General features: G+C 34.1%; 1 protein-coding gene and 1 non-coding gene across 2 annotated transcripts; both read left to right on the top strand.

Annotated features, from left to right (window-relative positions):
- Positions 1-31,428: 31,428 nt before the first annotated feature.
- On the top strand, positions 31,429-31,569 carry LOC119468555. Its single transcript, XR_005197247.1, has one exon. It is a non-coding gene; the product is annotated as a U4 spliceosomal RNA (small nuclear RNA).
- A 13,524-nt stretch (positions 31,570-45,093) lies between these two features.
- Positions 45,094-47,120, top strand: TRAM1L1 (translocation associated membrane protein 1 like 1). Its single transcript, XM_037732251.1, has 2 exons — positions 45,094-45,257; positions 45,344-47,120. The coding sequence occupies exons 1-2, from the start codon at positions 45,099-45,101 to the stop codon at positions 46,388-46,390; spliced, it is 1,206 nt and encodes a 401-aa protein (XP_037588179.1). The 5' UTR covers positions 45,094-45,098; the 3' UTR covers positions 46,391-47,120.
- Positions 47,121-72,089: the final 24,969 nt, after the last annotated feature.

Here is a 72,089-nt window from a genome sequence, read left to right as displayed (position 1 = left end):
AGAGATAAAACATTTAAATAGGCTTTCACAGAAGAGGGCATTTAAATGGCCGTAAACATGAAAATATAGTCATCAATGAAAGTGTAAATTTAAAAATGATAAAATATACAACATAAAGCATTAACAAGCACGTGAAACAGCAGAGTATCCCATAGATCACTGTTTGGTATATAGTTGGTAGAACCACTTTGGAAAATGAGTAGTACCTACTACAGCTAAACATAGGAATAGCAATGGCCAACCATTATACTCATATGTATATATGAATATACATATATATATATATATATATATATACTGGAAAATAAGTAGTACCTACTGTAGCTAAACATAGGAATATGAGTAGTACCTACCATAGCTATGAAGAAATACCAGAGATTGGTTAATTTATAAGGGAAGGAAGTTTAATTAACCCACATTGCTGGGAAGGCCTCAGGAATCTTAAAGTCATGGCAGAAAGCAAAAAAGCAGACAGCTTCCTCACAGGATGGCTGGACAGAGAGAATGCAAGCTGAGGACATGCCAGATGTTTATAAAACCATCATATCTCATGACACTTAATCACTATCATGAGAACATCATGAGGAAATTTCTCCTATGATCCAATTACCTCCACCTGGTACTGTCCTTGACATATGGGGATTATGGGGATTACAATTCAAGGTGAGAATTGGATGATAACAGAGAGCCAAACCTTATCACTGAGTTGCTCAACTATGTCACTGTAGTGAGAGTGAGCAATTCCAGACAATACATAAACAAACAGGTGTGTCTGTAATCTACAAAAAACAGATTGCAGGTAAAATATTTTCTTTTTCTTTTACTTTTTTTTTGAGACAGAGTCTGGCTCCGTTGCCCTGGCTGGAGTGAAGTGGGATGATCTCGGCTCACTGCAACCTCCACCTCTCGGTTTCAAGTGATCCTCCAGCCTCAGTCTCCCAAGAAGCTGAGATTACAGGCCTGCGCCACCACGTCACCCAGCTAATTTTCGTATTTTAGTAAAGACAGGGTTTCACCATGTTGATCAGGCTGATCTTGAACTCCTGGCCTCAAGTGGTCTGCCCACCTCAGCCTCCCAAAGTTCTGGGATTACAGGTGTGAACCACTGTACCCAGCCAATATTTTCTATAAACCGTAATTTTCCAATACTTGCTTTATGACATGAACATAACGCAAACTCTGGATTATTTTCTGTGTGTAAAACCACATGACCAAATTTAACACGTTTGATTTAAATTGAGGGCCCTTAAGCCCTGGCTTTCACTTTAGGTCAAATCACAGCTCACTAACTGGAAAAAAAATATGTGTATTTGTTAAATTAAAAAAAAAAAAAGTGACTAAAACAACACTTTGATTATGTGTGATCTGTATTACTACCTTGTGCTCACAAGGTAGATGAGACAAAATTAGAAAGGAATATACATCTATTGATGCCTAAATCAATTATGTGATAAATCAGTAAAATATTGAATTTGTCCTCTTAAATTTTCATTTGAAAATTTGACACTAAACGACAATGTTCCTGTCCATATAAAACATTTCAAGAAGTTGTGTGACATTAAGAATTATTCAATATTTGTATTGCATAGAATATATCAATGTTTCAGAGTGACAGTAATATTCAATTTGTGTTTTATATCAAGATACTATTTATAATGTTAATCATTTATATACAGCTGCTTAATTCAAATCATATAACTTGGTTTTAGAATTTCCAAATATTTTAAAACATATTTAAAAACAATGTAAATATCTGTTCCTAAGTATAAATGCTAAACTTAATAATTTTATGATTTATTTTTAAAGACATGCTAAGTCTGTTGAAAAGCTGTTAATTCTTTTTTATTTTTTCAGTTCAAAAAGGAAAACTTGTGAAGACAAAAGTCAGTAAGAACAGGAACAAAAAGTATCTTGGAAACAACTTGCCTCTGAAGAAGCTCTTCTCTTTTCATTTTTCACCACGTTGCTTAAACATTAAGCAGCCATCTGGCAGTGAAGAGGCTCTCTGCAGTCTGTATTGCAGCTACTTAATTGTCTAGGACAGTCACTTATCAATGAAATAACCTCCTTAGTGGCCTGCAGCTTCAGTAGTTTTCTCAAATAGTGAAAAATAATTACCAGTATTCCAGTGATAGTTGAAGTGTATTCAGCACTGTCATGCCAAGTGTCAGGTTCCAGCCCATGCTGAGGTCTGAGGGGAGTGGATAGATGGGTGGCAAGTAGCTGAGAGAACACTCGGTGGAGGGCTGTAGGCAGGTGAAATGTGGTTTAATTCAGCAGCTCTCTCAAACTGTCCATTTTTATCTTGGCTGCCTGCTCCAGCTGCAGCCGCTCTTAGCTGCCAGCTCTGCGGCTCCTACCACTCCCACACTTAAAGTTGCATTTCCTGGCATACTTGGTGATTCTTGTCTCTCCACAGTCCATCTACAGAAAGGACATCTCCCCTTCAAGTTCAGCAGCTTAACCTTTTCTCTCTGGGCACATGCAGCATGTCCAGTGTCAGTAGGGTAGTTATACCTTTCACAAACAACAGTGGCTCCAAGCCAAGTGATGAGCTTCCCCATGCTATGGCTACATAGCTGTGATTATATAATGCACAGAATTGTACAGCTGTGCTCCAGACACACTGAGTCATGCAGGATGTTTACCTCAGCCTATTCTTGACCAAAGCACATCCATTTAACTTACAAGCTCTTAATTTGGAAGCATGACATTAATTAATATCACACAATTGAATATTACTTCCTGTGGTAGGCAGAAAAAATGGTCTCCTAAAAAATGTCTCTGTCAAGTCACCTAAACCTGTGAGTTTCCTTATATGGAAAAAGCAATATCTGCAGATGTGATTAAGTTAAGCATCTTGAGTTGAAATAATATGGATTACCAGATGAACCAGAATATGATAGGAGTTTTTGTAAGAGAAAGGCAAAGAGAAATTTAAGACAGGAAGAAGAGAAGACGAAGGGGAGAAGATATACAAAGAGGGTAGAGTTTGGAGTGGTGCAGCTATGAGAAAAGGAATGCCAAGAATTGCAGGGAGCCACCAGAAGCTAGACTAGGAGGGGGAATGGCACAGACTCTCCCTAGAGTTGCTCAAGAGAGCACAGCCCTGCCAACGCCCTGATCTCAGACTTCTGGCCTCCAAACTGTAAGATAATAGATTTCTGCTGTTTTAAGGCACTAATTTGTGATAATTTATTATAGCAGCCATAGAACACTAATAGTTGCTAAGTATTTTAAAAACAGAGCATATTTATTCCTAATTATTGTTCATATTTTTATCTTCTGTCCATATTAGAGGTTTACTATGACTTCTGATATAGTTAACTAGAAAAGACATAACAGGAATTGCAGAAGAAAAATAAAATCTTCTAAATGGTGGTCAGTAAAAAAATAAATAAATAAAAATTTAAGAAAGCCAAGATTCTATAAGTCAAAGATTATTAAATGCATAAACACAGTGAATTACACATAAATAATTTTAGAAAAAAAATTAAAATTCCAAAATTAGGAGAAGTTTGTTTAAGAAAATAAATAAAGATAAATCTCCCTGTTTCAAGAAAAGTAAAATACACTTGTCTCTATGATTCCAATACTAATTTCAAAAAATAGATTTTTGATGTATATGGCTAAAATGTTCACTGGAGGTAAGATATCACTCCAAGTGTACAAGAAATTAGTGTTATATTTATTTTTAATAGTACAGGTTGAGTATCCTTTAGCAGACATTCTTGAGACCAAAAGTGTTTTGTGTTTCAGATTTTTGGCTTTTAGAACATTTTCATGTACATAATGAGATATCTTGTAGGTGGGATCTAAGCCTAAATATAAAGTTTATTCACATTTATTATGCATATAGCCTGAAGGTAATTTTATATAAAAGTTTTAGTAATGTGTGCCTGCAATAAAGTTCGTGTACATTGAACCATTAGAGAGCAAAGGTTGCGCTATCTTCACCACTCATCTGGACGATCTGTTTTTTTTCTAGCATCACTATCATTCCTGACTTTGAATTTATATGCTACTGATGTGTGATCATTTTCATATACTTATTTACAGATAAGTGCTTAACAGTTAAAAAAATGGCATAGAATTAATAAAGTGAAAATTTGTCTTCAGGATAACTAAGTAGCACAGCAGCATCACAGAATGCTTAGATCATCTATTAATAGCAAAACAAAGAAGCACAGGCTTTCAGTCCCCACACACAATGCAGTGTTTTAATTTAAAAGGTTTATGTACACTATATATTATTTTATATTTAGGTGAGAAGAAACATCAGATGAAATTGAGCAAACAGGAAGTGAATCTTCTAGGGATGAGGATCCATTCTCCTGGATGGTTTTTTAAAATGTTTCTTCCAGAGTCATCTGCCTCATTAACAACAGTTTCTCTTAGAAGTCACCTTTAATTTATAAATGAACATTTTTATTAATGTCTCCTTAATGGGAGTAGCCCCTATTTTGTGTTAGAGCCAAGAGGAAAAATGGGATGGACGTAGGTGCCCTTCCCAGCAAAGTTTGTGATGTTACTCTTGCTGTTGGTCCTAGCTAACTGAATTACCAAATATACACCAACAACAAAGTCTGCTGTCAACCAACAGTCTACAAACTTCCAAATATTACTCTTCCTCGGAAAATTTGTTACACAAATTCACCCAGTTTTGTCAGGGATTCCCATGCTCATGTAGTACTTGAAATTTCTGGTTCTGGCCTGCTTATTAGACCCAACATCTTCAAATTCCCAACCTTAGAACCTCTATAGCACAATAGATTCTCTTGGACCAAACTCAAAATTCTCTTTTTTGGGAAAGTAAAATCAAAGGAGCTAATCAGAGCTAAACCCCATGTACATGTGTTAAAAGGCATGACTTTATCTACCAGTCACCTGGGTGTGTTGGTAGCCATGGGATGTTTTGGAGCTGTTCTTACCCCCTGAGTTTGTTTCAACATTTCTATAACATTAAAAGCTGAGGAGACTTCTGTATTTGTGATCAATCAGTTCATCAATGCCTCCGCATTAACTGGACTGGAATTTGTACCACAGGCTACATCTGCTCAAACATCTTCACAGTCCCTGTCAATTTCTCTCTTCTAGTACCAATCTATGAGTTTTTCATCTTGCCTCGGGTGAGAAGGGCTAGCCAATTTATTCCCCTCCTCATATAACTTGGTATTATAGCTGGTATAGAAACTGGAATGACTAGAATCACCAAACCCTCCTTCTCTCTCTCTGTGGCCAACACTCAGAGGAAATCACCAACCACATTGATCCCATGGCAAAAACCTTAAAAACCATGAAAGAAAAAATTGACTCTTTAGCAGCCATAGTTCTCCAAAATCATTAAGTACTAAACATGTTAATGGTAGCACAGGGAGGAATTGTTTAGCCTTAGATAAAATATGTTGCTTTTGGCTTAATCAATCAAAAGAAATACAAGACAGCATGAGACAATTCCTAAATCGGGTCTTCAGTTTATGGAAACAAGTCTCTCAGGGTTGATTACGTTGAGAAAGAATCTGTAAATGATTTTCCTGGGTTCTTCCCTTTTTAGCTCACTTGTCAGTCTCCTACTTTTATGCCTTTTTGGTTCCTGTCTTCTAAATTATTAACCGAATTTATTTCCTCTTGCCCTCAAACCATCAAGTTCCAGACGATCCTCAGTGAGGGATGCCATCCTCTCAATACTCAGGAGCCATCCTTGTGCAGATACCCCTACACTGCCCATCAGTGAAACAGAAAAGAGGTGACATACTGATTATTTTTCCCTTGGACCTGGCTGGATGCCACTTTCATCAACACATAGAACCACCTTGCCCTGACTGCTAGCAAGAGTCAAAACCCACAGAACCACCACCACTGGCCATCTATCAGGAGGAGAGAGTTACAGAAGACATTCATCGATTTTCCCAAATAATCGGATTTTGGACTCTTGAGGGGGAAAATGTTAGAGTAGGTAACTAGTAGACATAAGCAAGGCAGGAGAAGGCCCCTTCATAGGAATGCCAAGAAGCCATAAGGTGATGGTCAGGCAGTTGCCTCTAAGGAGGCAAGAATCAAGTTTGCTGCACTGTGTCTCTAAAATAATACTTGGTAACAGCTAGGGCCAGGGAAAGGCAGTCTCCCAATAGATAGAAATCTGAAGCTGGTGACTGGCAGTTTCCTGGTAAGATCTCAGTAGGCAGGCAACCAGGCTCAAGCATGCACACTAAAAGAAAAAATGGCGAAGTTTAGCATATGGCCTTTTTCAAGAAACCCTTGACTGGTCAGGGAAGAACACCTGAAATGAGCATGCATGCAACTTCAGTAAACACACTGCGTTCAGCCCCTCCTATTTGCTGGTGGGCCACCACACGTGCAGGCAGCCTGCTCCAGGGGAAGAATCATGGGAGAAGAAATGTACACCGCAGAACCATGCCAATGTATAAAACCCTAAGTCAAGGGAGGGTTGACAGAGAACTTGGATGTCTCAAGTCGCCTGCTTGGCCCTCTTCCAAGTGTACTTTTTACTTTTTTTTGTTCCTGCTCTAAAACTTTTTAATAAACATTCATTTCTGCTCTAAAATTTGCCCTGATCTCTCTTTCAGTCCTATGCCACTCAGCTGAATAATTTCCTCTGAGGAGTCAAGAATTGTGTTTGCTGCAGACCCATCAGATTCGTTGCTACTAGTAAGAAGATCATTCGTGATGCTTAGCAGTCTCAGAGTACATTGTTTTGGGAACTGATTTTTTTTAGTATCTTTCTTCTGATCATCTGTAAAAATTTAATATTGTTTTCTCTTAAATTTTATACCTCATCTACAGAAGGGATGACAGTGGTTGATCTTTGGAACAAAGTAAAAAAAATATTGTAAAACATTCATTGTGTATCCATTGTCTAAGTAATTAAACAACACTTGTGGATTTTTGTTTTCAAATGTCAGTGGAAAGCCTTCATTGTCATTTCTGTACTCTCTGATAAAGAGTGTAGGAGGTATGAGGGGCTACACTGAAATCGTTAACGATAAAGTCAATCTTTACAGTAGAGCATGCATATACTGGCTATGCATAGGAAGCCCTGTGTTCCCAGAGAACATCTAAAATGATAGAAATTCATATCTATATCAAACCCCAAATCTCAATAGATCACATATAAACTTGAGAAGCACTAGCGTCATCCTCACCATCAGTAATGATAAACACCCAAATGCTTTAAGAGTAACACTGAGCAATAGTTCTACTTTAAATACTGAAATGGTTTCAAAAAAGGATATCTATCAGGAAAGTGACTGACACCCAACAATATGATAATACAGAATATATCTTTATCTAAAATATAGATTTGTAGCAAATTCCACTGTTAGTATTTATCCATTTATATAATAGTTTCATAAATATTAAGCTTTTGAAAACACATTATACAAAAAGAAATATTTTTATGTTTAGCCAATATGATAGTGTCTGAATATAAAGACATGAAATATAACTTTCACAGGGACACATAACATTAAAATGGAATCTATTCTATTGATTTAGTATTTCCAAATATATAACAAAATCATAGCTAATGTCTCTGTGAGAAATGAATAAATACAAGAAAATGGAAAACCTCTACTATGCACCCAGCTAAACACTGCAACTCAATGTCCCAAGTGATGCATCATCCAAAAATTCTTGGCTAGAAAATTTAGTCCTTTCTGAAATATAATTCTCTGTTTTCTCCATTCTCCTTAGTTTGATTCTGAATTGCTCTTTCTAGCTGATTACTTACTAAAGACCAATGCATATCTGTTTTTTTCCGACTAACACAATGTTTAATGTACTCAGAATGACAATGTCATCACTGGCTAGTGTTGCTTAAACATCAACTTACTCCCTTTGACCACAGACCATACTAACTGCATTATTTTTTTCACCTGAAGCCAACCTCAGCAGTATGGAATATATAAACTTGTATTTCATATGAACTTCACCTATCAAGTAAATAAGAGAACTAAATAAATTATTATAGAGTGAAGTTTAAAATAAAAATTGTGTTACATTCGTATACATGAGCTGTTTTAATAATTAACATTGTTCAGATACTCCAAATCTACACCTTTGCCTAGATATTTTAGAAAAAAATATAGAAATACTATGTAGTTTTTGACAATATAAATGAGTACAATTCTTGATATAATTGATAAAATAATTAGGTAGCTCATTAACTTATGAGTTACCAAGCATAAACTAAATACATTGACCTTAATTGGGCACATTAAATATGGTAATTAATGTACTACTACTATTTCTTTCAAGGATTTAAAGATAAAATGATTGAAAGAGGTTTTTTTTTTTTAAAACAAAATAAAAATAAAGCAAAGTGTTATGAAATTGAACAATGATGTGCTTAAAAATGTAAACAGATGTCAAGAAATGCTTTCACATATGTATTAGTGATACTTTGAATTAATTTTCGTTGGATTTACCACAACAGACAATATAGAAGCAGTTTAAGCCATGGAGTAACACAATTTACTTTTCATTTTTGAATAAATCATGTTGACAGTGCTGGAACAAACAAGGTAGGAAAACCTGCAGATGTGGGGTAGTTTGAAGATAGATTTTTTCTTAAATAGCTATATTGAGATATAATTCACATATCATACAATTCAGCACTTAAAGTGTAGATTCCATTGGTTTATAGTTTGTTCACAAAGTTATGCAACCAACAGCACAATCAATTTTAGAACATTTTCATCACACAAAAAGAAACTCCATAACCATTAGTAGTCATTCCTCATTTCTCCCCACCACCCTCAACAACCTAATTTTTCCTTCTCTACCCCTGATTTTAGTGAATCACTTATTCACTTTTGGTGTCTCTATTATTTGTCTATTGGTAACTTTTTTTTATGATAATAGAATTTTAATTTTTTTTATTGGCAGTTCTGATTGACTTTGTATATTGAAGAAAATGAAATGTTCTGGCTATCTGGAAAGAAAAAAAACAATCAGAGGTCTCTATCTATCTCTATTTTCCCTGCTCAATTACTTCTTCTAATTAGAAAATGTACATTAAGTACCAAACTATAGTTGTCTTTGTCCTTATTAGCCTAACAAATTAGCACTGTTTTATCTGCCATCCCTATAAGGGCCAATGACCCAGGAAGCTTCCATGATGATTAAAAGAGCAGGAAGGAAATTCAAAAATCCATTAAATGTTGTTTATTGCTACTCTAAAAATAAATTTCATTACTGCACTGTTCTAATTTTACAGTTAGGTATATTGGTTCACTTAGAAGTTTTACTTTTATGAAGACTACATAGTTCACCTTTACTCCCATCTACTTTCATGTATTCTGATGAACACTTCAATTTAAGCATTGATTGTTAGGAAAATTGAGGAATATAGTTGGCCCTAAAAATGAATGGATTGAATAAACACATTTAGCCAAGTTTTTATTTATAATATCCATCCAAGCAAAACCAAATTAAAAAATATTATCTTCAAGAAAAAATGAGAATATTTACCCAAAAAGTATGAAATTCCATTCTAGCTCTATTATGTTACTTTATTCTTACTGACTGATTTCTCTGACACATATTTAGTGTGAAGTAAACAAGGCTTTATTCTCAAAAATAAATGCCTGTGTTAGAACATTTAAAGAATATATGTGTGTGTGTGTGCTTGTATATGTGTATATATATATATATATATACACACACACATATATATACACTATACACAAACAGTGAAATATATATATACATATATAAATATATATACACATATATATGTATATGTATACATACACACACACACACACACACACACACACACACACAAACAGTGAAAATTAACACGAATTAGAAGAAATGCCCAAAAATGCAACCAGATTCAAGTTCATATAAATAATACAGTAGAAGAGTTAATATCTGGTACCCAAGAATGGAAACTACCACAGGGAATCTATGTTAAACATGGCAAAAAATTTTTTTCAGAATGTATCCTTAGCATTAAATTTTAATAAAATAATTTTTATACTGCATTTTAAATGTGTAGTTGTTTTTTTATTCTTCAAATATATTTAGAGAAGCTACTAAGTTTTAGCATATAGAAGATAATAAAAGAATGAAATTTCATTTATCAAAGAACTTGCAGACTTTTGACATCAAAGAAAAAATATAAACAAATTCTACAATTTATTGTATGATGAATGACAATAAGAACTTTAAGGATTAAAAAAATTAAAAAAAGGCATAGGAGGTTCTGAGAATGAAAGTGTTATAGTTATATATTGGGTAGTCAGGAGAATGTCAATAAGGAAATTGTTGAATAGAATCACAAAGTAACCAAGAGAGTGAGCTATAAGCAAATCCAGCCTAAAGGATTCATGAATGATATCTTAGGCAGAAACATAAAAATATTTTGTTTGTGTTTATCAATATCATCTCCTTCAGGGATTTTTTTCTAGAAATATTAAAAAAAAATCATCAGTCAATAGGTGTTAGTTACAGCTTTTTTAAGTAGGTCTCTGAAATAACAATACAATGATGCTATAGGAGATATTGAAAGACATTTTAAAAGTGACATGTGGTCACTCTGTTTAACAAGCAAGATATATTTCTGCTCTTAGTTTCAGATATTATTCAATGAAAATTTGACAACTCCATTCTTTACAGTCAGCAGCAGTCAGCAATAAACAATGCTAATTATCAAGCCAACTAATATAATAACCATGTAGATCAGCAAGCACTTTAATACGCTTTTTTTTTTTTTTAGCTGAGCTGGAGACCAGTGTCCCCAGCCCCCTCATTGGACAGGAGTCAGCTGGATGAAGCACCTTCAGTATACAGGGCTCTGGTCTGGTTATGTTTTTTTTTTTTTTTACTCTTAATGGATCCTGAATGATATCCAGATTTTAACAGATCAGTTGATGAAATGTAATTGGATCTCCTCTCCATTATGACTCTTGGAATTCATTGAGACAAATATTTTTAGTGCATAGACCCTGAGTTTCCAAGTATTAAAAAAAAAAGATGGGGAGACTGTCAAACAAAAGAGGGAAATGTGTTTATTTTTTGACAAAACCACACATAATTTCTTATACAGAAAAATCTCATTAAGATAATGGTATCATTTAAACCAATGCAGTGGCTGCATAGACTGTGGCATTATTTATTTAAAGTTTAAAACATGTATTAGTGGTATAAATGCCATATATATATAACACATATATGATATATATAATATATATCATATATTATTATATATGATATATATAATATATATAACATATATATGATATATATCATATATTATAATATATATTATATATATAAACTTAATAACTATTATGGGAAGTATTATAAGACAATTTAAAAATATTTGTTATTTCTTATTTCTTGAAAAATCTGAAGCAAATATGAAAAACATCTAGAGAAACCAATGGAATTGAATTGTGTTTGAATATACATATATCTGCAATGTCATTCTTTGTACTTAAAAAAAACAGTAGAAAGAATCTAACATGTAATAATGCACATAACATTAATACAAATATTTTCTTTCCTAATTATTATTATTTTTAAAGGATGTTAGTCTCTAAAATCAGGTTATTGTTAATATTGGTATTATGGTCACTGAATCTCTCTATTCCTGGATAGAAATAAGAGTTTTAAAATTGCAATGTTTAAATCAGAGTTCAATTCAGCAATACTCTCCAACATTTCCAATGAATTACTATTGAAAAGATAATTTTTAAATGGGTGGGTCATCTAGTTTTGTTTTTGTTGTTGTTTTGTTGCTGTTTAGGTAGAATTTAAGTATATTAAGACATGCAGGTTATAAGACTTTAGTTTGGTATACGCCACCATAAATATCATCACTACTATCAAATAAGAATATATTCATCATTCCCCAGAAAGTTCCCTCATGACCCTTTCCAGCAAATTGTATCCTAAGAATGTGTGTCTGTGTGTGTGTGTGTGTGTGTGTGTGAGAGAGAGAGAGAGAGAGAGAGAGAGAGAAAGAGAGAGAGAAATCAGGTGTTACAGCATATCTGTTGTAATTTTTTTCAAGATTTTCTTGGCTGTTCTATGTACTTGTTTCTCTATGTAAATTGTTCAATTAGTTTCTCAAGTTCTACAAAAGCGTCTTGTGAATCTGATTAAAATTCCATTTAGTCTGTGTCCATTCCATTCCATAAATATTATTTTGCAGTTTTTAGTGTAAGTTTTTGCATATTTTTGTTAATATCATTCTTGAGTATTGTTCGAGCAACAGGACAAATAAAGTGTTTTGACTATGTTTATAATTAAAATTTAGTAGTGTAATTTAATAAAAGCATAAGCAATGAGACAAAATACTGGCAGAGTATGGAGAGTATGGGATTTGGCAAAAAAAAAAAAATCTGTGGAAACCTTTCATTTAAAGTCAAAGCAAAGTGTTTGCCCGGCTTATCTGATCTTAAAAGTGTAACAGTGGTATTCATAGTTCCTTGTAACAGAATGCACACAACAGTGTTATTCAAGGGGAAAGCAATTTGCAGCTCTGAGAAGTCCTTGTTATCTCCCACATTAATCTGTTCTTGCTACCTGAGTGCAATACAAATTACTAGAGCTGATGAAACTGCCGAAGTGAACGGTAAGGAGTTCAGTGTTTGGTAAGACAGAATAAAGATATATATGTAGCTACTAAGCTGGCCCCAGACCCATCCGGTAAGTAAAAGAACCAAAACACAAGAAACAGATAAAGGGGTAGAATCTAATTATTTTCTCAGAACAAAAACTGTGATTAAAAAAATGGCAGTGAATGGATTTAACCAAAGTGTTGGCAGGGGATGCAGACAGTTTCCTAGAAAGGAAGTAGCAGGTCCCCAGTGAGGGCCGAACTTCAAGCCAGGGACAACCTATAGCCTGAGGGCCAGACTGCCAGTTCCACATGGAGTCCACGACCTGGAGTGAGAACTTCCTTGATATCTTTTGGCCAGTGGAATGGTGCTTTTTCTGGGCTTGCTCATGGGCCAATCTGCATCCATTTCCTCCATTCAAAAACCATAAAATCCCTGGACTCAGACACATGTTGGGACTACCTGCTTACAGATAGGAGTGAACCACTTCAAATCTCCTCTCCACTGAGAACTGTTCTATTGCTAAATAAAGCTCTTCACCTTGCTCCACTTGTCCACATTACCTTATTCTTCCTGGACATGGGACAAGAACTTGGGACCTGCCAAAAGGTGGGCATGAAAAAGTCAATAACATTTTTCTGGCCAGGCAGTGAGATGCTCCCATTCCCTAGACTGTGGGAGTGAAGAGTGGCAACCTTTCTGAGCTGCAGACGCTGACATGCTCCCATTCACTAGACTGTGGGAGTGAAGACTGGCAACCTTTCTGAGGGCCCAGATATTGGAATTTTCCAAGGTAGAGTTGTAACACCACAGCCCTCCCACCCTCTGTTAGCATCTGGTGGCCACCTCACATGAAGCAGCAGCAGGGCCAGGCCAGCCCAGAGGCCACGGGGCCAGAGCAAGACACCAGTACTAAATGAGCTGTAACACAAATAGACTGAAACAACACCCCCTCCCCATTTGATGTGCTGCAGGCAGTGGGAATGAGACAGCTGGAACAAACACACACACACCCCTTGGGGCTCTGTGGTTGCTGGTATCTCCAAGTTTTCAGATGCCACAACCTTCCCCTCATCCAGATGCCAGCACCTTTGGCGGAAGCCACTTGCTGGATGTCTGGTCCAGCCGCAGCCTCACACACAGCCAGTGCAAGTGCCAGCACCTGGAGCTACCTGCCCCACCACCACATCCAGTGCTCCTGGCTGTGCACAGTGGCCAAACCCCATGCTTGCTCACTCACACATCCCTCACCACTTTGCACCTGGCTTGCCCTCAGCAGGCATGAGATCCAGGCCAGTAGCATGAGCTGAGTGCAGTCTGTTGGGCCAAGTGGGTGGAACAAGCCTAGTGGGGATGAGCAAAACTGGAACAGAGGTACCAATAGCTACAGAGATTTCTAGCTGGTGAAGCAACACCTAAAGGATCCTGTCACATTTCTGGGAGCTCATCTGGGATCCACGGAAGGATAAGTAAAAGTGAACTTGCTGCCTTCCGTCCTTTTAGGAGTCCCTAAACTCCACAATAGCCAAAATGACACAAAAACATTGGGCCTCTGTCTGCTAGGTAAAAAACAACTAGTGTGGCTGCCATAATTAATACACGGAAGACAAGCTTGCTAGAGAGGACACTGTCAATCCCCTGTCACCCTTGGGTCTTGAGAATGTTGCCTTTGTTTCAATCCAGTTTCCCTTTACAGAGGTCTGGCTGTCACATGGAATTAAAATAAGGTCCTGGGGCAACTGAAGGCAGGGGCTGAGGCTATAAGCTAGTGTTGCGCGAAGGCCCCTAAACTGGTTCTAATGCCCGACAGCCTTTTAAAGTGTCTGCATTAGAACCTCCAGTCTTTCCTGTAACTTACTTTCTTTCTTTTTCTCTTTCTCTCTCTCCCTTCCTTCCTTCCTTCCTTCCTTCCTTCCTTCCTTCCTTCCTTCCTTCCTTCTTCCTTTCTTTCTTTCCTCCTTCCTTTCTTTCTTTCTTTCTTTCTTTCTTTCTTTCTTTCTTTCTTTCTTTCTTTCTTTCTTTCTTTCTTTCTTTCTTTCTCTCTCTCTATTCTTCCTTCCTTCCTTTCTCTTTCTTTCTTTCCTTCAGCTTTCTCTTTCTCTCTCCCTCCCTCCTTTCTTTCTTTCTCCCTTTCTCCCTCTTTCTTTCTTTCTTTCTTTCTTTTCTTTCTCTCTCTCTCCTTCTCTCTCCCTCCCTCCTTCTCTCTCTTTCTTTCTTTCTTTCTTTTTCTTTCTCTTTCTTTCTTTCTTTCTTTCTTTCTTTCTTTCTTTCTTTCTTTCTTTCTTTCTTTCTTTTCTTCTTTCTTTCTTCCTTTCTTTCTCCCTTTCTTTCTTTCCTTCCTTCCTTTCTCTTTCTTTTTCTCCCCTTCCCTTTCTTCCCACTTCTTTCCTTCCTTTTCTTTCTTTCTTTCTTCCTTTCTTTCCTTTCTTCCTTTCTTTCCTTTCTTTCTTTTCTTTCTTTTCTTTCTTTTCTTTCTTTCTTTCTTCTTTCTTTCTTTCTTTTCTCTCTCTCTCTCCCCCCCCCTTTCTCCCTCCCTGTCTCTTGCCTTCTTTTCTTCCTTCCTTCCGTCCTTTTTCTTTTTTGGCTGTCATGGCTCCTGTCTTTTCATTATACACAATGTTAAAGGTGTTGTTGCAAACCACAGAGATAATATTACTGGATCAAGTGAGCATTGGCTTATCAGGAGTATAATTCAGAGCAATATCGTTTCTGTCTATTCTTAGAAGTGAGGAAGATGTAACAATTGAGAGCTTTCTTTCCCCGTGACAAAACCTATTAGCATAGGACAAGAGGCTACTTCCCCTAGACTACTTCATTTAAGTTGTTTTTTTCCCACCACGTCAGGAGTCAACAAAGCCTTGCGAATAAAGGGAGTTTTTCTATGTGAGAGGTTGATTTTTTTTTTTCTTTTGGGAGACATCTTATTAGGCCAGGTTCTTAATTTCTGGGACTCCTTTTTCTCCCATGTCTGAGGAAGACTGGATTCCACAGCTTCATCTTAGCATTCTGCCTATGACAAGAAAGCGGTAGAGGAGCTGTCTCTACTAGTTTCTGGCTGCAATTTGGAAAGGGCCACCTGGGACTAATTTAATGGGTCTATACACCCTTCTGAGGTGTATGGACTCCCCAACCATTCTCCCTATTCCAATCTTTGGTTTGAAGCTAAAAACACAAACAGAAAACTAGATCTGAGTGACCCGGAGCCAGTTACAATGGAAGGCAAGGGCACAGTGCAGGTGAGCATGATTACCCTGCTGATGAGACCTTCCTGCTTCATGGGTAGAGAACTTGCTTGCATCCATAGCATAGATGAGGTCTATGGAGCCCATAGGTTACCAACAGTGGGAGAATAGGGCAGCATTGGTAAGTGCAAATACTTCTACTCTCTAGGCCTCTTCACTACATGGGTGGAGGTCGCACTCACCATGGGTGGCACTTGCAAAGGCTGCTGGAACTCGGAGACATAAGGACTAAAGAAATAAAGAGGATGCCATATTTTTCTCCTCACACACACCCTGGATTTTCACTGGAAGTGAGAGGAAGTACAATATGACTTTTCCTCTCACTCCCAGATGGGTAACCAATTCCCTGCAGCCTGTACTCCTCTTGAGCACATCCTGAATCACTGGGACTCCTTTGGCTCTCAGACTCTGGAGAAGAAATGCCTTATATTTATTTGCAAAGGGGTGTGACCAGATGATGTTCTGCAGGAAGGAGGAGGTTGGCCTCAGGAAGGAAGCATTAATTTTAATACCACCCTGTAGCTGGACCTTTTCTGTAAACATGAGGGCAAATGATCCAAGGTTTAATACATGCAGGCTTTCTTTGTCTTTCAGGGTAATCTGGACCTTTACCAATGGTGTACAGCTTATTCCGCCCTCCTAGCGACCATCTCAGAAAGGCTTCAAAGGGCAATTCCAGGGAGATAGGTAAGCAAACCTTAGAGATACCTCCACTGGGGGACTCAACTCTCTCCGGTCTTGCTCTTCCTGGTTTACCTTGTTCTCCCTATCCAGGTTTCTTCTCAAGCTTGCCCCATTCTAGAAATTCTCATTTTAGGAAGGTCACAATCTCACTCTTGCCCCTACTGCCCGGTGAATATGGCCACATTAAGGTCCAGGCCACATTAAGGTCCAGGCTCCCTTTCTCTTCAGGACTTAAGGCAAATTAAGGGAAATATTGCAGGTTTTTAGATGACTCTGATAGGCATATAGAGGCTTTCCAGAATCTAACATAGGGATTTAAACTCTCCCAGAAAGATGTTATGTTACTTTTGAATCAAACCCTGACTACTGCTAAAACCTTTGACCAATTAAAACAAGGCTTGTTTGAGGCACCAGACCTTAGTCTTCTGTTAGGGGAGATGTTCAATCTTTATATATCAAATGGAGGTATTAGATTACCAGAAAAAAGTTAATGAAACTTATGGTAAATATGGTTTGTCAGAAAACTTTGTTACCAATCACAATTCTAACATGTTATTGTCCTTTTTTTGCTGATTTGGTTTATTTATAAGTATAATAATAAAAGGAAGAAATTGGGAAACTACCATCAATTTTTGGTTTCTGATATGAGTAGTATTTTTTAAGGGAGGAAAAGTAAAATTTATGCACTGAATGAGTGATGGCTATCACTTATCAGATAAAACTAAATACTTTGAAGAATTATTTTATGTATATTACTGATATGGTATGGCTCTGTGTCCCCACCCAAATCTCATCTCTAATTGTGCTCATGATTCCCATGTGTGGTTGGAGGCAACCAGTGGGAGATCATTGAATCATGGGGGCAGTTTCCCCATACTGTTTTTGTGGCACTGAATAAGTCTCACAAGATTTGATGATTTTATTAGGGGTTTCCACATTTGCCTCTTCCTCATTCTCTCTTTGCCTGCTGCTATCCATGTAAGAAGGGACTTACTCCTCCTTGCCTTCAGCCGTGATTATGAGGCATTTCCAGCCATGTGGAACCATATGTCCAATTAAACCTCTTTTAACACTACTTACTCTACTCAATTTATATGGATTTCCAACTAACAAAATTAATCTTCTATGAAAATTCATTTATTATCTATCAAATTATTGCTTTGAAGGACACAAGATTTTTCCAGTTTTAGTATAGAACCCAAATAAAAGGTAATAATTATCCCATAATTGTTTTTACATAGAATTATTTTAAAATACTAAAGTCAATCATTTCCGTTATTGTATTTTTATTATCTTAATTTACTTCAGTATTTTAAGGCATTTAATTGTTCTAATTGGAAGTGGCATACATTTTAAATATTACCTAGTTTAAATTGTTCTATTTGTGAAAATTCTAAAATGTTTAGCAATTTATTAATGCTATCTTATTAATAATAATTATTTAATAATAGAACCATTGTAAGAGCTCAGGATTTAGCTTTCAATTTAATTTTTGAAATGAACATTATGGTGATCAAATTCAGTATAATGAAAGCTAATCATTTTAAGTGAAAACATTTTAAGATAAAAGCATTTACAGCTATAAAAAGTCTATGGTCAGCTAAAAGTTTTGCAAATATTTGCACCTTATATTTGTAACAACCACCACAGTCAATATACAAAGCATTTGTAGCACAAATAAAAACTCCCTAGAAATTCTTCAATTGTCACAGCCAACCATTCCAGGCAACCACTGTCCTGCTGAAAGACACCATGCCCATTTTTCAGAATAGATGCCTTTTCTATAGTATAATAGAAATGGAATTATAAAGTATGTATTATGTGTGTTTGGCCTCTTACGTACAGTATGATAATTTTAGAAATAAATCCGTGTTGTTACTTGCCTTGCTATTAATTTTACTAGTAAACACAATTTTATATTAACCTTATGGCGCAATTTGTTTGTGCATTCAACTGATAGACATTATAGTCAATATTTTGCTATTATGAATAGCTGCTATAAATACTCATATGTCAGTCCTTTTTGTGACTACATCTGTTATTTCCTCTGAGTAAATCCTTTTTGAAGGAATTGCTTAATATCATGTCAACTTTCTATTTATTTCTACGAAGAAACCCATGAAAAGTTTTCTTAAGTGGTTGTACTATTTTATAATCTCACCAGAAATGTTTGAAAGTTTACCTCTCATTAGGTCCTTGCCAATGTGAGAATTATTGGTCTTTAAAATGTCTGATGTTTCATGAAGCATTTAATGGAATCTAATCATACTTCTAATTTTGAATTATCTGCTGATTAGTGGTGTTGAGCATCTTCCCTATGGGCTCATGTCCATTTCTATGTCTTCCTATAAGTGTTTGTTTAAATGTTTTTTTTTACACCAAATCACATTGCTTAATTTGTTTTGTTTTTTTTATAATTAGCTTACTAGAGTTCTTTATATATTCTCAATATAATTCTCAAATATCAGTATACCATATTCTATTAGCTTGTGCCTTTTCATTTTCTTCATTTTAATTTAGGAAGTTCATAAGGCTTCTAAGTTTAATAAGTCTGTGATAAATTTTGATTCCATATTTTTTCTGTGTATGATGTGATATAAAGGTCCACTTTTTATTTTATAATTTATAATTTTTATATGGCATCAAGTAAGTTAATAAACGAAGCAAAAAAAAAAAAAGACTCTTCCTTTTAAAGAAATCCCTATGGAATATAAAGCTACTTTTGTGGAAAATTAAATGCCTACATGTATTTTCATAGTAAGTCTTGAATCAGGCACTTTAAGATATCTGTTTTCTTCATTTTCAAAATTATTGCAGGTCCTTAACATATTGCTAAAATATTTATAATCAAAGTTTAAATTTCCATAAACAAAATCTAATGGGATTTTGACAGTGATTGCCTTAAGTTTGTAGATCAATTTCAAGAAAAAATGACACTAACAATATTGAGTTTTTGATCTATGAACATGGCATCTCCCTTTCTCACAGCAAGATTTTGCAAATCAGAGTTTACAGATTTTCGACATATTTTGTTAAATTTAAACCTAAGTTCTTAACATTTTCTGATACCAGAGTAAGTTGTCTTACTCTTAATATTTTGTCTTGAATTTTAATTTTTAATTTATTATTGATTTTTACATTAAAAACATACATTTTTGTACATTGAGGTTATTCTTCCCATCTTGATGCATTTAATTATTTCTAGTCATCTTTTGCATAAATTTGGTAGAATATTTTTATAGAAACAGTTATTTTATCTTTTAATAAACAACTCAAATACCTCTGAGCTGGCGAATGGATAAATACAATATGATATATCCATACAATAGAATGCTATGTATCAATAAAAAGAATGAAGTATTAGTAGAAGCTACAATAGGGCTAAACTAAAACACATAAATACTGAAAGAAGCCAGACACAAAAGAATACATGCTTTATGATTTCATTGTTATGAAATTTTCTGAAAAGCCAATTCAATAAAGACAAAACAGATCAAAGTCAGGGATAGGGTGGTAAGACTTCTTTTGTGGGGTAATGGAAATGTTTTAAAACCATTTATAGTGATTGTTGCACAAATTCTGTACATACACTTGACATAAAATAAATATCATGTTTCACATATGTTATTAAAGCTATTATTTTTAAAAATAAATACCCAACTTGTGTAAACACTAGTTATTCAGATTTGAACACATATAATCCTTTTGCTTAGCTTTTGTTTGAAAATTGCACTAAGCAATCTTTGGAATTCATGTTTTATTTTGAGTGAATCATTGTATGAACTACTAATAGTTTTTCGATTTGTTATGACCTATCTTTATTCTTCAGTTGTTATTGATAAGCAATATACCATGCACAAAATTCTAGGGTTAGTAGCAAACATATTCAACTGCAATATTTTCATATTGGCACTAGTTGGGATTGTGATGTTGGTGTAATTACCCTTCTGTCATTATTGAGCTTCAGTTAATTCAGTGTAACTAAACTGACAACAGAACGTTTTCTCGAGTTGAGAAAAAGGTAGAATTACCCTGAGGAAGACAAGGCACACAGAAAACGTTTGTAAATTATGTCAAATAACCGTGTTTTACATCTATTGAAAGTGGATGAAGTCCAATTACTGCATCAGGTCATCAGCGTGAATCAGTAGATCTTAAACTTTCCTGTACATCACAATTACGCAGGAATTTATTTTTTCTTAGATACTTAAGCCCTATCCAAGGAGATTCTGTTTCATGAAATCTGCCATGGAGTCTCTTTCTTAAATTATAAATAATATACAAAATTTTAATTAATAATAACATGAAAGTTTAATATAAACATACTGTAAAATACAAAAGCTATTAATATAATGTGTGTTAGCGCTGACTCACATTTTAAACATAGCATAATATTTGCAGTTAGGTGCAGCATTAAGAAGGATTTAGAAACTGGAAGACACTATGACACTGTGCCATAATTCCTTACACAGTTTCTAACAATTTGATAATTCATTCTAAGGATATAATCAGAAACAGCTTATCCACAAAGAAAACTGTATGATATTTAATAGTATACAACAGTGTAACAAAAAAAAGAAAATACATAAACTTAAATGCATGAATATAAAAACAAGTCAGATGAACCATCTTGCAGTCTTGAAGAGGAACCATGTTAGCCACTAAACTCTTTTTGAATTCCAACTAATTATATAATATAATATTATGTATGAGAATATGGAGCTGTCTTCAAATCCTGATTCAGCTTGCTTTTACTAAAATGGAAAACTTCCCAAAGCTTAATTGCTTTTTCTATGGGAATGAGATGATGATTATTTAAGTCTTAAATAAAATGGGGTTTGTACAGCAGTTAAATTATTTTCTGGTATATAGTTACTTTTTATTATATGTTAGTTATTTTTATCTGCTTTCTTTGAGACATAATGTTTTAAGTATGTATCCGGAACATGTGTCTAGAGAGAGAGTGAGATAGAAAGAGAGAGAGATGGAGAGGGACAGAGACAATAAGGAGCTACACTAAAGATTATCTGGGTGATGGCTGGGCATGGTAGTTCATGCTTGTAATCCCAGCACTTTGGGAGACTGAGGCGGGTGGATCACCTGAGGTCAGGAGTTCTAGATCAGCCTGGCCAACATGGTAAAACCCTATCTCTACTAAAAATACAAAAATTAGCTAGGTATGGTGGCAGGTGCCTGTAATCTCAGCTACTTGAGAGGCTGAGGCAGGAGAATCGCTTGAACCTGGGAGGCAGAGGTTGCAGTGAGCCGAGATTATGCCACTGCACTCCAGCCTGGATAGCAAGAGTTAGATGCCATCTCAAACAAACAAACAAACTCTAGATGTATTTAAAATTTACACTAACAGTACATATTACTGCTTTTCATTTTTCCAAAGTTTTAAAAAGTATAATACAATGCTAGTTAGAAAATTACAACCTTTATTTTTAGAAGACAAATTGGACAAAGTGTTTCCCTGAGAAACTTGATGACTGATGATGACATAGCAGTGAAGATAAACTTTGTATACCAATCATTCACGCAAGGATATGCAACATACTTCAAGAACTTTTAGAATTCTCTTTTCTAATTGTTTAGCAAATAATGCATTGGTTATTTTCAAATTCCTTCCTTGAAAGGTAAGAATCATTTATAGTTCCATAGAGAAGCAAACTGGTTTAGTAAGGCCTCCAGAAGCTAAAGTAGTATTACAAAAGAATTTTTTATTTTAATAATCAATTTGTTTTGGGGACCTGTATAACTGCACATAACTCCCTAATTCCATTTATGTACTCCACTGAGCAGGCTAATTTGGAATTGTGTTCAAATATCAGCAATTTGAGTATGTAGCAAAAAAGATATTTTTGTATTTAAATATCCTAACGTGTCAAAGAAACAAGCAAAAACAAAATGTTGGTCTAGTATTTTTGAGTTTAAATATTACATATTTGTTTGCATGTGGATTTACCCATTAGCATAAGTTCACAAGTTTTTACAGAAGTTGGTTTCAGTAGTCAGGTTTATGCCATTCCCTATAAAGTCAGCTTTTATTTTACACAGGAATTGGCACCCGGCTGTGAATGACTTTTACATAATTAAAAATGGGCAATTCTGGCATTAGACAAGGAAGAAGTCCTATAAAACTCTAGGTTTATGATGTGAATCATATCCTGTTTCTTCTTGTTATACGTAAACATACTGTCAAAATTTGTAAGAATAAAAATAAAAGATAAAGGGCTTCTATTTCCAACCATGTTAGAGTAACAGAGCCGGTGCTTTCATTTCTGCTCTATGCAGCTAGAATGCTGGAGAAAATATGGGGGGAAAATATTTTCAAACCTTGGGCAACAATCAGTACAAGACTGCTGTGAGCCTTCTTTTACCCTGTAGGATGACACACTCCAGAGTTAGGGAGCAGAGGTGAGAATCCCCAACACAACACAGTGATCTGCATGGTGTCCCCAGTTGAGGAGATTAGAATTCAAGGAGGCTGAAGTGGTTCTAAGTTGCAAGGCAGAGTTTCAGAGACAAAGAAGTAATGTTAAAAAAATGCATAGGGATCCCCACTGAGTCAGCTGAATACTAAGCCATATGATTTTCAGGCAAGGCTCCATAAGGTGGTACAAAGATCTATCTCACAAGATGTCAGGAGAGATACTTAACCAACTAGAGCAGAGAGTGCCAATTCCTCACCTGGGGCGTTGAAAGGAGATCCTAGAAGTTGCAAACCTCAGTAACATGGACAAATTATCACTAGATTCAAGACTACTCTACATCCAAACATTAAAATTGTTAAGACAAGCCTTTGAAGCAAGGCTGGGCACATTTTTCTTAAATGGTAACTCAGTAAATATTGTAGGCTTTGTGGGTCACATGTGATATCTTTCATGTTTTCTTTATTTTTATAAACTCTTAACATATGTATTAGCTTCTTAGGGTTTCTGTAACAAATTGCCACAAAGTGGGTGATTTAAAACAATATAAATTTATTTTCATACTCTTGAGGCTAAAGTCCAAATTGAGGTGTCAGCTGGGCATGCTCTTTCCAAAAGTTCTAGGAAAGAACATTTCCTTGCTTCTTGCTTCTGGTGGTTGCTGGCTATTGTTGTCATTCCTTGGCTTGTAAATCCATCATTCCAAATCTTGACTTCCTCACATGGACTTCTCCCATGACTCCATGTATCTGTATAGCTCATAGAAGAAGCGGAGACCAGTGATTGGATTTAGAGCCTATGCTAATACAATGTGACTTCATTTTTACTTCGTAATTCCATGTGCAAAAACTCTATTGCCAAATAAGGACATATTAATAGGTATCATATAGATGTGAATTGGGGGGTGGTAACACTACTGTAATAAACATTTTTAACATAAAGGCTGTACAAAAATAGGCCACAGAGTAGAATCAGATTATATTCTATAGTTTACAAGTAAAAATACTGTAACTTCAAACCAAACTTATAAACAAAAATTCTTTATTTCCTACTATTTCCGTTGTCAAATATGAAAAAGTCACTTTTAGATTTTTGTAGATTGTATCACGTAGGCATAGCAGAGATTGCTATCCAATTAGAGAAGATAGGAGCAGGGCACAGCAGAGTGCACACTAATCATATCTGACTAGGCAAACGTCACCACAGTTTCAAAGTTTTAGTATTCTTATTTTTAGCTTAGTCCTATCAAAGTATGTTTCTATATTATAACACATGAATTCACCGCTAAAAGATTCAACAGACAAAAACTTCTAACACTAGGGTAAAACAGTAAAATTTTAACCCTGCCGTTTCACTGACAGATTGAGGATTCAGAGATAATATCAAATAGTAATAATTATACAATGAAAATTAAAGCTAATACATGCTTTTTGAAAATAGTCTTTAACCTTCATTGTTTTCTTCTCTCTTCCAAAAAGACAACCTCCCCAGCCAGAAGTTTCCACTAATCATTTTCTTTGACTTTATACTTATTTCACACAGATAAAATTCCAAACAAACATTTGAGTCAACATTACCACTCTTTTTAAATAAACTTTATCATTTAAGAATATTTTTACATTTATGCAAAAGTTTCTGGAAGAGTACAGAGATAGTCAGAATATTCCACATCCAGTTTACCCTACTGTTAATATCTTGCATTCCTGTTACATTGGTCACAACTAATAAGTCAATGGTGATACAATATTATGAACTGAAGTCCATATTTTACTTAGGTTTACTTACATTTTTGTCTAACATCCATATTTTAGTTCTATCTATGATACCAGATTATTTGTAGTCATTATATTTCCTTAGACCCTCCGAGCTTTGAATGTTTCTCAGGCTTCCTTGTTTGACAGCATCAGGGTGAAAGAGGTTTGATTCCTTTCCTCCCCATCGTAAGGCTCACAGCTGATGCCTCTATAACAAAGAAAGGTTAATAAGAAACAAATATAACAAACTTAATTGACCATAGTTCTACATGACATGGGAGCCTTCAAAATGAAGATCCAAAGATACAGCAGAAAATGCCCACTTTTTGTTTAATTCAAGAAAGTATGAGCAGATCTGTAGAAGTGTGATTGAACAAAAAGTGTAAGATCTGATGCTAAAGGACTCAGTGAGGAAACCCAGCAAGGCCTCTCTGTTTAAAGCCTTCTCCGCCTCCCTGTGCAGCATTTCTTTCTGCTGGGTATGAGACAGGCCCCTCTCTGGAATGGGAGTTTTATGACCTGCAATCAAACAAGATAGGTCAGATAATTTATTTATGGTGAATTTTTACACAGAAAAGTGGGACAAAGTTAGAGTAATATTTTTAGGTTTTCTGGCTTGCTTTGAGGAAATGGGTTATGGATTCTTGTCTTGGGGAAGAAAGATTCTACTTTCTATGGCTTGCCTCAAAAAAGAATGTGGAGATCAGGACAAGATTAGGGAGAAACTTGCTTCTGAGGCTGCATCTGAGACTTTCATTTTGAAATACTATTTTCTAAGCTTCAACCAGAGGTTTTAGAAACACTAACTAGTTTTTATGTAGAATGTTTCTCTATATTTATCTGATGTTTTTCTAAGATTGGGTGGGGGATTATGGGTTTTGGAAAGGAAAACTTCAGAGGTAAATTGTAATTTTATCACACCATTACAAGGGTACATACCCACATGACTTATCAGCGATGACATTCACCTTGATCCAGTGGCTGAGGTAGTTTTTCCACATTTTTTCAATGTAACAGTTAATCTTTCCCCCTCTTTTTATTCAGTACTTTTTTGGAGGGAAGTCACTTCTGTGGCCCACACTCCTTATGTGGTGAGGAGTTATGCTGTACCACCTTGAGGGGAAATATCTGCATAAATTATTTGAATTTTTCTGCATAGGGTTTTGCATATCTTCCCCATTTGTGTAATTATTAAATTGTTTATATCCTTTGGACTCTTGGATATTTATTTTATAATTTGGGTTATCATGCTATGTTTTTTTCTTATTCAAATTCTTTCATCTGTGGTCATTAGGATCTCTTTCATTTGGCTATGATGTTCTTTTGGCATATACTTATTGTTTTTTAAATAGTTTTTTGTTTTGAGCACCTGCTTACATTTTGTAAAGCAGGTGCTCCATACTCATCTTGTGTATTTCCTGCCCTAGTCTTAGAATCATCCATTTTTCCAAGGAGTACTGATTCTTTTTATAAGATAACAGTGTTGGAAACCACAATGTGAGTGTTGTGTGTACTCATTGCTACTTTGTTGTCATTGCTTCTAGGGCCTGACAGCTGCTACACCCAGGAAATATTTATATATCTTATATACATATTTATAATATGTATGTATACAAATTAAGTATATTAAACATATTTTATAAACATTTATAATACACACATATACAGATTGTACATGTGTGTTTATGTTATACATGTACATATACATGATGTGTGGGTTACATATAATATATAGATTATATATCATCTGTGTTTTTACATCTGGGCTCTGGACTGAATGCAAGCATCCTCCAAAATTCATATGCTGAAACCTTGATTCCCAATGTGATGGTATATAGAGGTAGGGCTTTTGGGATGATATTAGGTTTAGATTAGACCGTGAGTATGGAAGACCCATGATCAGATTAGCGGATCTACAGGGAGATGCAGAGACAGAGCTCTCTCTCTTTGCCAAGTGAAGGCGCAGGGAGAAGGCAGCTGTTTGTAAACCAGAAGGATGATCCTCACCAATAATTTGACTATAATGGCATCTTAATATTGAACTTCCAGCCTCCAGATCTGTGAGAAATAAATGTTTTTTTTTTTGAAACCAATCTGTGATATTCTGTTACAGCAGCCCAATCTATCTGTATCTATTTATGTTAAAGTAAATATGAGTTTATACTGACGACTCCAATTCTAATCCATTAATATAAGCATAATTCCAGACTTCTCTTCTTGCTCATCTATAAACTACTAGTCTAAGAGTAAAAAACCTGGCTCCAACTGTAACACATCCATGCACTTACCTGTTCAATCTCAGCATTCATTACAATGGATTTGGAATTGCTATAGTTTATTCCAATGGAAATTACTTTTAAAAACTTTCAGGCAGTAACCAGTTATAATTGCTTTTGTCTTTATTCTTACATATCCCATTCATTTTCACAATGACTTAGGTCAGCTCTTTTCTCACCCATCACTGTCAGTTATGTTATGTTACATATTTGTAATAAATTTTTCATCACAGTCTGCATTCTAGGGTCTCCACATCTCTTAACTGATGTTTTAAAATTTGTATACAAAGCTCATTCTTTGAGTTTTAAGGTTGTATATGTTCTGACAAATACCTAGTGTTGTGTATCCACCAATACAGTATCAAACAGAATAGTTTCAAAGCCTTATAAAATCCCCTGTGCTCCACATATTCAACTCTCCTGTATCTCACAAGATTACTGGCAATCTTTGTTCTGTTTCCATGAGTAGCTTGGCTTTCTCTAGAATGTCATATAAATGGAATCATAGAGTATGTTGCCTTTATAGACTCACTTTTTCACTTAATTATATGCATTCAAGATTCATCCAGGTTGCTTAGATTGATAGCCCTAGCCCATTCCTTTTAATTGCTGAGTTAGATTTTATTCTATGGATGTACCACAGTTTGTGTTTTCACCTATTAAAGAATATCTTTGCTGTTTTGTTTTTTGATAATTATGAAGGAGAAAATTTCTATAAACTTCTGTGTGTAGGTTTTAGATAAAACTCAGTTTTCAAATCAGTTGGGTAAATGCTTAAGAATGCCATTGCTGAGTATGCTAAGTCTATATTTAGCTTCATGTGAAACTGAAAAACCGTCTTCTCAGATGGTTGCACTGCTTTTAATTCCAAACAGCAATGAATGAGAGTTTCTATTGCTTGCACACTTACTAGTAATTGATATTGACAGGTTTCAGGTTTGAGTCACTCATAGATATGTTGTAGTGTCTCTTAGTTGTTTTAATTTTCATTTCCCTAATAACAAATAATGTTGAATATCTTTCATGTATTTGCGTATCATTTGCATGTATTCTTTGGTAAGGTGTCTATTCAGATTTTATGTTTTGCACATTTTTAAGTTGTTAATTTTAAGGATTTATTTTTTGGTATTCTAGATAAGAAGCCTTTTATCAGAATTTGCAAATTTTCCTCCTTATCTTTTTATCTTTACAGTGCCTTTTGCATATCAGTTTTTAATTTCAATAACCCAAATTATTAGTTTTTCTTTCACAGATTGTGCTTTAAATTTTTATCTAAAGTCTCAACATGCTTAAAGTCATATACATTTTCTTCTGTGTTCTCTTCTTGAATTTTTGTACTTTTCATCTTATATTATGTCTTAAATTCATTTTGGGTTAGTTTTTGTGAAAGTTGTAAGGTCTGATCTAGATTCTTTTTTTCTTTTCTTTGCATAAGATGTTCAAATGTCCCAGCACCACTTCTTGAAAGAATCCATTCTTCATTGGGCATTTGCCATTTATGTATTGAAAATCAATTGATTCTACTTGTGTAGATCTTTTCTTTCTTGGATCTCTATTCTATCCTATTCATCAATATGTCTATTTCACCATTGTCATGTTTTCTGATTATAGTATTTTATAGCAATTCTTTAAATTGAATAATATATGCATTTTTTTTGCCCATGGTCTAGTTCTCATATTTTCCATCTTGACCAGAAATTAAATCTTTATTTTTATTTATGTACTAAATCTATGTTTTAGCACACCTCTGGAGCTAAGCACTTTTCTCCCTATTTCCTTTCTCCCTTACACATCTGATACTCTATTGTGATCTCATGTTGAGTGACCAGAGCCTTGTACCTGCTGACAAAATTTATTTCTAATATCATTACAGTATTAATTTACCTTAATTGTCTACAATAATATTGCCTATTATAATATATCTTTTAGAAATATTACTTGATATTCAAATATCTTCTTTACTGGAAGCACAGTTATTCTACTTCAGGAAAACTTGTATCTTGTGAGTGTGGTAGAGAAGAGAGATACTTAGAAAAGATTATAATTTGCAAAATAAACTGTGTAACAATCCCATTATTTGTTAACCAAAGTCATGTGGCGAATTTAACTAGCTAGTAAATAATAATGCATTGGATAGAATATTAATTCGCATTAAAATAGATCACATTTGTGTAATTTTGCATTTATGTATTACTTTAAAAAGCATGAATTAATTTAGGATAAGAGCCATAAACAGGTATAATACAAGATTAAATCGCCTTCACTTGCATCATTTGCAAATTATAGGTCTGTTTTGTAACACAGAAAATGGTAAGGATTTCTTTTGTCTTTGGGACCTTTGTTGTAAAATATTCTTGCTTTGCTTTTACAGATTTCATTCTTTATTATTGTCATTATTATTATTTAATTATCAGATCTTGCAAAAAGTGTTTAATTCTCAGTCTTTCTATTTTGTAACATCATCAATAACTTTGGTGGCAAGTATCAGAAAGACAATAACATCAAATGAGTGTGAGCGATGGAAATGGATATGGGAAATAGATTTTTGCTCTCCTGCTGTTGTAGGCTATAACCAAACTTATTTTAGGGCCTGTAAAGTAGGAGAGCTGCCAGAGGAATACAAATCATGACTGCCGCAAAAGTGATATCCATAGATTGATGCATTCTGTAGAAGGGAGAAAGGTGGTATGTTAGGGACATTAGAATCATTTTTCTTGTCAGAAATAAATGGTGCACAGTCTTCTTTGCCCTTGCCAACATTTTGCAGACTTTAGTTTTCAAGATAGTTGTCTTGTGTGATGCTGTATGAGAAAAGTTTTGAAAAATTTAAAAATAATTACCATCCACAGTCCAGATTTATAGAAAAAAAGTGATATGAATCAATTACTTTGGAGGTCAGTAATTAATTTTTCGTAAAACCGCTACACAAAAAGAGAGTATTTTTCTCTAGTTCAGGCTCCAAGATTCACTGCTGGATTTAACATACGGAAGCTGATTTTTCTTACCCTCTGTTTTAACCAGAAAAAAGAACACAAGTCCATGTCACTTAATGCACTGAATATTGGCATAATCAAACAGAATTTAGCAAGAGCAAAAATGTGTGTAATACCAATGGTCATTTTAACAGTTTTCTAACAGATGTTTGTTCAATATATGAAGTGGTAGAAATCAACATAAGCCAAATTTTAAAATTATGTTTGATAAATATCTAATAATCAACAAATCTTAAATTTTAGTAACATATTTGACCATATCTTCAATCTGTTTCCTTTTATGACAAATCTTTTTCTATCATTATGCTAGTATGTCTCATATAAGCCATCATTTAAAAAATACATTGACTTGCTTTTTACCTCTTCTCAGTAGAAAATGTATTTCACTTACCAGTTTTCTCTGCTTTATATTCTTTGAAGTGTTGAAAATATCATATTAGTCATAAACTTTTTTCAAACTATACTAACTTGTGAAAAGAGCAATTTTATAAGGACACAGGTGGGTATATTTTTGAAAGTACTGCATGTTTATATATTCTAAATGAACAGATTACGGTGCATAGAAAACACTATATCCAATTTTCAAATCCCATTAATATGTGCTATTTTCATCATTTGCAGCATAATTTTATAACACCTACATGACTCCGTCTTTATATCTGCAAAAGATAAGTTGAGTAAACTCTCTTGATACATAAAGCAAAACAACAGTGCATATCACCGTATAAATTATTTGACATGAAAAATAATAATACAGCTTTTTGAACTGTTTAAAATTAAACATGATTAACTGGGTGTGGTGGTGTGCACCTGTAGTTCCAGATGCTGCTCTGGAGGCTGACAAGGGGCGGTCACTTGAGCTCTAGTAATTGAGGCTGCAGTGAGCTATGATTGCACAACGGTGCTCCAGCCTGTGTGACAGAGCGAGATCCTATCTCCAAATTAATTAATTCATTAAATAAAATTAGGCATGGGATTGGAGGAAAATTTAAAGTCCTCCAAGTTTTTGAAGACAATACATCAATTTTATTTTTTAATTTACAGGTAGCTGCTTCCACTGTGATCTTCCTCCACTATAAAGTCACAGAATACACAACTGTCCTCCATTTCTATATCCTATTTCTGAATCCAGCTTTAAAAATGTGTAAAATGCTTGGCATTTTAAAGTAATTCCAAACATCTTCCTAAATATTTAATATTTGTGGTTAGTAACTATTGCTCTTAGTATTACGTCCTGCTTCCTGCTTTAGCTATGTTAATTCTGTCAGATCCCATAAGGAAACAGAGATTGTTTTCTGTGATTGAAACACTTCTCTGCTCCTCCCCAGCATGGGTGTGGCATGCAAAATAATGCCAACCCCACGTCAAGGGTGTCAGCAACCTCATCTCTCAAACCTGTGGATGTTATCTTAAGTAGCAAAAGAGACTGTGCAAGTGAATTAAATTAAGAACCCTAGCTTTGCCCAGTGGCAGTATCGTAGCCAATGAAGTTTATCCCAGGTGCAATTATTGCTAATTGAAAACTTTTCCCAATACCCCGCCATGACAACTTGAAATACAGTCAGTGTTGGCAACTTTGAGCAGACTCTAAGGGGACTGAATCGAGAAAAAAAAAAGAAGATATGGGCAGAGTATCCTGTTAACCTGGTGGGCCCAGTGTAATCATTAGTATACTGTACTTAAAAGATGAAAGAGTGAGACAAAAGAGTCAAAGGCAATGCTACAGTGAAAGAAAAGTTTAAAGTGATGATTGCTGGCATGGCAGATGAAGGAAAAGGCTACAAACCAAGAAATTCAGGTGAACTCATCTATAAATTGGAAAAGAAAAAGGGATGGATTTTCTCTTAGAGCCTCCAGAAGGAACACAATCTTGCCACCACCTTGATTTTAGCTCAGTGAAACCCATTTTAGTTTTATGACCTCGAAAATTGTGAGATAATACACTTTCTGTTGCTGTAAGCCACCAAGCATGTGGTAACTTTTACAGCAGCAATAGGAAAAATGCAATGGGTAACATCAATCCTTCAGTTAGCTCCCAAGTGAAACAGCACTTCTATCAGTAATTCTCTTTTCCAAACCAGCTACTAAATAATCCTTTATCATACTCTCATTCCTTATACTATTTTCCTCACTACATAGTGACAGTGTTTGATATTCTATGACACTTACCAGAATGTAATCTCAGTAGAAGAAAAATTTATGTCAGGGTATATAGAATATTTGACAGAAAAAATATTCAATAAATATATTTGCATAGACAAAGGAATAAATAAAATAAAGCTAACTACTCATGCTACGTATTTATGAGTGTATACTGTGTATGTATACACTCATTAATATGTAGTGCAGCATATACAGTATACACTCATAAATAAGTAGTATGAATGAATGCACCCGTGTACCTCTGCATGTGCGTGTATATGCAGCTTTTTAACTCTAGCTTTACTCATCACGTAAGTCTGCCAGCAGAAATAAACTATTAAACCCTCTCAAATACAAAAAGGAAGAATATGGAAAGGGCATTTAAAGTTATAGGATGCAATAACGGAATTTTTTTTTTATTTCTAAGTTTTTCCAAGTATATTGCAATCTAATTGGTAAAACTTATTCTGATGTGAAATAACACAGTAAAAATGACAATGAGATATCACTAAATACTAAAGAATGGCTAAATTTTAAAATGTTACATTCAGCTACCTATTGGTGAGAATGTGGACAAGGTAGCCATTCTTTATTGTAACCACTTTGGAAAATAAGTTGTGTTTGTTTGAGACAGAGTTTTGCTTTCTGCAGGCTGGACTGCAATGGTGCGATCTCGGCTCACTGCAAACTCTGCCTCCCAGGTTCAAATGATTCTCCTGCCTTAGCCTCCCAAATAGCTGGGATTTCAGGGGAATGCCACCATCCTGGGTTAATTTTGTATTTTTAGTAGAGAAGGGGTTTCAACAAATTGGTCAGGCTGGTCTCAAACTCCTAACCTCAGATCGTCCGCCTGCCTCAGCTTCCCAAAGGATTACAGGTGTGATTACAGGTGTGAGCCACCATGCCTAGCCAGAAAATAGTTTGACATTATATACGAAAGCTAAACAAATATATTATCTCAGACCTTACATTTTCACTCCTAGATATGCTCTTTAGAAAACTACAAGTTTATGTTTACCAAGATATGTATTAAACGATGGTTATAACATCTTTTTTTTTTTTTTTTTTTTTAATAGCTAAATAATGACCACTCTCCCTTAGGGCTCACTCGTGCATCTGCACTCAATTGTCATGTCAGCTGGAGACTGTCTGGGGTGCTTCAGTTCTTCTCTACATGAACTCTCTCCCTCTAGTAGGCTAGATCAGGCTTGTTCACCTGGAGCCACAAAATTCCAGAGGAAGAAGAGGAGGCACAAAAATCTTCTTGTGGTCCAGTATTAGAACTTGCATGGCATCTTGTTATTGAATTTTAGTCACCAAAGCAAGACCTCCCAGCATTAAATGTTGTGAGAATTTAACTATGCTTCTTGTTGGAAGGACATGATGACATTTGTGGCCAATTTTACAACCAATCACATCCAGTAATCATGGCATATAGATGTTAGCATTCAGATTTTTATTTCAGAGCCAATGCTGCTAAATCGCTACTATCCTACTACTTTTTATGTGTTTTTACCTATTGTCTGATCTGTATTGTATGATTCTATAAAGTGTCCAAAGTCTGTATATACATAAATTTTTGAATTATTTTCTTTTTTTTTGCTAGTAAAATGACCAAATACCAAATGCAGCCTCTCAGGATATAAATTATATGATTATTGATTATGACTACGTGGGGATGATGGGGGTGCCATTGTGTATGGAGTTTTGCAGGGGGTGATGATGAATATTTCTAAAATTAGGTAATGATGATGGTTACGAATCTCTGTAATCATACTAAAATCCGCTGAATTAAATACTTTAAAAGATAATTTTATGGCATTTGAATTGCATCTCGATTCAATAATATATATTGAATTTTTAAAAACTTTATTTTTGGACCTTTAAAAGACCATTATTGCACTTTCTAATTTAAAAAATATAATTTTTTTCTTGGTGATTAAGCATTGTTTAATGATTAATTTAATTAAGCATCATTTCAGTAGTTTGGCCAGTATCTGCATGATGTGTTTGTATAATAGACATATACTCTGCTAGTCAATAACGTGAATTAGAATTAAGAAATTACTGCATAAGATACTTGTAATAATGGGAATAATGGCAAGGAGGTTTCATTATATTTGTTGCTTTTTAATTTGGACTCACTAAAAATAAAAAATTGTGTTAATGAATTTATCCACATTATAATTTCAAAAAAATGTTATTTTTATGGTTTATTACAAAAAAGAACTATTTTAATAAGACTATGCCTATGTATAGCAACCAGGATGGGACAATATAGAAAGGACATCCATAAATGGTATATACTCAGCTATAAATGGTATATCAGTCACTATTTAAGAAAATAGAAAAAATGGAATGTTTGCTTTGAACAGATTATTTGCAACAGAAATTAGAGCTTACATCTATAGAGATATCAGGAGAACTTAAGTTATAGAGTTTATAAGGGATTTGGAGGATCAGAGAAGGTAATCAACAAAAATATTTTTTTAAGATGGTTGTTTGGGGCTGGGCACAGTGGCTCACACGTGTAATCCCAGCACTTTGGGAGGCTGAGGGGGGCAGATCACGAGGTCAGGAGATTGAGACCATCCTGGCTAACAAGGTGAAGCCTGGTCTCTATTAAAAGTACAAAAAATTAGTCAGGCATGGTGTCATGTGCCTTTAACCCTAGCTACTTAGGAGGCTGAGGCAGGAGAATCGCTTGAATCCTGGAGGTGGAGGTTGTAGTGAGCCAAGATCGTGCCATTGCACTCCAGCCTGGGCAACAGACTGAAACTCTGTCTTAAAAAATAAATAAAATAAAATAATATAATATAAAATAAAATAAATGATGGTTGATTGAAACTATTTATAGGAAAACTCCAGACTTTTGTTCGTTTTTATGTCTTCATGTCTGACTACCAAAAAGCAACAAAGAGAGAGCTCATTGGGAGGTATGTGGGTGCTGTCATTAATAAGAAAATTGCAGTGAAATGCTTTAGAGTTGGCTCAAAAATGCTATTGGCTGGTTGTAACAGTAATGAGAAAGAAAAGCTGGATGTTGGATACTTCTGGGCACTTCTATATTTGTCTGTCACCATGTCTGACTACTACAATATGCTGAGAGGAGTGATTCCTTCTCACCCACATACATCTGTTGGCTGACTGTACCCAAACGATACAGTAAAGTGATTTTTTGAAAACTGCTGTCAATTCTTGGACTTGAAGTAATTATATACACCATATATTTCAGTTAGTAGTTTAAAATGAGAATGAACTGACGTATTTTTATTTCTATAAATAAATGTTGAGAAAAAATAAATCATAAAATAACGTATAGTATATTATATATGTGACACTTAAAAATATCAAAAACACTATTTAATGATTATGTCAGGAATGATTTAAACTCCTCAAACAAATGATCACAAATACATATCAGAATGTTAAAAAAATTAATCTGTGAGTTGGGAACATAAGTGTTTATTATATATTGCCTTAGTCCATTCCTGTTATTAAAACAAAATACCTTAAACTGGATAATTAATAAATAATGAACACTTATTTATCATAGTTCTGGAGGCTGGGAAGTCCAAGGTCAAGGTGCCAGCAAATGTAGTGTCTGGTAAAGGCTTGTTCTTTTCTTTCAAGATAGAGCCTTGTCACTGTGTCTCTTGGTGGGCAAAAGCATATAGCCTCTCATAGTTGAAGGGACAGAAGGATCAGACAGCTCCCAATCCCACTCACAAGAGCAAAGCCCTCAGACAATTATTATCCAAAAGACCTCACTTCTTAATACCATCCCACAATGGAAATGACATTTCTGCATAAATTTCAGAGGAACACGAACATTTAAACCTTAGCAAGTTATTCTCTCTAATTTTTTGCAGGATAGAAATATTTTATAAACATTTAAAAGAAAAGCAATCATTAATGTAGGAAATTTTTATACAGAGTTTTGCATTATAGCTCATTATAATAGAAAACAAGGAAACAAATGTTAGATATTATAAAAATTGTACATTCATATTATAGGTATTTTCCATTATTAAAAGTGTGTATGTTAAAACATAACATGGAAAAATGTTTATTTTACAATATTAATGTTAAGAAGCAGATTTTAAAAGATTCAAATTTCATCTTTAATTATGCCTATTAATATATTATGTATATAATATGTGTGAATTTTATTAGTGTTTATCTCTGTAGGGTACTTGACAACTTTTAAGATATTTTCTAGTTTATGACTATAACTTTCTACAGTGAACATAAAAATACATGGCAGTTGTGAGCAAAAGATGAACTAAGAACAAGATACAAATGTTTTAGGGAAATATTTATTTATAATAACAAAGAAGTATTCAAATGATTCAAATGTAATTATTAATGTTATTAATTTTTTACTAAAATACATATTAATATGGGCTAAAATACATTTAAAATATGTATTTTCAGAGGATAATTTTGACACTGTGAGAAAGCTTCAAAATCACTAGATGTAAAAGGTAATGACCTAGTTCAGTAATTATTTCCCCCAATGAGAGGTAACTCAAAGCTTCACTGCCTATATAGCAGGGGCTATGGAGAAGATTTGCATACTAAGCAAAAGTTTTACTCATAAGTTCCTCTATCTAATATTCCACCCAATTTATAACAGTACTACTAAAATTGTACTGACTAGCATATTCTGTTGTCCTTGTTTTGGTAATGAATGTGATGCCAATTAATTATGTTTATTTATTCAGAGATTTTATTATAAAGGCAGGTATATCATTCTTAGACACATCTATCATATATCATTTACTCAACAACATGCACTAAGGAACTTGTGCCAGGCACTATTCTATGCAATAGGGATGCTAACATGAATAAAACTGAGATTCATTTCAGTTGTTAATTTTGAGGAAATACAACTATAACCAGAGTTATAGTTGTCAACAATCTATTCTAAAAATTATTAATTGCTGAAAAGCTTAAACTTATAGAAAATATCATTTTTTTGATATGAAAAGCATCTTACCATCATACAGATAATTATCCAAGAGATAAACTTATTCAGGATTATTTTAATAAGTTGGTTGGTACTATGGTAAAATGCAGCTTTCATTTCCAATCAAGATGCATAAGTTCTCCCTGCTGTGTTCAGAGTCATGGCTCCATCTCAGCCATTTGGTACCAGAGCTCAAAGGAAATCAGCCTTCTCTGCACTCTCCTCTCTCTCTGTCTTTGCCTTCAGGTTCATATTACACAGAGAAGGTGTCAAGGAGAAGATCCCTCTCTGCCCACAGTCTTGTTTTGGCTCCAAGTGATCTAGGAGATGAGTGCCTCTACCATCTCCCCAGAAACTCTGAAGCCTCTTATTTCTAAGCAGCCTTAACCAATGACATCCTATTACCTGCCCTTTCCCACGTGATACCCTTTTCAAAGTCACATTTGGCTGACTGATTTGTAGCAACAATATGCTCCATCCTCATTTGAGCAGATCAAGTGGGGCTCCTGCTTTGCTATCTACTTTTTTACCCTGGCTGTTTGCTATCCTCAATGGGCCACGTTTCATCATTTTTTAAAAAGTGGAGGAAATAATTGCGACCTCAAAAATTGTCATGGGAATTAAATAGCTTCATATATATATATATATATATACACACACACATATATATATAAACATATATATATATACACATATACACACACACACACACACACACACACACACACACGCACACACACACATATGTATATATATAAACACCAGAACAGAGTAGCAGGCCAGAGTAAGCTCTTAATTATTGCTAACTCCCATTCCCTTCTGTTTATAGCAAATGTATAGATAATTCCCTAAGGCTTGGTGGAGAATGGTTTAACTTGAAAATTTCCTGCTTGCCTGTTAAAAGACAGAACTAGCACATAAAACTATGTCATCTAAATCTTGAAAAAATACAATCGAGAATTTTGTGTAAAGAGATTACATGTAGTCAATTCTGCTATGTGTTTTTAGACAGGATTCAATTTTATTTCATAGCTTAATACATTTTCAAAATCCAAGAATATATCAGGTTTAACATTTATTTCCACTGAAGTTCATTGATAATCCATTTGGTAATCTTCCTTGCCTTGGGAAATTTGCATGAGAAGACTTTTCCTAAATGAGTTTTTATTGCATCATACAGAAGAGTTTGTAGATGAGGAAATTCAGTAATAGTCCAGAAGTGTTAAACAAAAGAATTGAAAAGCTGAAAATAATAAGCTTCCCACTGAAAAATAAAGGTTTTGTTAAAAGTTTATTTTTTATAGTGAGGCGGGCTTGCTTTCTTGCCTTGCTAGTGTCGAACTCCTGGCCTCACGTCTTAATCTCCTAAAACGCTGGTATTACACATGTGAGCTACTGCATCCAGCCAGTGATAAAGGTCTTTAACATTAAGATAAAGGACAGTATCAGTATAAAATGCTCATCTGTTTAAAGCGTGCCAAAAATATTTGGGAGGTTATAATTTAAATTTTGATATTTCTAATACTTATTATTCATTTTCAAGCAATTAAATAAAGGTAATTACATGCTTTATTTCCAGACTATCTAAATGAATCATATAAACTAGCTATGTATACGGATTGTTAGTCTCTCAGTATATGTTTTGGAGCACGGTTTCAAAGATTAAAACGCAAGCATATTAAAAGAAAAAATTTCAGTGTAAGTTCACCTTTAGAAAAACACTAAAATAGCTGTAGTGTTGAATGACTTTTAGGTAGGTCTGCATCATCACACCTGAGGGAAAATCTGTCAAGGATTCAAATAACAAGAAGAATCTTTATTGCTTTGCAAAACTAGGGAATTCCAGCATATCCAATGAGAATTAAGATAATTTTTATGTATGTGTAGTTTATTAAAGTTAAATTGCTTTGGTCAGTAAGTTGATAAAAGAGGTAAGATACTATTGATGTTTACACCTATATTAGCATTGATATATAATGACATTAACAAAAATGCTAAAATGATATTTATTTTTCATATGACTTTCTTTTTTATTGCATTTTAGGTTTTGGGGTACATATGAAGAACATGCAAGATTGTTGCATAGGTACACACATAGCAGTGTGATTTGCTGCCTTCCTCTCCATCACCTATATCTGGCATTTCTCCCCATGCCATCTCTCATTTTTCAGTATAAGTGTATATATACACCCTTAGAGAGTTAAGAAAAATTTGAAATTCCATAGAACTCACTGAGGAGTCAGTGATTCCAGCAAGGAGGAAGTAGATGTTTTGAAGGCATCATCAAGCCTACAAGTCAATTTAATATTCCTACCAGACACCAAATAGAAACACATAATATAGCAGCAGCATTGTTTTTCACATGTACAAAAATTGTATAAGGTGGTTTTTCTGTCATATGTTATGCCATATGTATTATACAACTGAAATGGGTAAAGACATTTTTGGAAGAGCAGTAAAATCATTGGAATATTCCTCATCGGTTACTTCGCAGGCAGCAACCAAAGCAACATTATAGATAAAGAGAGAGAGGGATTGTTTTAAAAAATTAGAACAAAAAATGCAACAGTTCAATGTAATATTTTAAATTACAATATATTCAATGGCCTTTTAGTACTTTTGCACCTTCCACAAATAGTATATCTTGCAAAAGCTGAAGTAATCCATTAAAGCAATGCTTAAAATGTTCAGACCTTAGATCAAACTTAAAATGCCTTAACCATCTCCTACAGGCATTATAAGAATTGCCCCCTAATGATCTTTGTTCCTTTATCAAACATCTCACTCCCTTACTACGCTCTTGTCATCCTGGACCCTTTGCTGTTCTTGGAACAATCATTCTTGCTCTTGCCTTCTAACATTTGAACTAATTACTTCCTAGGATGTTTTCCTCCCGACATTTATAGTTTCTCTAAATTCATGTGCATCTCTATTAAAACATCACCTATTTAGAGCGGCTCTCCCTGCCCACTCTACCTAAAATACTTATTATCATTCATGCTTCATCTTCTTATCCACCTTTTCTTCACAGCAATTTTCCATGGCTATTTGCAAACACATTTATTCGTACTGTTTGTGTCCTCTAATTCTTTCTGATTGTTATGTAAGCTCCATGAGGATGGGTATAAGGTTTATTTTTACACATAAAAGGAGCAATTGAAAAAATAAATTACTAAATATTGATTTTAATTTTTATCAATTCTTACAGTTTAGTGGTCGACAGACACTATTAACCTGTTCCAAGAGTTTATCCGTTTATTCATATTATTTTTTCTTGGTAGATTACTAATAAATCCATGGGCAAATAAACATTCTAAAAGCTGTAAATATTATGTTGAATTTTCCTTATTACATTAAATATTTAGCCATATTGCATAGTGTGTGTTTTTCTGAAAGCTCATGTTTTAACATGTCTTATCAATTATAAAAATGACTTTAAAATAATACATATATTTGTAATTAAATTATTTAAAACTTTAAGTTGATCAAATCCCCCCAAAATTTGTAATTTAATGCACAAGATAAACTGTACTTTTTTGCTCAATGGAGCTAAGCATTTGGTGACCTCATTCAATTATAAGTGCTAATCATAAACATTGATTTAAAAATCAGACTTGGTTCTGATATTTTGAAGTAGTTCTGTTTCAACATTTTTTGCTTCTTCAAATGCAATTGAATTCTGGAATATTAATGTCCAATTCGATTGTTTGAATAATCCAAATTAAAGTTATTAAAAAGTTGGTATTATAGAGGTATATATATATATATCATTCTTAGATATAAAAATATTGAAAAGTGGGGCTACATCTATATGTTAAAATTTCTAATGTACTTCACTATTTTAGCGAAGTCAGAATCAATGTCAGTTTATATCTTTAAGGTAATTATTTAAAAAGACACATAAGTAATTAAAATAGCTTTTTATAGCTAAGCTAATCATATAAATAATAATGTTGAGTTACAAAATGCAGTCATCAAAAGGTTGTATTCCATAGCTAACAGCAAAAACTCATTAACACCTATATGAAATACAGTACCAAAATACAATAAGACATTTTATTGATATTTTTAAATCAAATGTTTCTTATAACAAAATCAATGTAGCATTTTAAATAGGAAATTTGACCAATGCCTGGCAATTGTCTGAATACATGAGACCAAGTAAAGATTGAAGATAATCAGAAACTGATTCATATGTTCTTCTGTTGATTCCACCTGTAAACTTGTTTATGCAATGCTAATTCCTTGAAGTATTATTGTGTAATTAATATTCCATAATTAATTATATAATCAATGACTATTATATGACAAGGACAAAGATTAACAGTATTAACACTATTTGGCTTCTAGTGTCTTTTATCTTTTAAAACATACAAACCAAACAGAAACAAATCAACATAATATTTAATCCATGTTTTAGGGAAAAAATATTCCACCATTTCCTAGAAAGGAATACTCAAACCAAAATCTAGGGACTTTATCTGGATGTACCCTATAGTTATTACGGATTATTGATTACTGTGTGCATACCATTTTCTCACTCCTAGATGAATGTGTCTGTTGCATGTTTTCTATGATTTGGGTATGTGGGAGCCAGGAACCTTGTATTTTTAGTTCGTAATTCTTCAGACCACAAGTAACTGCAACAAAGTATAGCACTTTCCTTTTTCAGCTCCTGGATCTAATTTAGCTTACAAAAATATCCTATGTAACAATCCTGAACCTGATGCTAGACTGCCATGAGAATCTTGTTTGCATTGGGAAGATATAGTGTGTATTTCATGTCAGAGCAAACAAAATTTATTGCCAGTGGAAAGGATGTAGCTATTTAAAAATTTAGCAAATACCAGGTACATTTCTCATTAAGAAGTGTTGTGTATGGTCCACACCCTCCCCTCCATCCTCACCCCACCTTGAGGTTAAACAGGCTGTGCATACCTTGATAATGGAAATTATAAAATATGACTTCTAATACTAGGTCATAAAAGGCCGTGAAGTTTCTGTCTTGTTTGCTAGAAATCTCACTTTGGAAGCATTAAGCCACTCTTTCATGATAATGCCAATCTAACCAGTGGCCACAAGTAGGCATTCTGTTAGACAGTCCTAGAGTACCTTATTCATTTCCAGGCTTCTTATAAACTTTGCGTGGAAGCATGAATTAGCTTTTTCCTTAGGGCAAGTTTAGCCTTACTTAAAACAGTGTAGCTTTTTTTGGATCTTGTCTGAATGTAACAAGTGTTCAATGAGGATTTTACTTTCTGGCTGTTCCAATCTTGAAAGTCTCCTAGTCCTATGTGAAGTCTTGGGAAATTTCAATTCACATTTCCTCCATTATTTTTCACTTGGCATTATGCATTTTAACCCTGTACATGCAGGACTTAATATTAGTAGCAGAATCTTGGGAACATTTATGTAAATTTCTGGAGCTCTTTTCCTCCTTTCTCTGCACCAGTACTCTGTCCAGCAAATTTCAGGGACCTCAGATTTTCCTAATTTCCTTCCTCAATTCAGCAAAAACATGGAGCTCTGGTTTTCCCTTCCTGCAGACTGGTTTGGAAAATGCTTCTAGGAGAATATCAGGATAGTTATGGGACTCACCCCTTTTTTCTCTCTTCTCTCGCAGATCATAGTCCTATGCTGTGTGTTTTGCAATATTTGAAAAAGTTATTTCATATATTTTATACAGCATTGAAGTTATTTACAACAGGAGTGAAAGTTCAAACACAGTTACCTCATAGATGGAAGTAGAAGTCTCCAATTGAAATTTAATAATTGTCTGTACCATAGACATAGGGCTGTGCATAAAGGAAAATCCTTACAAAATACATGATATGATTTAATTATCATAGTGGTGTTATAATTTTTGAAAATGTTCCTATATATAATTTATTCTTTGTTAAATAAAAATTTCACTAAAACCAAGGGAATCAAATATCATATAACATTACTGAAATACCATTATATATTCCATTAATTTGACATTTTATGTTTTATGAAATCTAAACATTTGGTGAAATCTAAATATTTGGGTGAAATCTAAATATGAAATTCAAACACTAGAGCGCATTAAATGTAAATTAAAATTAAAATTTTACAATACAGGGTGTCATTTGGTGTTACAAGCTCAACAAAAGGAGAGAGGATATGCTGAAGAAAGTACCGCTACATGAAAAGCAAGTAGAAAGTGCAAAAAAAGCTTAATTGTTCTTTTTTAGAGTCAAGAGATAATTTTAAAGTAGCCCAGAATGTCTTTTTTCCCTTAATAGTAAAATATTATTTAACACGTATACACAAATATGTGCATTGTCCACTTTGATGTGTAATTTTTTCTTAGGTCAAAATCTGCCTATTTGTACAAGCAATGTTGGGAGGCCCGTATGCCAAATACAAAATCTAAATTTAGAATTTACACAAGTAATTTTTATATTTAATTAGTGTGCCACAAAATGAAAATGATCATAGTCATACTGTATATGCCTATAATGAATTCTATATTTAAAATTACAATTGGTCTCATAAAGATAAATATTTACTTTATTGAATAAAGTATTGACAGTCCCCTCAAGGCACTGTTCTTGTGTTTGACTGGTTTCTAAGGACAGCTATCAACAAGTTTGATTTTTTTTTTTTAAACTTCTTGGTGCCCTAATTTTTGGATCTCTACTCTTCCATGATTTAGTTCAGAGCCAAGAACTGAGAAACAACTAGGAAAACAAACAAAGGCTACAGAGAACCCTCAAAAATGTACTTCAATGAGGAATCCTTCAAGATATACTGAATTCTTGCAGTGGAAAAACATGTGGGTACTTTCGTTAGCTCAGGAACACTTTCCACAACAAATGTTATATGCAATATTCTGGCTGTTATAGGAAATGCAGGAGCACTGTCCATCAATCAGATAACTTTCTCAACATCATAAAAGTAATGACACAACTTGGTTTGCATCTATTATCAGTGCATGGGATGCAGAGAAACAATTATAAAAGGCAGTTGAGCAGCCAAAATATATACTCCATGCTTTATTCTTTAAATCCTGTGGCAATTTTTCATCTAAAATGTGTATTATAAACTTCAAATCTTAAGTCTATCAGAAATGGCTGTAATCTCTGGAGACACTGAAGAAACAAGAAAACTGCTCTGCATTGAAGGACAAATTTGAAGACTGACATGAAATTTGTATTGAGAAAGATATTAGCGCTAGGAAGAAGCTGTTTTTGAAACGTAAATTTTATCAAAATTATATATGCAAAACCTACACAAATGACATGAGATTCTTATCTGTTATAATGAAGCAATTCGGTTTTGAGATTTGTAGCCAGAAGACCTTTCTATGAACTAATACTTCTCTCCTTCTAACTGCCAGTCTTTTAAAATACTGGCTAGAAGATGTCTTTACAACCATTATTATTATTATTATTATTATTATCGCCAATAGAGGAACTATTTTTAATATGCTATATTGCTGACCTAGTAAATATTTCCAGGTATAATTGATTTACAATAAGAGGCAATACAGCCCAATAGCGAAAAGCACGCGCTCTGGAGCCAGACTAGATTTAAATCTTTGCTCTAACATTTACTAGGGATGTGATCTTGGCCATATTATTCAAACTCTCTGTGCCTCAGTGTTTTGTCTCTTGAAAAGGGATGGAGGAGGGGAGATCATTACAGTATCTACCTCACTGGATGTTTCCGGAAAGTTAAATTCATAAATATAAATAAAATGCTTGGCACAACAACTGACAAGTAGCACTGAGAGTTTGCTGTTATTATTATGCTTTTGTTGTTATAATTAATGATCTGAAGAATAACCAGAGCTCTATAGGTGTATATCATGATTACTAATGAAGATGCTACTGAGAAAAGAATTCAGGAGCATCTTGGCGGTGGCAGCGAGTTTGAAGAAGCGATGATCTACGTTGAAGATCAACGCTCGCAACCCCCGGCCTGGCGCCGGGTAGGGGCGCGGCGCTCGATTTCCTTCCCTGCCTCCGCGGTCCCCCTGGTGCGCATGCTCAGCTGCGCTCGTCCCTCGCCTTTGATTTATTATTTTCTGGGCGGCCGCAGCGACCCCGGACTGACTTCGGAATGGGAAGTGGAGTCCCCGGAGCTGCTACCGTGGCGGCGCCGCTGTAAGGAGCAGCCAGGGGGAGGCGGCTGCGGCTCGCCGGTGAGTATCCGGGAAGCGCCACCATGGGGCTCCGTAAGAAGGGAACCAGGAACCCCCCCGTTCTGAGTCAGGAATTCATCCTGCAGAATCATGCGGACATCGTCTCCTGCGTGGGGATGTTCTTCCTGCTGGGGCTTGTGTTCGAGGGAACAGCAGAAGCATCCATCGTGTTTCTCACTCTTCAGCACAGTGTCGCGGTCCCTGCAGCAGAGGAACAAGCCACGGGGTCAAGGTCCCTTTATTATTATGGTGTCAAAGATTTGGCCACGGTTTTCTTCTACATGCTGGTGGCAATCATTATTCATGCCACAATTCAGGAGTATGTGTTGGATAAAATTAACAGGAGAATGCAGTTCACCAAAGCGAAACAAAACAAGTTTAACGAATCTGGTCAGTTTGGTGTGTTCTACTTTTTTTCTTGTATTTGGGGCACATTCATTTTAATCTCTGAAAACTGCCTGTCAGACCCAACTCTCATATGGAGGGCTCATCCCCATAGCATGATGACATTTCAAATGAAGTTTTTCTACATATCCCAGTTGGCTTACTGGTTTCATGCTTTTCCTGAACTCTACTTCCAGAAAACCAAAAAACAAGACATCCCTCGTCAAGTTGTCTACATTGGTCTTCATCTCTTTCACATTACTGGAGCTTATCTCTTGTACTTGAATCATTTGGGACTTCTTCTTTTGGTACTGCATTATTTTGTTGAATTACTTTCCCACATGTGCGGCCTGTTTTACTTTAGTGATGAAAAGTACCAGAAAGGCATATCTCTGTGGGCCATCGTGTTTATCTTGGGTAGACTTGTGACTTTAATTGTTTCTGTAGTCACTGTTGGGTTTCACCTAGTTGGATCGCAGAATCAGAATCCTGATGCCATTACTGGAAATGTAAATGTGTTGGCAGCTAAAATTGCTGTTCTGTCCTCCAGTTGCACTATCCAAGCCTACATAACGTGGAACTTAATTACTCTCTGGCTTCAGCGGTGGATAGAGGATTCTAATATTCAGGTCTCATATATGAAGAAGAAACGGTCAAGGTCTTCTAAAAAAAGAACAGAAAATGGAGTGGGAGTGGAAACTTCGAATAGAGTAGACTGTCCACCAAAGAGGAAAGAGAAATCTTCATAATATTTGCAAGCTCATTGATTAATGACTGCAAAGGAATCTGCTCTTTGAGATTTCTTTCTGCACTAGAGATTTTTCTGTTTTTGAGAATAGTTTGTGCTCTTTAATTTTTGCTGTCGAACTGTTTCATGTATTTTTAAAAAACATTTGAGGGGAGGGAGATTATTATGAATGGGAAAAAAAAGATTTTGGTTGAGACTAAAGTACACATCGTCAAAATAATGTTGAAATAGTTTTGGGGACCGCCACTATAATTTTTTTTTATTTTTAACCTTTCAACATTTTCCTAATGATTTGCAGAGATAATCACACAATTTTGCCTATCAGTGATACTATTTCTTACTCCCACCAATCTTTCATAATACCTGTCCTAGCAAGGTTATGGGTTTAATGTTTGCTTTGGGGTAAAATAAACGTACTAAAAAGGTGGAAATCAAATCAGTATTCTCTAATTTTAGAATTTATTTTTTAAGAATTTACAACTCAGTCAAGATAGGTAAAATCACCAAAATAATAATGTTCTTCATTTTACAAGTAGTGATTATTAGTGCTATATCTCCATTTTTGAAAAATACAGTACTAATGGGTAACACATATGGAGGTTTATTGCCATATATATTGCATCAAAATATAATTCATTAACATAAAAATATTGTGAAGAGTTAAACCTATTCCCGTCCATTCCACTTGTAAATGGGAATTAATGAAATTAAATATTACTTTAAAAAGGAAATTGGACTTAGTTTTTTTTCTATATTTCTTTATTAAAAATGATTCTTAGTGAGGCCTCCTAAGATCAGTAACCATAACATCTTAGAAAAATATTGTTTGTATACCATGTTGAAAGATAATACTTGGCATGCGTATAAAAAGAATGTCAGCTAATTACATTTGGAAAACATGAAAATTAGATAGTCACATGAAAGTGTTTTGAAAAATAAGTTATTTATTTTGTTTTCATCTTTAGTTGAGAAAAAATTTATTTAAGACATATTTTGAAGATTTTTACACACATACATATGTATAATCTGTATCTTTGCAGAAGCCAGTAGAAACAATGAGAATTAGTGGGTATTTATACTTATTGCCTCTCAATCCTTATTTCAGTTTTATTTCCATGATATGTCTCTATACTTTTTCAATAAGAAAAATTATACTTTACAGTATGCTAGGGGAAGGCCATACATTTCCTATTCCTTTTTCTTTTCCTTTATAATTTCCTATTCCTTTATAATTTCCCCTACTATATCTCTTATCTCTAAATACTTTATAGCCAGCCCTCTCTTTGGTTTGTTTTATGTAATTCAACTCTCTCAAACATGAAGGGCCCTCAAAATTAAGTTTAACATACTTTTATTACAGATCACAGAAGAGCCACTCTTGGCAAAACATTCTTTTCTGTCTGCTTTCAGAAGCAAATATCAAAGAAACATTTAATCATTTCTTAGTATAGAATCCATCATCTTACCTATTTTTTTTTCAATTACTGAACAATATTGGTAGCACATGTTGTGAGGTCCAAAGTAAAGCAACTGTTATGCAACTGTAAAACAAAGATTTTTACCTTTTTGTATGACAGAGAGTTCTTTCTTTTAAACCATTCTAGCCCATTACCTGTAACCCCACTCCTGGTAACAAAAGTCCTATATGTTGTATACTTCTTTACAAATAAGTGCAGATCTGACTCAACCTGGAAAAATAAATTCCAGAAAAATTATTATCTGACATGATTAACAGTGCCAAGAGTTAAATTTGGCTTGGCAATAAATGTGATTGGTATTTGGCTCAATTTCCCTAGGATATTACTTGGCTCTAACCACTTAGCTTTACATTTTGTATGGCAGCAAATAACAAAAACTATTCTGGGTTTAACTTCTTCAACCCTGTGATGAAGAGGAAGAGAAAAAGCCTAATTTCTAAAATTCCCAGTACACTGGGAGTTAACCTTAGTAAAGTCATTTGATAAAGGAGTATACTGGGCTGATTGACGTAAGTTAGATTTAATCCTTCACCTGTGGAAAAAGACAAAGCCCATTTTTTTGTGTGTGTTTAAGATATGAGTTCACAAGAGGAAGTAAGGTTGTTGAGAAGAGAAGAGGGATAGATGCTGGCTACATCTCAGCTACTCATAATGGTATTCGTACGCAATAAATATTGTCAGAAAATCAATATGTGACAAATTATGAAAGCAACATTGCAAATAAAATTTAGCTCAATACAAATTAGGTATTTATAAAAATTTGTTCGCAAAACATTCATGCTATGATAAATCTCAGTGTGATGATTTGATCTGTGTTAAAATGGACCACATGAAAACATAAATTTTCATTTTGATTTGAGTTATTAAAGTGGCATTAGTTAACCCTGTGAAGGCTCAAATAACTGATTAAGCACCCTTCCACCCACCAAAACTGCTGAAATCCTAAAGCCATTTCTAATATTTGTATTTAAAGACTTTCTGATTTATTCGCTTCAAGGTTTATCAAGCTTTATACTTTAAATAAATCTACAAGTATAGGTTTTCCACCATGGGGTCAAAGTATATGTTTATTTAAAAAAAAATGATTCTGCCAGCATTTAATTAACAGTGTATTGCATTTGTTTTTAAACAAATAGTATCAATGGGTCATGCAACCTACATATCTTTTAAAGGACAAAAAAGGCCTCATTAATCTCTTACTGATAACTATTTATTTATTTCAATAAGAAAAAAATGAACTTATAAAAAACTTTTTCATTTCTGTTTCATCAATATTTGTTTATCTGGAGCAGAATCATGCATACCTAATACAATATTAACTTGGAACAGATTCCAGAAGATTAGAGTTATTAATAATTTAAAGCTTGTTTGAAGACATAAAATATTCTGATAGTCTTTTAAGTTGGAAAAATAAAGGTAAAGTTTAAGTTCTCACTCAATTAGACTAAGCGAGAATAATTTGTAAAGAGTAACAAAATACTTTTTACCAATGCTTTATGCAGGACATGTCATATTGGAACAGTTTGTTAGAGGAAGTTCTTGTGGAAAGCCATGCTTGGGAATGCGGCATATGGAATAGGCTAGTACTCGGGCCTTTGCACTGTGGCAGAGAATGCCCTCCACAGGGTGAGCAGACCTTTGTAATCTGGACACAATAGACAGTGTTGGTGAGTATACAGAGGTAATTAACTTCTTACTAACATCAAACCATCTGACCAGATAATTCAGTAGCATTTATTTAATAGTGTATCCCACTTTTAAAAAAAACAAATAGTATGAGTGTGTCATGCAACCTACATATCTTGTGAAGGACAAACAAATTTTAGGCTTCTTTATGTTATGATAAATCTCAGTGGGATGATTTGGTCTGTGTCAAGATGGACCACATGGAAATAAATTTTCATTATGATTTGAGGCATTATTAAAGCAGGCATTTGCTAACTTTGTGAAAGCTCAAGTAACTGATTAACTATCAAAAACAGGTTAATCAGTTAAAAACTGGTAGGAATTTCTCTGGAAATAGAGAAGAAAATCACGGTCATCTTTCAATCAAATTTACCTTCTGTGAGAAACTACCCACTAAATAAGGCAGAGTGGTACCTGCTGATTACTCCAAATTATGTAGAAAAAAAAGTCCTACATCTTTCATGCAAAAATTATACATTTCCAAAACATTGAACTGGAACTTCCTTACAGAGTCATGTAACTGTCAAAATTTTCTATCTAAATCCCTATTACCAAGTTCTTTTTAGGCCCTGCACCCATTCTGGCAGTTTTAAGTATTAAATAAATGTGAAATAAACCAAACATTAAGAAATCTGCTCCTGAGGTCATTCATCTGGATTTTCCTTTTTCCTGACAGGTGACCTTGCATTTTGTGTTGCAGCATTATGTCAGCTAAATTTTTCATTTTAAACTCTAAAAATACATACATTAATGTGTAAACTGACCATTCCAGTAGACACTTGTGAGAAAAAGACAGTGGTAAAGTTTCACTTTAATTTAAAAATGAAAATGATTAAATTAAATTCACAGTAATGATATGTATGTCTTATAGCCAGCTTAAAAATGTCACTATTAAGGGATGTGGTTACTCAATGAATCAGCAAAAATATCAATTTTAAACAAAGCGCAAGTTAACTCTGCAAGTTAGATGTAAGAAAAGGCTCAATTTCAACACTACCAGCATCATTCACCAAATCAAATCATGTCAACATTGCAGAATCACATGGCTTGAGGAAAGTTTGCAAAAATATAGGTCATTTACCTACCTATAGATCATTGCCTACCTAGGATTTCTCCTAAGCCATCACACATTGAAAAATGTTTACATCCCAAAATAAATGTAATATCTCATTCTTTTAATGCCCTTATTGCTTTAACTACAGAAAAGCAGCTGTCTTCTGAACTCAGTCTTCAAATAAGAACAACCAATAAATATAAGGTTGTCAAAGTCCTCACCACAAATATTGAAATATAACTTGTAAGCTCTAAGACAGTTCTAAAAAGATGTTTTTATGGTCAGGCACGTTGGCTCATGCCTGTAATCCCAGCACTTTGGGAAGCTGAGGCAGGAGGATCATCAGGTCAGGAGTTCAAGAGTAGCCTGACCAACATGCTGAAACCCCGTCTCTACTAAAAATACAAAAAAAAATTAGCTGGGCTTGGTGGCACACCAAGGAGGCTGAGGCAGGAGAATCGCTTGAATCTGGGAGGCAGAGGTTGCAGTGAGCCTAGATCGTGCCACTGCACTCCAGCCTAGGCGGCAGAGTGAGACTCTGTCTAAAAAAAAAAAAGTTTTCAGGTATTGTGATATAAATTGAGAAGAGGAAGGTAATAAGGTGGTTACAAATAATGGCTAATAACAGAGGTTAGGGGCCAGGCTCTGCTGTGGCCCTTAGAGCTAGGCAAACTTTGGAAGAGACTTCAACATTCTGTCTTGGATTATATGCCATTAAAGTGATAAAGATACATATCTCAAAATCTGCTGTGAGGATTAATAATATATACAGATACCATGTCATAAGTTTCTTTGTGCCTGTGTGTTTATACAAACATGTTACTATATTTATATTTGTACCACAAATGTGTATATAGTCTTACTTAATATACAATTTAACATATTTATGTGTCTCTGTTGATGCATAAATATATATATCTACATATGTACACACATTTACAGGTTTTCTCCTATATATTTATTTGTTTAATTTTAATGGATTTTGTTTTTTAGGGTAGTGTTAAGTTCACAGCAAAATTGAGTCCAAAATATACAGCTCTAATACCTCACACATACCTGACCTCACACAGAGTGCTTTCCTCACTATCAACATTCCACTTCAGAGTGGCACATTTATTGCAATTGGTGAACCATCATTATCAACCCATCATTATCAACCAATGTCCATAATTTACACTAGGGTTTACATGTATTGTACATTCTATGGAATTTCACAAATGCATAATGACATGTAACTACTATTACAGATCATTGGAAGTCATTAGCTCTAAAAATCCTCTGTGCCTCATCTATTAATCTCTTCTTCCCATGAATATTTTCACGAATTGTACAAATGTATGGCATTGATTTTTCTGTCATGTCCAGGTGGGAGGCAATAGAAAATTCAAGTATAGTGAATCTATTTTCCAGTATATGAGTTTTCAAAGACTAAATAATGGACATTACAAATACATATATGAGTATAATTAAAATGTACAGAAATTATCTCTGAGTAACTAAACACTTATTTTAAAGAGTTATTAAATTCATAGTAACTATGGACTACTTTTGTTACATAATTACAGAAAAAAACAATGACACTGTGAATTCCAAAGCAGGTGTTATACTTAATATATTTGGTTATATGCCATTAAAGTGACAAAGGTACGTATCTTTGGTCTAGGTAAATTACCGTAAGAATAAAAATTAAATTCTGATATTCAAAATTGAATTTCAGACTAAGTAAGTCAATTAAGCATTTATTTATGAAAATCAAAGAGCATCAACCATCACTTTAATTGTTTTGGATAGTAGACTATTATCCTCTTGGTGACAGATAATCTATATTGTACATCATTGTATTCTCATTACCTTGCACAGTGTCAATATATCTTAGTTTCTCGGAATTCACTGAACTGAGTTGAAACAGACAAACAAAAAAAAAAAACTTGGAAAATCTTTCCTTTTTATTTTAAATATTGACTTTCCTTAAATCTATCACCCTTTCCAATTTTAAGTAGTAATTGTTAATTTATTACTTGTTTATTGCCTATCTCCTGTGTCCACTTCAGGGCTGATGTCATGCCTCTTTAAATCACTAAGGTAAAAACAGCATGTAGCACAAGTCTAGTCCAGTGGAAGCACTCAATAAAAAATGCATCAACTGGTTATTTACTTTATAATTTGGGGGCAGACTACACTAGGTGTTTATTTAGAAATGGCTACATGTCATGTGTGGCATCCTAATAACATTTGTGCTGTTTCAGTGTTTTGAAACTTGAGTCCTTTTTTAAAGAATTAAGTTAATATGTCTTCTAAATATGAAGCTACTATTATAATCCTCATTGTATGAATCAGAATGCCATTTTGAACATTACACATGAATTAAATATATACAGGTTGTTCCACATCCTTAAAGAGCTTTCGTAATGCTGAAAAACAAGGGGAATATGTTATTTGAAAAGGCACAGAAAATAATGAGAGAGGGACACACTTTTTGGTAGGAATGAAAATAGAGATTTTTTTTTTTTAGTCAGTAATATCTGTCATGTCTTTTAGACATCCTAATATACACTTAGAGCTCAGGGGATGGTCAAAGCTAGGATATAAATTTGGGAGTCATTAGCATAAATGCAATATTTAAGTAGAGGCCTTGAAAAAGGTAATCTAAGGAGAGGGTATATGTAGGGAGAAGAAGAAAGTCCACTGCTTAGCCTTGAAATATTCCTACATGTAGAAATGAAGAAGTAAAGTAAGCGCCAACAAAGGGAATTTCAGTAATGGCTGATTTAGTAGTAGAAAAACCAAAAGACTAAAGGCATATGGCCTCACAGAACCCAAACATAGGTGACAGCTGGTGAGGTAGGCAAAACACAAAGGTAAACACTATGAAAGAACCCACAGGAAAAGTATATTAAGAGCATGAAGCTATAAATACTGCACACTACTATTGAGAGTTCAAATTCCTTATGATTAGAAATTTTGAATGGCTGGACTTAAAAACAGGTAGGTCACTGGAGAGACTGTGAGGTCAGTTTCTGTGGAGTGACAGGAATGAAAGTCTTGTTGGAATGAATTGATGGAAAAATCGGAGACAAGGATTGCCATAAGGTATTATGAATACTTTCTCAAAAAATGTCTCTGTGAAAATGTAGCTGAGAAATGGAAAAGAGTAATTAATTATCTCATGTGCTAAACAAAGTTAAGTGTAGATTTAAAGGAGTTCATTTTCTTGTTGTAACTGTTCTTAGGATGGAAGACATTAGAGAACATTTGTATATTTTCATATTGAAAAAGAGATGAGATGACACAAAGGAGAGGGAGGATAACTGCAAGATCCAGGCCACGCTGCATGAGCCCACTGATGAAACGAGTACAAGACATGGTTTCCTAATTTGAAAAAAGCATTTTTTAATTATATGAAATAAATCTTGAGTTGGCATATTTTCCCACAGCTTTTGGAACATCTGCATACAATAGATATTTTAAGAATTTTTGAACAAAGAAATGATCCTAATGTTTTTGTTTTTTGCTCCATCTCTACTTTTCACAAGATTCCAATGCTATAGGAGGTTACAAAGGCACCAGGTATTCATTAGATCTTGAGAAAACGGCAGCTCTGAGCTTTTCTTTCTAACTGAAGTTTCTGTCTTTCCACTCTAATTACCATTACCATGGGACTAAACAGAACTAATGACAATTCTGAAAATCTGATGATGTTTTCAATCAATTTAATTATCCATGCCAATAATGCTAATCTATAAAAAAATTTTCAAACGGATTTTAAGATTCTTTAATACTGCTTAAAATGTTAGACTTCACTACATTTTGGAGGCTGAAGTTTTAATATTACTGTGTGTTAACGAAAGGAAATATTTTATATTTTTTAAAATTTGAAAAGTGATTGAATGTTACATCTTTATCTCATACATACACAATAGAATACTCAAAACATCCCCAAATTTATGCATAGCTGAGCTTCAAATATCTACAATATATCTGATAAAACCATGTGGATTGGTGGAGAGAAGGAGAAAGGGGTTTGAAAAATCAGAACATCATGGAAAGGGAAGGCAATTGTGTACCTCTGGGAAGGTTTCTTAGGTAACTAGTACCAATGCATTCGGGTCACAAGGAAATACATATTTTTCCAACCTTGGTAATTATAAAGCCCTATGTAAAGTGAAGGGACTGCCCTACTAACCACATCAACTCTGATATCTCTATAAAACAATATCCCGTAAAGGCTGGGAGACATTTGATCACCTTTAAAAGTCTCAGCAGACAAAGCAAATTAATTTCAATTCCTCAAATATTTATTGATTGCCTAGTATATTCTAAGACCTGGTGGCAAACACGGGACACAGTGATAAGTACTATGGCAAGTGACAATTTGTAGTCCAATGGCCAATGGCATTTACAATTTTGACTGTAAACAGTCATAGTGCATTATCTAGAAGCTACTTAGAAGAGCAGAGAGTGAAGTAACCTTGGAAAGACAAATATGTTGATAGAGCATTCATTGGCCTCTGTGAAAGGTCCAAAGAGAGTGCAAAGGTGAGCAGCTCTGGCGCAAGTAATACACATCCTGACTTCATCAGATCCTTGACTAGCTGAAGAAAGCAGTTGATGTGCTCACCATTGCCACAGCGTGAGTCCCCAGCAGCCACCAGGATATGAGTAGCAATGCTAAGGGCAGCAGAATAGCCAGAGTTTGCCAGCTACCCAGAGAAGATCACGGTCTGGGTGAAGGTGGTGGTAATGGCACAGCCCTCACTCAAAAGGAACACCACGTGACATGTATTGAAGTGAGAATGGTAGTGGGAATAGCTGGGACCAACTTGGGGGTGCATGTAATATTGGACACTAGAGAGAGGAAAAAACTCAAAAAAGTTGGTAACTCCTGAAGCTACCCTTGAAGTTAAATCACTAATGAAATTCCTATGAGAGTAATGTGGTTGATGAGGCCTAGAGAAAACAATCCACTAAATAAATTATAATTAACACAACTCAGAATGATCTATCACATGGAAACCATTCCGAGGAATGTGAACAGAAGTTTAATTTACCAATATACAATATATAGGCAAACTTAAAAAAATTCTAAGTTTGATTGACAATATTTTTTATGACATTCTGTGACAACTGTCTAAATTAATCTAAGATAGTCTGATAGGAACATCTCTTAACTATATGACTCATTGTTTTTCTTCATGATGGTACCTACGTGAATAACCAAGCCCTTCAATAGCTCCTTCATCTGACTTCGTGTTTGGAATATGACATTATTAAAGAAATATATTTGATCTTAGTTTTAGATCATGGATACATGAATCCATCCTGGGTCAAATGAAGGTGTAAAACAGAAACAGGTGCTGGCAGGGAAATCTGTAGCAAAGTGCCAACTTGTTCTTCGCCAGGCAGTGTTATCAGGATGATCTGCAACTTTCTCAGCTGCGTTTTAAATGTGCAGCACCGCTGGCCAGTAACATGGTTCTTGGGAAGTTCTTAGACATTGATTTTGCTTTCTGAGGAAATACTATTTATTCACGTCTGTTGTTAAGAAGAAAATTTCTGGCTTTCTCATTGCCTACAGACAGGCTTGGAGAATGACATTACCCATATCTTTATTTTCTAAATATTGATATTAGTTGCATAATAATGTATTCTATATTATTCTAAAAGAAAGATACTTGCTATGTGTTGGGAATTGTTTTATATAAAAGAGAAACCTCAATATTGACCTTGAAATAATTTAAACAAATTGCTCTAGTTTTAATAGTGGCAGAGAGGTGTCTCTTTGGTTATTTCCATGCATCTTTGCTTAAGAAATACACTTACCTAATTAGAAAACTCTTAAGAAAGAAATGTTTCACTATATTTATATGGGGGTGACAAAATTCATATTTTTCATTTAAGGAATATTTTGGTTTATAAACTGTAATTGCCTGTTGATTATGAGAATAACCTTAATTTCTTGAAGACTTTAAGATTTCCTTATTATTTCTTTTTCCCCACTATATTTAAACATATCCAAAAAGCACATAGCAAATCCTGAATGCCATATAAGATTTTGCTGAAATTAATCTACATATAAATATTTATGAAATAAAATTATTCACAAATAATAGCATTTAATTTTCTCCTGTTTTCACTGTTTTTCTAAAATCTCTGTCTTATCAACTACAAATATGTAATAAAGTCATTGCACATTTTATATGCTTGAAGATCTCCAAAAAACTGCCCTAAGTTTAAATGGCATTATTGGACAATTAGAATTATATTTGTTATTTATCTGATTCTATAAGTTATTATAATTTTCCGAAATAAATCAAAACTTGTCATAGCGTTTCAAGCTAGTCCTTGCCTCTACTACATTATAATTTTGCTCAGCCATGCAATTATCTATGTTGTTTTAAATTGTATATTTTGAACACCATCTCCCTCATTAAACTGTAAATATATGATTGAAACTGAAAATGTTATAGGATAAATATGTTTATTTTTTAAATGCCTGTTTATTTTTCAAGTTGGATAAGTCTATTCTTGTTTATCATAGAAATGGCATTATTTACAGGCAAGAAATGGTGATTTAGCAGGAGAGGTATAATAGAATTTCTAAGAATTATTAGAGTAAGTGGCTCCAATGATCTCCTGTGTGAATTATTCTCTGCAATATATATCGGCAATAGTAAACAGCTTATTGTTCATTATCTTTAAGGGGTTTGAATCATTTATGGCCAAATAGACTATGAACTACTTAAGTACAGAAATCTTATGTTTCATTATATGCATTAAATTTCATTGCAGCTAGTATGATGGAATTTTAAAATCACAATTAAATTATATAGTTTATTAATTATACTGCAAATTAAAAGGTTATTCAACTCTTCATTCAGCAAATGCTAATTAAATGCCTACTGTGTCCAGCACTATGTTTTGGTCTGCAGCTGAAAAGGAAAATGTATGTTTCTCTTCTCACTGTGTTTATGGCCTAGGGAAGGAAAGAGACTAATTTGAAGCATATATAATACACTATGATTAGCAATGTAATTATTTGGTGGTTATTCATTTTATGGGGGAAAGCAGTCTAATCTTAAGGGTTTAAGGAAATCTTCCTCACATAATTGAGAACTGTGATAATAGTAGAAGAATTAGGAGTTAGAAAGTTTAAACAATGGATGCACATTGTCTAGATAGAGAGGGGTGAACATACAGACCCAAACTCGAAGGAGGACATGGTTTTGGGAATGAAAAATTGTTAGAATATAGAGAACAAGGGAAGGAGGAAAGAAAGACCTTGAATAACATATTAAAATGTTTGCACTTTATCTAAGATCAGTAAATATTCAGTGAAATATTTTGCCAGGAGAATGACATGATTATTTTTACTTAAGGAAAATTATTCATAGTAGCATGGAAAATCTATTGGAAGGAGACAGAGAAAATTAGTCTATTCAATGCTATTTTATGTAACAATGCAAGGAAAATTATTGTAATCCACACTGAGGTATCAAGAAGAAGCATGAAGAATATAGGTGCCAAAATTATTATTAGTATCAGTAGAATTTGTTGCTTCTGGATATAAATAGTAAGAGAAATAGTTGTTATGGATTTGTGACTTATCAACTCATCCATGGGCAAATTAGCAGCATACTGTTTCTGAGACTAGAATATAGGAGAACAAATATTGTGAACTCAGATCAACTGAGTTTTTGCAGAAATACCGTTTCACCCAGCAATCCTATTACCAGGTATATATCCAAAGGAATATAAATCATTCTATTATAAGGACACTTGCATGTGTATGTTCATTACAACAGCAAAGACTTGAAATGCTCATCAGTGATACACTGAATAAAGAAAATGTGTTACCATACACACCATGGAATACTATGCAGTCATAAAATAGAAAGAGATTACGTCCTTTGCAGGGACATGGATGGAGATGGGGATCATTATCCTTAGCAAACTAATGCAGGAATAGAAAACCAAACATGTTCTTATAAGTGGGAGCTAAATGATGACAACATATGAATACCTAGAGGGGAACAACACACACTGAAATCTTTTGGAGTCTGAAGCGGGGAAGGAGAAAGATGGTCAGAAGAAAATAACTAATGAATACTAGAATTAATACCCGGGTAATGAAATAATCTATACAACAAACCCCTACAACCCAAGTTTGCCTATGTAACAAACCTGCACATGTACCTCTGAACTTAAAATAAAAGTTTAAAAAATAAATAAAATTGAAATGCTTTTAAAACAATGAAAACACCACAATAATATTTATCAATGATAATAGCATATAGGGCCTTATGATGATAAATAACTCAGGTGGATAGGTATATTTTGGGAAGTCATAAATAATAATTGAAGTCACGTTGTAAGGTCAAATTTTGAAGAATGAATATGTAGAAAGAAAAGTTTAAAAATCTATCTCTGATGAAAGACATCTTCTTTACAGAAAATTATAAAAAGGCCTAGCAAAGAATCTTTAAAATTACTGAGTAGCATTCCTATGAATGACCAGATAGTGTCTTTACCAGGGCAAATGCCTAAGTAAAGAAATAAAACTAGTATTTTCTATTCATTGAAACTCTTTTCTCTGTGATATAATGCATATGTTCTAGGATAAAAAATGATTGCATGTATTATGAAAATATAGTGAAGACAAAACTTTATATATTACTAATATTAAGATTTTGTATACTAAATATAACTAGAAAATTTAAAACTAGTAACTAGTATATTAAAAGAAAGAGCATAAACTTGATTGTATATTCAGTAAATTAAAATGCCACCTAGAAGACTTGGATAAAAAATAGAAATTCAAAAAAAAAAATAAAACTAGAAAAATATAAAACTCAATGAAATAGTTAAAAAACAAATTAAGAACATTTAAAAAGAGCTTCAATATAATCGATCTGCCAGAAAAAAAAAAATGCCATAAGAGCACAAGGAAACAGGAAAGATAAAATGTTAGAATGAGTATGTCTGATATGTGTTTGGGGTTTTAGAGAGGGAGGAGAGAGAATGGGGCAAAGACCGTATTTCAAAAGATAACTGGAAGATTCCAGAACTGTCAAACACCACCAATCCTCATATTCAACCAATCAAATAAATCTGAAACACAATTAAAAGACACACCACACACACACACACATACACACACACGTGTGTGTGTATGTATGTGTGTATATATATGTGTGTATATATATATATATACATACATATATATATATATATATATATATATATATATATATATATTTATTACTGGGCCAATATATATAGGCCCAGCAATATCAAAAACTAGTCAGGCAATTAAATGCAAAGAGAAGGTCCTAACTTGTTAGAGCAAAGGAAGAAATTAAGAACAGAAAATGGACAGTCTGAGAGGAGAGGTTATTCTCAGCAAGGATAATGGAGGCAAGAAGGCTATATAGTATAAATCTGTGTGCTGAGAGAATTGTCTATATGAGAATCTACATACAGTACAAATATTTGTAATGGAAACATAGTGCTACTTTTAGGTCACTCTTAGAGATGTGCGGCTCCTGCCCCAATCCCCTGACTTCAGAGCCTCTTCTTGAGCTCTACTCTAGTGTCTCCCTGACAAGTCTGGAAATCCATAGAGCTTTTGAGGTATGCCCATCAGTGCCCATGACCTGTTGCCTCCTGTTATACTCCATAAAGCTAGAATCCCAGAATTCTGTGCAGCAATAGCCTCAAGTCACTTTGAAAGACTCTACAGGAAACTTTAAGGTGTACTCTTGCCCTGTGTTATAAAAATATTAAGGATGGGGATATAAAAGATATTTTTCAGAGTCTATCAAAAGCAGAACTTTACTAAATAATTCTAAAGGCAATGACTTATTTAGAAGAGAAACTAAAAGTGAAATTTAAGAAGTACTCAAATATTTTAAAAAGGAAAAGATACAAAAATAAAAGTAAAACAAGACCAACCAATTGAAAGCAAAAATTAAAGCTATAAATAAAAAAAATACAATTATTAGTAATCAGTTTCAATCTAAATGGTCTAAATGCTCCAGCTATATATGGTTTTCAAGAAACACATGTAAATATAAGATACCAAAATGTTGAATTCCAAAGGAAAAACAATAGGCATAGTATGTATATTCTACTCAGTAGAAATAGTTGTGGTTCTGTTTATATAAGACAAAAGAGATTTTAGGGAAAAAAGTCATACTGAATCTCTATATAAAAATTACATAATGATTAAAACTTCAATTTACTAGGAATACATAACAACTTTTAATTAGCATACCCCTGTGACTATAGCTTCATAATTTGTCTTTGAGTCAGGATTCTCCAATTAAAAGTGGCAGAATGAATCTCTAACTTAAGTATATAAGAAAATTTTTGGTAATATCTGTATTGATTAGCTCATGATGTTGAGAGAGAAACAGAACTACTAGAGAAAAGATGAAAATTCTAGATGATAAGATCTGAAACTAGGATGCAATCAGGTTATAGTGCCACAGTGGACATAGCTGGTGACCACACTGCTGCTGGACACAGGTGTGCAGCCATCAAATGCCCTCAAGACTTTCACTGAATTTGTCTTGGTGAACAAATTATATACTCCAGTTTTTACCTTTGAGTTACTTGTTTAATATAAGAGGTTCAGAGTAGGAGCACCTTGTTGTGCCCCAGCTTTTGACCAGTTCAGGGAAGGAGTATCTACTACCTTGGGCTTCCTTATTGGGAATAATGTATATTGTACCTTCCATTTGTTCTTTGTTTTGATTAGGAGTAGCATGGGAGCTTCAAACATTTCTGTAAATGCCTCAATGAGTAACTATATAATTTTCCAAGTAAGACATGACCATATAGAATAGGGTTTATTATTATTTTCTCTCTCTCTCTCTCTCTCTCTCTCTCTCTCTCTCTCTCTCTCTCTTTTCAGACAGGGTCTTGCTCTGTCACTTAGGTTAGGCTGGAGTGCAGTGGTGCAATCTGGGCTCACTGCAACCTCCATCTCCCGGGTTCTTAAGTGATTCTCCTGCTTCAGCCACCTGAGTAGCTGGGATTACAGTGGTGTGCCACAACACCCAGATAATTTTTGTATTTTTAATAGAGACAGGGTTTGCCATGTTGCCCAGACTGGTCTCAAACTCCTGGCCTCAAGTGACCCACCTGCCTCCTAGAATGCCAGGATTATAGATGTGAGCAACTGCACCCTGCCTTTTATCTTTTTGTAGCACTGAAAATAGAGCCAAAGTGTTCTGTCAATTCCTTTCTGTGTCTAGCTACACACACCCACATATGTATCTAGCTGGTTATTTAGTGAAACATAAATTAAATTAGTAACGAGAAATACTAAGATAAAATATTATCCTAGCAAATAACAGAATAATAACTTCCCTTTAAGCTATAGCTGAAGGTTCAAAGACTCATTTGTTTTCATGGATATTGTTACTCAGAGAAATTTTTTAACATGCCTTTCATGCTTAATTCTCAATGTAATTTCTGGATTATTGATTCAAGTTTCTAAAAACAAACCAAATAATTAAGCATAAAAAATTCAATTTTCCAACAGTTCATAACTTATCTCACATCTTTTCTACCCCACTTCTCTCACAAATCATGTAATATTAAGATCTTTGTGTATTGAGCTCTGACTACCAGTAATCTCTTAGCCTAAACCAGTCATGAAGAAGCATCTGGCAATTTGACAGGGAGAGGCAACTTGACAGCTTCTCATCAAATAGCAAGCATTATTGTGTTTCTAGTGTCAATCTGGATTTGACAATTTATGAAGTATCTTAACAGAGGCCTACACACGATAAAACAGGTAGCAGCTACAAAACTGATTTTGTCTTATGTAGTGATGAAAAATTCTGTTGCCCAGAAAGCAGAATTATTATTATTATTATTAATTATTTCTTTATTTTGAGACGGAGTCTTGCTCTATCACCAGGCTACAGTGCAGTAGTGCGATCTTGGCTCACTGCAACCTCCACCTCCCGGGTTAAAGCAGTTCTCCTGCCTCAGCCCCCTGAGTAGCTGGGACTACAGGCACACACCACCACACCCAGCTAATTTTTGTATTTTTAGTAGAGACAGGGTTTCACCATGTTGGCCAGGATGATCTTGATCACTTGACCTCGTGATCTGCCCATCTCAGTGTCTCAAAGTGCTGGGATTATAGATGTGAACCACTGTGCCCAGCCCAGAATTATTTTAAGAAAGCAACACTGCTTCACCACTGGGAATATTGACAATACTAAAAATAAGACATTTTTACTAGTTTAAAACATTGTACTTGGCTCAGGAGGAGAAAATAATGGTATTTCATAAAAAAATTGGATTGCTGTGAATACAGAATTTCTATCCACATGATTAGTTACCAGCTTGAATAAAGTATATTTCACGTATGTATGTGCATACACACAAACACATGTGGTCACTCAGGCATATACACATACATACCTAAACAATAAATATACCATAAAAGCATTGTTGAATTGTGTGTTGTAGATTATTTCTTATATATATATATATATATATATATATATATATATATATATATATAAAACGTTTTACTTTTGAATAAAATTATAACCTTAATAAATTTAATAAATTTCTGCAATCCAAAAAAAAGTGTATATATATATATATATACACTTTTTTTTGGATTGCAGAAATTTATTAAAATTGGAGACATTGTTTAATCTTCTTGTGCCATGAAGTCCACTGGGAGGCTGAGGATTACGTGAGCCCAGAAGTCTGAGGCTGTAGTGAGCCTCAAAGGGCCATTGCACTCCAGCCTGGGTGAGGCAAGACCCTTTCAAGAGGTAAGCTGCATGCTTCCTTGCTGTGGTCATTAAAAACCCTAGTTTTTAGGTTTTTTTTTTTTTAAGGGTTTTTTCTTAATCCTTTACTTCTTTAAAACTTGCTCCACACAGTGTAGTCAAGCTAAATCTCCATACCCAAGCAGTAGCAGAACCATAAAGCTGGTCCAGACAAGTTGGACTCCACCATTTCAACTTCTAGCTTTCTGTCTAATGCCTCTGTGCCAACAACTTGAGTTAGGCTTGTTCTTTAGGACCTGGGAAGAAACAGCTTCGTGTGAATTTCAGTGCACTCTCTGTTTTCCCCAAATCAACTTGTAAACGTAAGTTTGTTTTATCAACTCTGTTGCTTGCAATAATTTTATAAAGAGCTAGCCACTACTCTCATAGGCAAATGCAAGCTACTCATGTATCATTTCCTTTAAAAAATTTTTGTTTCCATTTAAATTGAATTACTCACTCTCCTTCTTGTGACCCCATTTTATATTACAGCAAATTTTATCACAGCCATTTTAACATTGTATTGTACTTACTATTTTTACTGAGCTGTTGTACTCCTGAACTGTATGTGTCTGGAGACATAAAGTAAGAAAATTGAAAATATCTAAAAATATCTACTTTGATATCAACTAGTTTAGTCACTAGGAAATTATTTGTTGAATGAATGAATGAAATATTTTCCTAATGAATGGAGAAACTATTTTCCCCCCACTGATAAATATACATATATATATATACACACACATATATGAATGCATATATACATATACACATATGTGTATATATATGTATGTATATATACATATATTTGTATTTGTATATACATACACAAATATATATATTTATATATATACACAAATACATATATTTATATTTGTATATACATATTCAAATATATGTATACATACATACATATATATATGTGTATATCAAAAAAGAATAAGAAGTCTTGGATAAAATGTTCATTATTCACAAATCAGTCAAGAAGTATAGAAAAGGAGAGACCACAGACGAGGGTAACAAATAATATTTGGTTCGCTATTTTAGAAGTGCAATAGTAAACTTGTTCCACCTCTGTACAAGCACGTGTTAGCGCATCCATAATATTCTGTTTTATAACAAGTGGTAGAGAAGCCATTTTGGTTTAAGGAAGAGCTGAAGGGAAAAGAGAAACGATAGGAATGATGGTGATGTGTCGATTTCTTTTGTGGCACCAGAGAAGAAATTTGAACTCCTATGACCAAGGGATGAGAACCACACATTCTCAGGATTCCATAAGAAAACTTTGCAAGTCTCTGGCCATCAGCCCAGCTACTTTGGTGTTCAGAAGACAACATATGATAATAAGTTGAAAGGGAACCTTTTTTTTTCTGCCTAGTGAACTCTACATAATTGTGACACTATAAGGAAGTGAAGTACCCAGAGCTCTAGGTGACAGCATCTCTGGGAGTGATGCTGGCATTTCAGGATTGCAATTGGCAGTAGTGAGACTTCCACAGGCAACTATGCAAAGCACATAGGGGCAAGTGGTAGCTGGAGTAGGAATAAGAGTAAACAGCTGAAGTAACTGGGAGGACTGCAGTTCATGAACTCACAAGAGGGTTTTGTACAAAGGGCTCCTCTGAAATGCCCAGAAGTAAGCACAAGATACTGTAGAAGGGAGAGTTGTGCTCACACCATTATGTAGGTCAGGGTTATCAAACCAAAAGTCATTGAGTAAGAGGACTGACAAGCAATATCGAGAGCCTAGCTAAAATTGGAAACTATAAATCTGTCCCACCTGGCAGAGTTATGTGATTTTTCTCCAGGGAAGCCCAGCAGCCCAGAAGGTGGAAAATGTCTGTGATTAGATAGATCCAGGTTGGAGTTGTGTTTTGATGAAAGTAGAAGAAAAGCAGAAGAACGGGGTCCTTGAAAATAAGAATGACAAGAAATGGCCAAACATGATGATGGATTTCATCAGAAAAGTAAAGCCAAGAAGCATGATATGAAAAATGTACATATGAGGGATTAAAAGACCAAAGTGTTTGTTATTAGACAGAAGGACTTAGGATGTAGTTCAGTTCACAGGATTATAAATCCTGCTAGTGACCTCAGGAGTGATTTACTGAAGAAAAGTGATAAAAAATAAGTCACAGAAAAAATTAAGAAATTTTGAGTGCAATAAAGTCACTCAAAATAGTACAAATACAGAGAAAAAATGAGCCATTTGTCACATTCTCCTTGAAATGTAAGACTGCACCCGATATTTGGATGATGTATTAATCAAAGCAGATAACAATTGCTATTCTTAAAATACCCAAATCCCATTCATTACAACAAAGAAAGATCTTTTTCTTCTTTTTTCATTTACCTCGCTGTCCAAAAGAGTATGTAGCAGGTGGTGTTCAAAGTGATTCAGGTATCCTGGATCCTTTCAAGTTTTTGGCTTTTTGCAGGATTTGTTGCATCTGTCTGGAAGATGAGACAAGAGTGAGAAGGGTCAAGTGAGATGTCCTAGAGGCTAGCCCTGGGAGTAGTACTATTTAGGTTTATGTATTTTCCATTGACTGGAACTTGGAAGGCCCCACACAATTATCAGAAAGCTGTGAAATATAGATTAGTTATGTGTTTTCAAAGAAGAAGGATGGATATTGGTAAACACCATCACTCTTTGCCACAGTAGGTGATAGTGAAAACATTTCTGCATGGTATGAACCTTCAAGAAAATGATTTTACTATGAAGTACAAAAATGACTATAATCTGGAAGGATAGTATAAATCTAGAAAAATCCTTGGCCAGACAAGTATTTGGTGAGAAAATAAGTTGCTTTCTGAGAATGTTGTCCCAGGAGCAAATATTATTCTAACTGAGGGGTCTAAGCCAGTCTTCAAAAACAATAAGAATACATTACAACTTTATGGGTCACAGTACAAAAAATGAGGTTTAGTGTTATGTGATTGAGGACAGTCAGAAGGAGAAAGGCTAGAGTAAGACTTGAGATTAAATAGCTGGAGGATTAGTTTTCCTCACAGGTGTTATTGGGTGGCATTGAAACAAGAAAGGGCAGTCTGACAGTGAAAGAATAGAGATGTTGCATATACAAAGGATTCCAAATACAAGTTCAGTGATGTAAATTGTGAACATTACTGTTACCAGGTGGTCGCTGATGAATTCATCAACTCTTATGAAAACAAGGAGGTAAATAAATTCCAAAAGGCATCATTGACATTTGTGTAAAGGGATGTATTTCTACGACAAGAGAGTAAAACCATACCTTATATACTGTTATTCAGCAAATATCTAGATATCACATGTATTTTTCTGTTATCATGCTGCTGATAAAGACATACCCAAGACTGTGCAATTTACCAAAGAAGAGGTTTAATTGGACTTACAGTTCCACATGGTTAAACTGTGGATGGCAGTACACATGGCAGATGGCAAGTAGAAGCAAGTCTCCTCTTAAGTGGATGGCAGCAGGCAAAAAAAAAAAAAAAAAAAAAGAGCTTATGCAGAGAAACTCCTATTTGCTTAAACCATCATATCTCAAGAGACCCATTCACTCTCATGAGAACAGCAGGGGAAATATCCACCCCTATGAGTCAATCATCTCTCACCGGGTGCCACCCACAATAGGTGGGAATTAAGGGAGCTACAAGATGAGATTTTGGGTGCTTGGAGAAATGCAGATAAGTTTCTCAGGAAAGGTAATTTTTAACTTTAGTTTTAAAGAAGAAATTTCTCTAGGAAACTTAGGACAATAATTATAGGTGGAGAGAATACTTTACTAAATAGTCACTGAAGCAGGTAGCATTTTTCTTACAAATAATACATGTGAACTATGTAGAAGACATGAAAATTGATCTAGTTTTAACTATCACAGCAGTTCTGTGTTACCTAAAATATTTAGCTAAACATGGTATTTGGAAATTATTGAGTGAATTGGTGAGACATTTTATACTTTGGGAGAGGGAACATAGATTTTAGGTATGTGTCTAAGGAAAGAGAAGAGATCATAATATTAAATTTATAGAAAAAATATGATGAAAATATTTTCCAGGGTTAGTCCTCAGAACATATTCTTATATGACCTATAATAAAGAGAATGTGGACATTATTATTTTATTTAATGTACACTTTCTTGTTTAAAACCTATTTCTTATAAAAATATATTGGGTTTAATGAACTGCTTAATTAACTGCCAAATGCTCTTGTGTAGTCGTATTTCTTTTTATTTCAACTCTTTATATGAAAAAAACTGTATATTCGGAAGCTTCTTATCAAATAATCATTTCTATTTGGAGATTAAGAGAATGTTCAAACAAGAGTCTTGGAGAATATGATACACCTCTACACCTATGTCTCTTGTTTTAAATTTGGAAACTCATGACCCAGCAAATAACAGCTATAAGAAACATCTATTCCAAACCTATATTTAATTGTAAATCAGCAATTTAAAAATTTAAACTAATTTTTAATAAAATTTATAAAAATTGCTTTGCTTTATAAAATTAAAGCAAGAATTATATCACTTTCTTTGTCTATATGATTTTAAAATTATGGAATGATTGATGGAGTGATTTCTAGCTAAATAAATTAATTTGACCAATAGTTCTGCATTGCAGTCATTTTAGAAGGTGCATGTGTCTAAGTATTGAATTATTCTGGATTAAAATAGGTTCAATCTCTAAATAAGGGTATCTTCCAACATGCTAAAAGCACAATACAGAGTATAACCAACATGTTGATATGTTAATAACAAAATTGAATTAGCTACCATAGTATGTATTATTTTATAAAATTTACCAAATTTCTCCATTAAATTATTGTGTATACTTCACCACCCAAAGGAAGTAAATATTTACCTTTTTGAACACGGCTTAGTTTGATGCTTTATTATTCCCAATCTAAAAGCTAATTTTCAGTTCTTACTTTGTAAATCTTCTCTGATAGTTACAAATGCCTAATTTGTCCAATGTAATATATGTCAAGCAAAAGATACAACCAAACTGTGTTATATAAATGAAATAAATTCTGTATAGAATTACTCTACTAATAAATATTCTTCTTTATTTTTTGTGGCTCTCTTTAAATACAGTTATTTCCTAATTATGCCCTAATATTTTCTACTTTAATATTTCCATGTCATTAACATTTGCCTAAAAATGAGAGAGAGGTTCTTGCAAACCTCTTTAGTTTTTATATCATTGAAATTCAATTTCAGAAGATAACTTTTGTGTTTCAGATTGCATCCTTAATTTTATTTCCTTAGCTTATTTTAAATATATAATCACTCATTTGGGGGAATAAATGCTCACATTTGGAATCTAGCTTATCTTCAACTTTTGGCATATTTTCACAATCTGTGGGAATTAGAGTAGAGTAAGGGTCATGTAGGTTTCTTAGAAGATTAATTGAAATATTTAGTGAAGAAGACATTTTACATTAATATTTTGGAAGAAGTAATAAAGCAATATAGTTCTGTGAATTATAAGCTCTAGTTCAACTTGAATTATTCAGTGCCTATGCATGACAATGTTGTTTTAATCAAGTTGAAAATTAATCATATTAATCAATTGTTAACTTTATGTAGTCACAACTAAGGAGACAGAAACCTTATTTTTCACATCGCCCTCATAAACATTAAAAAAAAAAAAAGTTTTGTCAGTAATTTATTATGTGCCAGGCAATGTGGAAGCACTGGGAAATGCTATAGAGATAAATTATTCAGAATGCCTTTACCTTGAGAAAACCACTGAATTATTGAATCTTGGTAATTTTTTCCCCTGGGTATTTTTCTATACAGTAAAAGTGCTAGGTGCTATCAAAATAAGGCAATGACTAATTCATGATGGAAGAAAACATACTTCTTATAGAAGCCAACTTTTTATAGCACAGATAATTTAAAATATGTTTGTTAAAAATCTCTACTTCATGTATCCACCTATTGGTTTTTATGTTACTGTCAACAAAGCCTGTGACAATTGAGTGTTCACTTGGACAACAATGGAGAAAAATTAAATTAACATTAACAACAAAAATATATAGAGTTTCCGTAGTGGAACAGATCAATAGTTCATCTAGTTGGGTATATATATGATTGGTACTTATTTCCAAAAAAAACTGAGACCAGATATTTTAGAAAAAACCATACCACTAACAACATAACCTAATCTTTAATACTTTCCTATGGGCAAAATCTTTTTTTTCCTCTTAAAGATTATATAACATAGAACAACATACTCAATCCATGGGAAAGTGATAATTATTCAATCTGTACAATGAATAAAAATAAATTGTTATTTAAATATATTTGTTTATTTCAATTAACTTGTAAAGAATACATTATTAATTTTTTATTTTTGTCATTAAATATGTGAATATACCTAATAAACTTAAAAAAGGTTGAGAAGTAGGAAAATTATTTAATAGCAGACGTATATTTTTACTGAAGAATGAAACTAAAGCCTCTAGCCATATGCTCTACAGCTATGTGATAGAATTATTCTGAACATCATTTTGTTCCTTTTTAACTTATTTATATCTTCTTAATATCTACTTAGCTAAGCACTTTTAAACCTCATAGTAAAATTTAAGTATAAGCTATATCTATATAAAACAGAATGACAATATGTTATTTTTGTTTTATCTCTAATAAATTAATAATGTCTAGAAGCTAGCAGAAGTTGTATTCTAAAAAATAAAAATAAAAAAAACCTTTCAATTCTCATACAGTTTTTGAGAGTGGAAATGACATTAGATTTCTAAAGCGATAGGCATTGCATATAAATATAATCTACTCTGTATGTCTGAACGCCAATATTTTAATGTATGGCCTACCATGTAACAGTGTAAGCTTTGACTTATTAATAATAACAGGCATATCACTCATGTATCAGGATATATGTTGGGGAATATGTGATAAATCCTAATGAATTTCATAAGCGTGCGCTCATTGTCTAAATATTGTTGTAAAATGACTTTCTTAATCAGATATACTTCTTTTTTTTTTTTGGTGGGGGGAAGTCTTTCTCTGTCACCCAGACCCAGGCTGGAGTGCAGTGGCACAATCTCAGCTCACTGCAACCTCTGTCTCCCAGGTTCAAGTGATTCTCCTGCGTCAGCCTTCTAAGTAGCTGGTAAGTCACTGTGCTCTTCCCAGTTGTATATATTTCTTAATCAAAATCAGTGTTGGCTAATACACTGATTTTTTAAAATTTAAGTTTATGGATAGAGATTCGGGAAAGCATTTATTGCAGTAAGGAAAACGTATTTAAGTGACGTGTCAGCAGCCATATATAATAGATGTACTCTCTAGCCTTCCTATCTACTTAGGCCTTTGGATTCCTTCTTCTACAGTATAAAAACTTTTTGTCATATTAATTTGTGGGCCACTTTTGGATTCAGGAATCATTCAATCAAACAATCAAAATGAACAAAAACAAAAATGTATGTGCTAGTTCAAGCCTATTTATGCTATATTCTCCCCTTGTTCATTTGGTTTCATTAATCTGTTCCCTGTGCCAGGTTCACCAGTATAAATAAGCAAAATCTTGTAATCTTTTTGTTATATAATTTATTACTCAGTTTGAGTTTGAAATGAATTCTCTGATTCTACTAATTGGATAAGTGCCATAAGGAAAGTTGGTATTACCTTGCAAAAAGTCTTCCTCATGTGATGTCACAAGAGGATTTCCATGAAAAAGAGGGCCAAACTCACATAACAGGAATACACTGATTCTGCCCCCAAGGAGCATCCTACTCTGCCAATTAATGCTCTTACCTTCCCATAATTTCATCATGACTATGAATTTGAATTTGACCCCTTTCGTAGCATAGCAGCCCAGGAAATTAAATTGTATATCTAATTTGGTATGCTAGCTATGTGACTTTAAATGACTTATTTTAAAGGCAGATATAGTCTCCATGCTCTGAGACAGGGCTTTTAGGTCCTAAGCATATGTTTTATTTTTTCACAGCTCTACGGCAGTTAAAGAAGCCATTTAACCCTATAGTACTTTTACTTTGTGATGGTTGCTAACATTTAGTATACTTTAGCCTGCCATAAAAGAGATTTTATTTATAACAAACACAGATAATGATATAAATAACCCTTGCACTATGTATTATGTACAACCTAAGTCTCACGTTTTAACACTCACTACAGAGCTTCATCACTTTCAAACACTATATGATTGGATAAACTCTAATTTCTGACAAATGGGCCCAGAAGTTCTGCAACCTCAAATTGTTTCTAATAGCAGACAGTATAGCAAATAACAATTGGCAGCAGGTAACAAAAAAATTCTAACTCTTTTAAAGAGGAATAATTTGTAGAATAAAACTGTTTATTTGGAAAAATCAGGAAGACACTGGCTTAAGGGTTAACACCGGAAATGCAATAGCTGTGATACAGAGACCAGGGAGTTTCCTTGGAAAATACTGCCTCCAATTTTATGAAAGATTCTGATGTTTACAGTTTTGAATAATAGTCTCTGAAAGTCAAAATCATAAATTTATTGTTTTACCAGCACTTTACAACAGATTTGTAGCTTGTGGAATAAGTTTAGAAGAGGTGTATGTATGTGTGTATGTGTATGCATATCCATTCAAAAAATAATAGAATTTCAAATTTATAGAAACTCAGACAAAAGTTGTAAAATAAACACTTGACTATAAATCCATTAATAGCAATG

The sequence above is a fragment of the Cebus imitator genome, unplaced genomic scaffold (assembly GCF_001604975.1).
Source record: "Cebus imitator isolate Cc_AM_T3 unplaced genomic scaffold, Cebus_imitator-1.0 Scaffold17, whole genome shotgun sequence".
NCBI lineage: Eukaryota > Metazoa > Chordata > Mammalia > Primates > Cebidae > Cebus > Cebus imitator.
The sequence above is the reverse complement of the archived record's forward strand: the minus strand, read 5'-3'. Positions and strand labels throughout refer to the sequence as shown.

Excerpts from the sequence above, each read along its gene's own strand:
- TRAM1L1 (XM_037732251.1), top strand. The coding sequence starts at position 45,099 with ATGCTCAGCTGCGCTCGTCCCTCGCCTTTGATTTATTATTTTCTGGGC. Across the intron at positions 45,258-45,343 it reads GAGGCGGCTGCGGCTCGCCG|AATCATGCGGACATCGTCTC; the intron begins GTGAGTATCCGG and ends TTCATCCTGCAG.